Source organism: Lonchura striata, chromosome 3 (assembly GCF_050655825.1).
Source record: "Lonchura striata isolate lonStrDom1 chromosome 3, ASM5065582v1, whole genome shotgun sequence".
NCBI classification, from domain to species: Eukaryota; Metazoa; Chordata; class Aves; order Passeriformes; family Estrildidae; genus Lonchura; species Lonchura striata.
The window spans coordinates 74,784,752-74,856,840 of record NC_140705.1 but is presented as its reverse complement, the minus strand read 5'-3'; positions in this window follow the sequence as shown (position 1 = coordinate 74,856,840).

Sequence of the window (72,089 nt, the reverse complement as noted above, 5' to 3'; positions counted from 1 at the left end):
CACACTTCTTCACTGAAAGGCATTTCTGTCCTAAGCTCCCAGAAACTGAAGCTGATACTTCACTTAACAAGAAATTAAAATATTGAGAAAAATTATTTTTCACCATTATTTAATCAACATGCACCTTTCCTGTTCCAGCTATGCTGGTTGAAGACCCAGTGTCAGCTGAATGGCTTCACTTGAAATTACACCTGCAAATCTGCCCATCAAGCATCAAGAGTGAAGACTCTCCTACCTGCTTCAGTCCAAATGAGCCAGTTGGCAGAGGTACTACATTGAAATAGCTTCAGCAATTTTAGTTTATCTTGACTGGAAAAAGTTAGTGAACCCTGTTAAGAGTTATTTTGTTTGAATAGCAGAAGACATGGCAGGGATTCTGATGAGCAGTTTTAAGTAGTCTGACAGTGCACCTTCAGAATTGCAATTAGGAAAGGATAGGATAAGGATATGGAACTTGCAAAACTTACTGAGCAAATACAATGTTAATCCAAGGGGGAAAAATAACAAGTCTCTTTTACAAAAAATAGTCCAATATTTATTAGTCCTACATTTAGTGGTGAGGAAAAAAATAGCATTCACTCTTATGCTGAAGTTTCAGAGTTCAGAGTAGATGCTTTCTTTCTGTGCCCTTTCCTGAACTCATAGCACAAGCAAAAGAGTCAGGTTTCCCTTTCTCAGGAAGAGCCAAGGAGGGGTTTCCAAAGACTTAACAAAACTCAAGTCACTTGGCCACCATGTATCAGTCCAAAGTGCCAAGGAAAATAAGCCCTTCTCAGCCAAAAAGAATAGTTTCAAAGTTTGGGTTAAGTAGGGAGTAGATTTTCTCAAATTTGAGAGGAAAAGTCTCTAAGATAATTTGTTGTCATACAGAAGTCAACAACAGATGTTTCATGAAAAGTGTAATTTAGGGATTATAATTGATTTAAACAGATTTTTATTGTTGTTATAATTTTTATTTTAAATGAGCTAGATCACACTACTGCCTTCTATGGCTCTATCTGTGGTCTTGGGAGGTAGTTCTTAATTTTGAAAGTCTTTCGGGGTTACAAATAAACATAAATTTAAGACAAAATCGGGGCAATCTTGGTGAGTTCCTAAAGGATGAGGAAAGGCAGTTCTCACGACTTCTAGAGATAGATTTCAATTAAAGCTCCATTAATGTTTCCACAATCAGTTCAAAATTAAGTTCAAGAGCCCTTTTTAATAATAACTAATATGAGTTATTTGGAGGCAGTCGAATTACAATTAGATTTGTACATTAGGTAATAATATTATTTCAGATGACCAGTTCAGAATAGAGCACATGTGAGTCGAATTTATATTTTTATTTTTATGATGCTGAATTTCAGAATCCCTAGTGATCAAAAGCTATATGAATTTGATGTTTAAACAGGAACTCAGGTCCTTTGTGGAAAAAAGCTTTAATGAAAAAGGAGTAGCATACAGGCTGAGCACTTACTCAGATTGATCTAGAAAAAAAATGCAATGGCTACAGAGATTTCTCTAACACAGTATTTGACAAAATTTCAAGATACTGAACTTGGGAGCAGTTGAAGATGAATCAAGGAAAGGTTTTGAATTGAGAATGATAAATATGAAATCTATACTGAAAGTACTACCTGAAACAGTCTGAATAATATTGTAACATTTATGTGGACTTCCTGAGTTCCCTCTCTTCTTTATGGTAAAGAAGGTGAATTTACAGACAAACCCAATTTTAAGGCGCTTGTGAAATTGAAATTAATTTCCTAAAGATGAGAATCTATAGTATTTCTCATACTATAGAAGAAAAAGTGAAGTTGAGAAGAAAAGACAGGGAACCATGTCAAATTCCCTAAAATGACTGAGGAAAGCCAGGGAAAATCCATGTGTGAGATCAGAATTTTTAGTGAGAATACTGAGGGCTGGATGCAAAGAGTTGCAGAGCTCGGGGTGTGGATAATTGTTACTCTCACAGTTTGGGTCCGTGCTATCCTCCTGAGACAGAGGGACAGCTTGCCACCAATCCAGAACAGCGTGTTTTACACTGGATGGATAGACACTGGAAAAGTTCATTTTTAAAGTACCTTGTTTTTTCTTCACCCTATGTCCCTCTTTCTCTGAAACAGCCTCAGGAAATATTTTTCTCTACATCAGAGACATTTTTGCAGAGTTGTGCAGGGAAGAATAATTTCAAGAAGCTGTTTCATCCATCCTTGCCCAACCCAAGTATTTTATTAACTTTTTATGCTTGCTAAGTGGTTTCCATTCTGATTTTTAGTCCTATGTCCTCCAGTAGACCTCTCAGCTTGGACTTTAGTTTGAACTTAACATATTTAATCTTTTTGTTTTATATTAACTGTCCAAGATGCATTCAAAGCAAATTATAGGAGACTGAATGGCTCCTTCTCAAAATAGTGTCCCATGAGGAATATAAATAATCAAAAATGTTTATTTATGGAAAACCAGAAAAATGTGCTAAACTGGTTTACTCACAGAAATATGCTATATCTTTGTTATTCTATTTAATTTGTTCAAATTTTTAGGCAAATACTTTAGTGTGAGTAAGGATCAGCATTAACAGTAAATAATTAAATACTACAATACCTATACTTCCTTTAAGACCTTGGAAATGGAAGTGTGCTGCAAAAAAAGAACAAAATAAAAATTCTGTGATTATTGGTAAAGCATATTTTTCCTAAAGGCATCCTATGAAGAGTGCACTACACAAAATGATATTTGATAATTATTTTATTTGACTGGTTATAGCCCTCCTGCCCCTTCCACCCACCACATCATCCTGAATATTATGTACAGTATTGGTCAAGTGTTTGAAATTTGACATGAAGGCAAGAAAGAAAGAAAACATGATAGAACATTTTTTGCAAATGGGGAAGAGTCCTTTCTTCCAAGTCTCCTTTTAGTCTTCTTCTGACTTAATTGAAGATTCCACTTGCTTTAGAAATAGGGAAAGGGGGAAAATATGCCTTTCCATGGGATTGTTTCCTTCTGGTGTTTTAGGAATGCACCTAGTTCTCCCCTGAAGCTTGGTTTAGTATATTGGCATTCAAAGGGTACCATAAAGGGCTGTTCTCCTTCTTGTAACTGACATTCATCTTGCCTCATATTCCACTTATCTGATGTTTTTTAAATTTAAATTAAGGAACTGTGTAATGATCCTCCATGCCTGTTACTGCATGCCTTATTTCCTGTGAGATGTTGAATGCAACCTCAACAGCTAGGAATGATTTTCAACAAAAAGTCCTTTTGAGGGTTTTTGTGGGTTGCTTATTTGTTTATTTTTTCTGTTTAGTTTAGTTTAGTCTAGTTTTGTTTTGGTTTTGTTTTGTTTTGTTTTGTTTTGTTTTGTTGATGATCTTTACACTCTATCTTTGATTGCATTTAGATTTCAAAGGCCACCAAAAGTCAAAAAATCAAAACCATACCACAATAATTCATCAGTCTATTCTTCTGGAAAGGTTTTTGCTACTTTCCTAAAATCTATTTTATAGCAATGACTTTGCAGATTATTCATATTTTATGCTGGTTTTTGAGTTTAATTAGATACCCTTGAAATAATCCAAGAATTTAATAAACTATGTGGAAAAGCAATATCTCTTATTCTGAAATCTGCTTTTTCTAAACGTGAAAATTTTTTTTGGCTGTGAGACTGTCTAACAAAATAAATTTAATTATCACACTCTACTGGATATAAAAAAAAGCATAGATTGAGTAAAAAAATTAGTGGTTTGCAGCTGGATTTATTACATGAAAAATATTCATATTACAGATTTTATTCTCCCCTAGAAAAGCAGACACCAACTAAACAAAGATATACACTTAAAGATCTGAGGAGTATCATAAAGCATGAAGCATGGACATTGAATTCAAACAGTGTAGAAGGAGACATTAGGACCAAGGACCAGTTAACAGGAAATGTTAAATTATGAATTATTGCTAGTTACCTTGATTGCATTTTAAATTGTTCAACCATAAAAAGACTATTCTAAACAGAGTCATAAATAATGCTTATATATTGCTATATTTGTAAAATATCTAAGAGCTTCTTGCTTCTGACTTCCATTACAAATTAAATATTTTTCAGAGGCAGACTAATTTAAAAATGTTTCAAGATGTCTACATTTTATTTTTCTTCTGAATGTCTTTCCATTTTATCTCACTTAAATCTTACAACAGGAATTATATGACCAGCTTCTGACATGACTATCCCCACCCAGTGGGTAATAAGTTTCCCTATGAGCAGTGGCTAAAATTCAGCATTCTTTCCAAAGAGCTTTCAGTTTTAGAAAATGGGGCCTGAATATTTGACAAAAAAGGGTACAATTTGGTGTTCATTATTTGCTGCACTTGACTGTATGGGAGGTTAACACTATGACAATGCCTTCCCGATCTCAGCAAAAACTGATAAAGAAATGTTTACTGATAAAAAGAATGCTAGAGTGTAATCTTAAAATGCTCCAATTCTTTTAATCTCTGCATAGATACACGAAATTATCTATCAGAGTGTTTATGGGGGAGCAGATACACAGTTTGTTTATTATGACAACTCAGATGGTTTAAATATCTCTTTAAATGCAGATTTATGTGTCCAAACATTTTTTTTTCTGCAAGAGTGTTAAAGGATGTTTTAAATTGATTCAGTAATAATTTAAATATGAAGGCAAAGCATTAGAGAAAGGACCATAGACCTTCTGCCACTTTGTCAAAATTTACATAGATTACATTCTATAGATTACATTCTAAAACTTTCATCACCTTACTCATTGAGTAGGACAGTTCTGCTGAATAAGGTGATCTTTACTGTGCATGAGTGAATGTATAATGAATATGAAAATCCAAATTTTTCCTGTTTAAGCTTCCAGTTAATCCAGCCTTATCCTATAAATAGTTTTTGTTTCTCAGATTTAAAGTTGAGTTATCTGGAAAACAATCTTCTATCAATATTTATCTCTTAAATGAAAAATTAAATTAGTATTCAATTTTTGACAAAATAGCAAAAAAATTTTAAAATAAAATGTTTTTTCTTTGATATATTTGATATATTGATATATATACTGGGTTAAATCAGATCCAAAAGACCCAAAGTTCTTAAAAATTTTTTGAATTATTTTAATTTATTTAATTTATTGAATTATTGTAATTACTAACCTTAGGCTTTTGATTTGGCATTGTGAAAGCCTGGAATGGTTTATTTGAAGATTGCCTAAAGCAGAACTGAAAGAGATCTCTATTCAATCCTTTTTCAAAAATCACACACATCTTAATGAATGCTGATGTTTTGTTGACATATAATTCACTTTTTGAACATACAGCCTCTGCAGGTTCAAAGTTTTTGACAGTAGAGAGACACAATACATTGTACAAGCTTGAATTAGCAGTTTCAGTCAAGATCCATTTCAAACCTAAGTAGCCAGTAGAGGTTGCTCCAAGCTATTTCAAAACACAAGGAATTATTAGGTTCACTAAGGATTTGAAAAACAGATGTGAGGTTCTAAATAAATATATTCAGGTAAATGTGGCTTAGTTTATTCTGACAAAAGTTAGATACACAGCAAAACCCTGCAAACTGTTTGCTACATAGATGTATTTCTATATATATAAAATAGGTGTTAAATAGCTAGAGCTAGATTCCCTCAGACAGATGTCTAAGTTCCCATTCACTGCAGTGAATTACTCTGACTGGTTGCCATTCTCCTGCTGTGGGTAAGGGACCATCCAAATCACATTCCATAAGGAAAGTCATGGAAGAGATACATCAACAGCTTAAAAATTAGTTATTCTGGCAGAAATTGGTATGTTTTTTGTCTTGTCAATTGGTAATGATTTTCCATGAAGAGCAATAAACACTCCTCACCACCATCTCAGACAGTGAGAACTAGAAGTGCCTTTTCCATGTAGGCTTTTTTTTTTGCTTTATATTCTACAGATGTGCCATTAAAGGAGCCTTAACAGTAGCTATAGACTTTGGCACTCATTCCTGCAGCCACATGATCTGTCATTTATTACTTTATTTTTTCACATTTACATAAATTTACTACATTATTTTTTCCACACATCTCTTGTCTGAATTCTTGTGTCTTTTTTCAACAACAGCATGCACAAGTAGCACTTTGTCATATGGCCCTGTTGTGAAAAAGAACTGTTTTCTGTGAACAAGTATACCTGTGCTTTATTAAGAATGTGAAAGGATCTAGTGAGCTAATGGAGCAAATCCTGTTCCTTGAATTAAGTAGTATATATCAGATGTGAGATCCAGGAACATAGCTGGAAAATCCAAATGTAAATTCTGTTATGGATTCACATGAGATGCCAATTTTATAGCTACTTCTATATAAATGTTCAAAGTCTAAACACCAAGATGGGTGTACTAGGATGTCTACTTTTAAGTGACAGAACAGATGCCTCAGAAATTTGATGAAAAGAGGACAATTTATAGAGCACTCTAATATCAGTGTATAAATGACAAAGCACTAAAAATAAAGGTCTTGCCTGAGGAGGAATAATGATGTAGTTAAACACAGCTTAAAATCATTAAAAATTAGCACTATAAATGATGGATCAAAACAATAGATTTTATAACAGCTTTCAGAGACAATATTCAAAGAATGCACAGAGACAGAAGAAAGCAGAAGCAGACCTGAGTAGCAGCCAGATCAATCAGACTCTGACAGACCTTCTATCTGCAGGGTATTACTATAAAAAGCATCTCTGTCACAGCATTTGTGGCATACAGGGATTGCAAGTCTCTAGGAAAATAAAGTTACTCCACCCAGAAATAAATCACTAGAGTAACATCAGTTTTTAAAAGATCCTCAAAATACATGAGAGTGCTAAAAGAAAATTCAAAGGAGCAGTTGAAAGAATTAAACAACTGAAACAGTATGGAGTTTGTTCATCTCAAGGCAAATGTCTATTCCTTATGAAACAGAACGTGGCAATGCAATGAAGAAGTTGTGGTAAAGTTAAGCTTTAATGTAAAGGAAACTATGAGAAGTACAAAGAAAATGAAAAACAAACCTTCAAAATGTTGACACTTTTCTAAATGAAGAAGATAAAAACAAAACCAAAAATAAAAAGTGAACCAAAACCTTTGGCAAGTTAAATGTAAAACCCAAGTTAGGTCGAAAAAGTGTTTTGAGGAACATTTTACTAAAGATAAGAGAGTTGGGGTAATGCTGTTTCTTAAATACAGAGGAAAAAATCTTGTCACAGAGTCATTAGGACTGGTAAATGACTGAGATGTAAATAGAAGATTCAAAAAAATAAGACCATTTCAGGGAGAAAATAACTAGATTATTTTTATTACTTACAGAGAAGAAGTTTAGAGATGTTCCTCCAACAAAACCTTTCTTTAACAAAGTCACTGTGAGGAACTGCCTGAAATTACAGTGTCACTAGAAGGGCCTTTGGAAAAATGCAATTTGGTAAACATCTATAGCTCTTGAAGACTGGAATTTGAGAAACAAGGGAAATATGAATGAATACATTCCACTTCAACATATTTTTTTTGATTGGAGGAATGAAAAAAGATACCTTTTTTATAAATCGTTTCAGACAGTAACAGAGCAGTAAGCTGACTTCCATACCAACAAAGAAATGCAAAATGAAGTTGACATAGAAATTCTAATAGATAGCTATAAATTTGAAGGGAAAGAATCAACCTGCCTTGTGTTTCAGTGTCTATTAGAGAACTCAAAATAATTATGATGAAGGATAACCAGTTTGATAAAATGCACCTGCAATTTTCAAACCCCTTTTGACACTCACAATGGTCTTAAAACCTGAGTCAAACTGTGTGGAGATGAATCCCAAAACCTGACTGAGTGGTATTGGGTTTATTTCACATGTGCTGTCATCTAATGGATTAGAAGAGGTGAGAAAAAGAAAGAAAGGAGAAAAGTCTTGTTCTCACCTGGAAAACTTTTCCTTGTAATTTGTACCAGAAAGGAGAAAAAAGATACTATGGTGTACAAAAATATCTGACTTTGAATTTACAATTAATGAAATGAAGGAGTTAAAGGTACAGAGAAATTGCTAATTTTTCTAATGGAGATATTTTATATGCAGTTATAGGGAATCACTGAGACTTGTATTGTTAAACCTGCTCATAATAAATCGAGAAAAGGAGATGTATGGTGATGTTCTACTAATATTAATCAGTAATACTTTACTGATGACACAGAACAAAGAAGAATCCAGAAAAATATATAGAAGAAAAATATGCCAAGGGCTTACTGCACACAAGTTGCCAACACAAACTAGAGTTGATCAAGTCCCTAAAACCCCAGCTTTCTACAATGCCGTTATTTTAAACCTTTTGTTTTGCTTGCATGTGGGTTTAGAAGAATTCAGCATTTGACTGCCTTTTGACAGAGAATACTGTATTAGGTGGGCAGCTGCCCTAGGATCTTGGCTGTTATTCCTATATTCTGCAGAAAGGACTGATTGGAGGAGGGAAAAGACACACCAGTACCAAAGCTCACAAAATAAAATTCACCTGCATGGTCACTTATGTCAGATGATGTTCTCAAAAGGTCACTGTATTGTTGAGAAAACAGTTCTGAAGTAATTTTGAAATTGCTTGCTCTTTAGGACCTGTGAATATAAATACAGACTCTGTAGAACTGAGAATTAAAATCTGGTATCTTGCAAATGCTGATTTTCTGGTGCTGTTAAAATGAGGAATCACTGTTCATGGTATTTATGACTTTTAGACTTTCCTCCCCTGTCACAAGTAGACAATGAATAGTTGCTCATACTTGCTGATCAGTTTTAATTGTGTCTTTCTAAGATGAACAACAGTATCTGGGAAGTCTGTGCAGAACGAAAATGTGCAGACAAAGTCCTCCTTGTACTGAGGAAATTTCTGATACTACAAAACCAAGAAAATATATTGTTAACACCTTTAGAATTTGTGAAAAGTGCCTTTTCCCATTTGATTTACTGCTATCTTCATAACTTTAATAGATGCAGATGTTCTTATGTTTCATTGTCCCTTTTTTATGACTGCTGAGATTTGAAAGGATGAAAAGCTGCTTCAAGAATTTAAAGTAATGTTACAAGTCCTGAGAAGAACTGTTTATTTATAAAAATATAAATCAGAAGCTCTATTAAATGATCACTCTTTTGAAAAATTCTGTTTTATGCCAAACTATCTAAACATAATTGATCTTCAGTGTTTCAAGGTGAATAATTCAGGCCGTTTAAATTTTCTGAGATTCTGATACCAAGAAAATATCCTAAAATAACTGTAAATAGTGGTCTTCCTCACTCTCTCCTTCTGTCAGTAACTCTTGGGACAGAAACATTACAGAAATATAATTTCAGGGAAGACTGCTTTTCAGACTACTAAAGTTGAGAGACTGGACTGGTGAGAAGATTAATTTTGAGGGGATAAAGAAATGCGATTAATTGAAGTGCTGAGTCCAAACTATTTCCTTAGAAGTCCAAGGGCAGACTTGCTGTTATACTTTAAGGCTCGAATGTCTAGATTATGTTACTGGTTCCTGTCTTAAGCCTCTTGTACTGCCTATAGCAGCAGTCATCCATGTCTTCTGAGTCAAATATAGTCTCTAAGAAGCTCTAAACACATCTGTTTTGTTCTTTCATTTCTGTGCTGTTCCACCATGAACAGCAGACTTCCATTGCAACCTATGTGTGTCAAATATTGTATGATCTGATTCATTAGTAATATTTGAGAGTTTTGAAAAAATTCATGTACTGAAGTGCAAATAGTATTGATTTTACAGGGATCATCTATATGACATAAACAAAACATATGTATTGAAGTAAATTTTCAAAAATATCCATAAAATATCTAGATTTTAAGTAGATAACTTAAAATTAGAAAGTATATTTAATGCATATTTTCAAAATTTTCAATTACCAAACAGATTCGAGTATTTACATTTTTATTAACATGTGAAATTCAGTATTAATGTATGCAATGATGCACATGGGATAAATATATCATGAGGAGGGTGGTCTCACTATGGATAGTCCTCTGGAAACATCATCCCCACATTCAATGATGCTCAAAAATGCAAACTTAAATCTTTAGGAAGCAAAGGAAAACAAACCAGAAAATATGATAAAGCCAGAGAACAAAGCTATAGTGTTGAGTAGTGCACACTCAAGTGTATATTTGTAGTAACAAAGGAGGAAAAATAATCTAGAACTTTGAAAACTAAAGATAATTGCCAAGACCAGCCTGTCTGTTTTAGAAAACACATGACTCAAGAAGAATAATCATGGTGAGAAAAAGAATTAGGAATTCTGGTCTTAAAAGATTAGGAATCAAATTTAACTGAAACAGAAAGAGTACCTTTTCAAATTTCACTTAAATAACTGAGGTACTCCTGGCCACAGAATGTGGTGGAAGCCAAAAATATCAAGAAAGAGATTAGATAAATTTGTCAAAGTTAGGCCCACTGGGAAATATTAAACTTGTTAGTTCAGATCCAGCCTCTGTCTCAGGAAGTCACTATATTGCTAATTGACAGAAGCTGGGTATACAGGGAAAAGATAACTCCTTTCTTGCCTTCTATTTAGGAAAGAATTTCTCTATTCCAGACTAAAATTTCTGATTGAATGTAGAGGGAACAGAAGCGCACCTTGCATCTCAGTGTGACAACAGATTGGGCTGTTGTCTGACTCTGTATTTCAAAGCAATTGTGCTGGTGAAGTATCAGAATTTCAACTTTCTTTTCTCAAAAGCATTCATAAGATAAGAAAACATTTATTTCTGAGTAGGTCTAGCCTGGATATATAACTAGTTATCATAGCATTGGGAGCAGTCATGTATATTTGCAGATGAGCTATGGGGTAGCAAATGCTTTCTCATCTCTAATTTACAGCTGCAAATTATTACTATTACTTTGCCATTTGTTTATGCAATTTGGCATTTTGGGGTTTTTTTATGGCAGGACTGAATATTTGTCCTTGATGCCATATTATTATTGGCAGAGATGATTCATAACACATGGTGTTCACAATAATGGTCTCATTCTGTGGTCTCAAAAACTGGTATCAGATTTTCTGGGTTTGTACTGTTATTTGTTTTATAAAATATACTTTCCTGTATAAGGACCTTGTATTTCTCCATCTGCCCTGTTGCTCCAGCTGGTCTGGCCAAGTGCTGGAAAGCTATAAAATTCTATCTTTTCTTTCAAATTATAAACGCTTTGGTATTAATCTCTCTCCACACTCTTTAGTGATTTAGAAAACATTGCAGAGTCTATTTTCTTCTGAAGTTTCCATCTGATCTTTTAGACACAGTTACAACCATGTAACCATCAGACCAACTCCCTTTGTAATTTCCTCTTCTGACAGGAGGAGAGAGGAAGTGACAATATTTTAATCACTGTCACTTCAGTGATAAGAACCAGTTTCCTGAATGCCAGAACAAAGCTCTTTTTACCCTGTGATTAGGAGAAACTCTGCTTGTAGCTTGCATTCTTCCCTTGCTGGGAAATTTACTTGGAGTGATTAAACTGAACTCTGGGTCAGTTGCCTCCTGGTAACTTTTGTTCCCCCGCTTCCATTCATTTTATTCTCTCAGAAGAATTTGCCTCTGTCTTTGACAAAGCTGAGGGGTACAACTTAGGAAATACGCTTCCTGCATTCCTTGCAGTGAGTAGGTAGACAGAAGCACCATTTGAACATGGATCATCTTCCTTGCTTTAGATCCATACTTTGAGACACAGCACGCCCTGGAACTATTTCTTTGCTTCAGGTTGCCTGTGAGACAAGCTGGGACATGGGCTGAATCTCCCTGAGGGAGGAGAGTTTCATGGCACACCTTAGCTAGCTTATCAGTGAGCTGCTGTCAAATAAGCAAGCCCCATTCCCTCCTCTGTAATGTGTCATGTTTGCCCCACACTTTTCCTTTGGCAGATGATTTGTCTGAACCAACAGTGACCCAGTTTCTGGGCAATAAGTAGCAGAAGAGATCTCATTTTTAGGGCTAGCTTCATACTAATTTGGTTTCTGGAACCAGCTTAAGACATCCAACAAATGCCTGTACCAGATCAAAGAAATTGGTGGGAGAACACTCAGGGATAAAAGAGGAGGACTCAATATCAGCAACAGATGGTACTTAGACTTTTCTGTACCATCTTCCTCCATACATGATGGTTTCAATTACAGTGGTTGATGTGGAATACATTTGCCTCATTAGGCTTATAAATAAGCTTTTCACTATAGACACCTTCCCAGCTTCATACACAGTTTAGCCCAAAAAACTCTGGTGCTGGAGAAAGTCTCCACAGAATGGTTACCTCCCAGGCTGAGCTGGTGAAGTGAGATGAGGAAATGAAGATTTAGATTTGGATGCCATCAGACTCACCATTCTCAAGGAAAGGAAAGGAATTAAAAATGGATCTCTGTAAAGTTCCCTCTTTATGAGTAGCTACAGCTGTCTGTTTAGTTTTGCTGTTTGAGCAGGAATGGTCTTGATTTCTCTGCTCTGTGAGGAACAGCATTTCACTGACATTTTTGCTTTCATAATTATTTTTGAGCCATTAAAAGTCAGGATAGGATAAAGGCACAAAGATTTGAAAAGAGATGATGTTTTCCACTAAGAGTTGTACAATAAACTGTGAAGAGTATCTGAAATCACAATGTCATATGGATTTGCTTAGACTAGAAGAATAATAATTCACATGTACACTTTATAGTCTGTGTGCTAAAGCTTAGCACAGCCTTCCTTTAAATCCTGACGTGTTTTTTTCCTAGCAGAACAGAACAGAACCTAAATACTTGGTAAGTGGTGTAATGCAGTGGTAAAATGATAAAACTCATATTCAGCTAAAATTGTTCTTTACTGCCCTCTTGTTTCTTTTGGCTCAAGTAAGAAGAACAAAGGAAAAAATGGAAACTAAAATCTTAATGCAAATAGGGAATGGTGGTGCCAGACAGAGGATGTGACCTGTCAGAACACTGATCTCAGGAGATTACTCTAGGAATCCCAGCCAGGTTGGCAGCTACCGTTTGCAGCTTCTTGCTCCAAAATCTCACAGAGGTTCCTAATGACGAGCAGTCAGGGATTTTCTTCACTGAGTTTTAACTGACAGGATCCTAGGTCCTTTCAAGCAAAATGTGTTTTCCAACAGATTCCAGGCACAATCTTATTTTCTTTTCTAGCACATGGTGTATCATTGATGCAGATTGAAAGGATTTTGGTTTAATTTAGCTCAAGCAATGCATGTCTGCCTTGTGTGTATTATTGTACAAATGCCATAGCTACTTCAAACTGGATTGGGCAAAAGTTTGGAGGAAAAGTCTAAGGCCTGGCAGAAGTATGTGGAATTCAAAACTGCTCTAAAACCTGAGGAAGTCAGAGTGATTTTTTTAGGCTGTTGTTCAGACCTCAAATAACTAACCTTGTCTTTTCCACCATTAAGTGGAGGTGTACAAAAAAGAGGGAGGCAAAGGTGGTAACATTCTCTTGTTAGTATGGATTCACATTGCAAATAAGCTTCAGGGCTCAGGACACATTTGTAATTCTGTGAAGCCCTATTCACTGTAGACTAGACTCTGCCCATTAGAGATACTATACTAGGTCTAAACTTGCAAAACATATGTTCTCTCAGGTATTGATAATACTTCCGTAAGTAAAGGCTGTCATGAAGTGTGTGTGTGTTCTCCCTACTCTGAATGTCACTTCCAACAAAATCAAGTTTCTGTAGACCAGTTCAAAAAACTATTTGAGCACCTGTTCCAAAGTTACCATTTAGGTCTTCAGTGCTTTATGAATCATCCAGACATTTAAGAAGACTGGGAGCAGAGATATTTTGAGGGAGATAGTATCAATGAAGAAGTTTTTTTTTTAATTCTGGAAAACAGATTTTTTTCATTCCTTCAACAATAATATAGCTGCCTCCTGAGACTACTGAGTCTCAGAGAGAGACAGTCTTGCACTGAATTTTGTAGCAAAATGCCCTGAGATATTCTGACCTGGAAACTGAGCAGAAATCTCTTGAGAATTGAAGTCTTTGTATCATGTCTGAATACAGACAGGCTTAAATTGACATTAGAGTGGGATGTATTTATTTATGCAGTAGTTTTAGAGAAGAATCATTTCCATACAGATTACAAATTAATAAACCAAAAAACACTGACTAGATATAATTAATTTTGAACCTCAGAAGTGGTAATATGAGTCACTCAATAGTATGTGTAACTTTAAATCGTTTTTGCATTTACACTTTCTATTCTTTTGGCCCTTCAATTGACACACAAAAAATGTATTCATTGTATATAAAGTAGTATGAAATTACATTCACTTATCTCTGAGAGAATAAAAAAGATTGTATATTATCAGTAGTTTAAATAAATAGTATGTGTGTGGTATTTTGGGGTTTTTTTTAAAGTATTGAAACAGGTAAATGTTAACGGTGGCTATGGGGAAGGAGAGTAGATACATTGGGATAACCTGTGTAGAGGCAACTGTCTGTAGGTCCAGGTCAACATTTAAACCTCTGCTTCAGCCCCTCTCAACTCCACCACAAACAGCTAAGCTGTCCCTTACCCACTGTAAAGGAAAACCACTTGGTAGTGTTAGCTTTGGAGAGAAAACCTTCGACCAATGTTGTTCATTTGATAGATTCCACTCTTTGGGGAAAGAATAAAAAGAAAGTAATTAAATTAGCAAGCTGGCCGGCTGCAGTGGAAAGGAAATAATGATGGGCTATGCCCAAGATAGAACAACACACCTATTTAATCTGTGCCTATTTTTGAACTGTCATTTTCTTTGATTTATAACTATGGTTTTGAAAAATTTTAATGATGAGAATGTAGCTTGCTCCAAGATTTGAAAGAGCACAAATGTCAAAATCAATAAATATTACACTTTGAATTCAGACAATAAACCAAACACACCAAGAAAGAGCCTTAATTTTTTTATCAATTAGCAGCAGCTAAACTGTTTCAGAAGAACTTCAAGGGAAGGGGCTGTTTTCCCTAAAAGGCTGTCCTCTGACCCATGATGTCACTGTTCAATGGACCCCATCAGGAAAAATACCCTATTTTTTTTTGACATATACATTATATTCAAGCACACTGTGATATTTGTTTAAGTCCATACCAAAACCAGTTGCCAGACTTCTTGGCAAATGTGGTAAACTTTCATACAGTATGCCTGAACCAGATCCACTATGAGAATGTGTCCTAAAGAATCTCTATCTCTGATGACATTTGAAGTCAACAAAAGGAATAGAGAGAGTATTTTTAACATGTAAAAAATACTGGATCAGATGTAATATACTACACATAATAGTGCAGTAGTGGCAATAGTGACCTATTGCCTCCTGTTATTTAAAGAGCAGATGCTATGAAAAAAAGTTTAGGTGATGTCTATTTAACTGTTACTGGGCTAATAAGCAAAGGTGTCAATAGACACTGTCTTGGTAAAATCAACAATCTATTGGTAAAATAGGCACTCTATAAAAAAGAGAAAGCCAAGATAAATTAACAGCCTATAGACATCCCCCTTTCATTACCACGGTTATTGAAGCAAACCTCTTTGTGTTACTGGAATGTTTGTATAAGTTTTATTACTTTCCCATTTCCAGACAGCACTCCAACCTGAGCTGAAGAAATACCACAAAAAAATATGCTCTTACTGAATTTCCACATGCTTGTATCAGGTTGGCCTGTGAATTGCATTGTATGCCCTAGACCTCTTTGCTCCTTTTCTCTTTACAGCCCTCATGATCCTGGTAGCCACCCTACTTCCAGATGTGCTAAGCAACATGGATATCATCTTCATACAGCTGCACTCTCCTTTTTATATAGCATAGCATGGGAGAGGCAGGGAAGACTAAATGGCTGTGTGGTAAAAAGATGGTAGATATTGATCTGCCTTTATCTTCCACATTACACACACATACACAGACACATGCACAGAGACTCATGGAAGTTTCCAGATTTAAGACTACACAGACAGAGAAATGTTGCTGGAACAAGAAGAGCTTCATGACATATTAGAGATGAAAAATGTAACTCCCAGAAGAGGGGTCAGAATAGGTGATGGAAACCATAGCTGAAACATCAGGGAAGAGCAGCTTATAAGCAAGCTGATTAAAAAAAGGAGTTTGGGAAGTGGTTTTTGTTTCAAGAACCATGCAACTTAGCTCCTCGATCTCAGCCTTTCCAGGTTTTAATTCCTCTTTCCCCATAGGAAAATTGTGTAATGGTAAGAACTATCATGGACAGCAGGGTTAAGACTGCCCTTTACCCTCAGTGAGGCCAAGGATAGGAGATTGTTAATTGGCTCCAAAGGAAAGGGATGTTTTCCCTGCTGAGGCCTCCATACAGCACTGCTCAGACATTTTCTTCAAGTGTCACCATCTTTCTATCTTGCTATTCGCACATGTGAGACAAAGCAAGGTTCATGCATGCTGCAGCAAGAGGTGGCAAAATCTGCAGTGTTCTATGATGTGAGACTGATGGTTCTACTATTTCTTAGTGCCCCAACTGAGAACTACTACTATTGCCAAGGACAGGTCCTAAGACCAGCATCACCTGTGTTCTCTCTGCCAAGCATTTTAATTATAGTAAACTAAATTTTTGTATTCCTGAAGGGTGGTGAAGACAGTATTTCTTTCTGCTGTAACCTCTCCAGAGAATAGGAAACTCTCCAGGGAGTGAGTGGGCATAATTGTTCCCTGCTCTTCCCATTTTAAATACTAGTACTTTGATTTAGATTATTTCTGGCTATTTTAAAAATAGAATTATTCTTCTTAGTCTCCTCTAGAGATGCACATAATGCTGTACCTGCCTAATCTACGGTCAACAAATAGAACATCAAGCATACTCAACCTACAGACTTAGAGATATCATGTGGATGTGGATCATGTTTAAGTTAAAGCTGTGGCACACTGGTGAATAAGTGTTGGGAAGCCCTGATTCTAGCTGTACAAAGATTGTTTCACAGCAAATTAATCCTCAGGTTGCACAAGCTGCTGCTCTCCAAAGGCTGCAGTGATACTGCTTGGGGTATGACTCTGTTACAATTCCCACTGCACTGAGTCACAATCATGATTCAGAATAGCCCTGATAAAGTGTCCCAAAAACCTCCTCTGCCCACCTGCACAGCTGTCTCAAGTTGTGCAAGCTTTAAATACCTGTCAACAAGTATTATTTAGAACTGTTGATAAATCACTAAAGGAATTGACTCTTCACTTAAAAAAAAAGGGTATTCATACAGAACTTGGCACTTGCTCTTGTGTTATTTCAGGAGTTCCACTTCTAGTTCCAACTTAAAACCAAGAAAAGCAGAAGTGGAAATATTTCTTTACTAGTTGATCAAGAATTTTCAGACCTTGACATGGCTTCAGATTTGATCTATCTTGCCAAATTTGGGATGAAAGCTTAAACCTGTTTAAAAGTTTCCCAAGAATTAAAGACATCACAGTGCAGTTAGAGAAGAAAAAATGAAGTGAATGATCTGAATTACTTTTCAGGCATCATCCTGGGATAGTTGTGCACAGAGAAAGTTCTGAAGCTCTGTATATCTTTCTAAATAGGTGTACAGAAAATAATAGCTGCACTTATTCCTTGTATGATACAGTATGTTAAAAACATTATTTAACACTGCTCCTTTAATACTATTATTTAGTGCTGCTCTGAAAGGCAATATAACAGTAGTCAACAGCCAACAAAAGACAAGTTAAAGCTAAATTGCATCAAGCCCCAAATCCAGGTAAGCACTTAAACACATGCATAACTTCAAGCAATAAGCATTAACGTCTCTCACATACATAATGTTTTGCATATGCTTAAGTGCTTAACTGGACTGGAGCCTAAATTCACAAAGGCAGCAAGGACAACAATGTTTAATTTTACACCGTTGTCTAACATTCACTTTCTTACTCTTTACATTCATAAAATTTCTTCAAAATTACAGGAAAGAAATGTTCTGTTTCGATACAGAACTTGTGAGTTTGTGCATGTGTAGGTCTGTGTCTGAAGCCTGTGAACCCTTTTTAAAATTCTTTCTGTACTTCTGGACAGAAATACTTTCCTATTGGTCAGATCTTCCACATGTTACTGCACTTACTCGAATACCAAAACTTTTTATTAGAATTTTCCCACCAAAAAGAGTTCACTGGCATGAATCTCATCATTGCATTGGCAGGACATTGTACAGCCCTATAGCTGCTAGGAGAGCAAAAGGGCACAGATTTGCTAGTGTGGTAATGTGCTTCCAGCAGGGCTTAGAGTACTACTTGCACATATCACAGTGCTTAATTAAATTATTCACCCTTGAAATCACAGTTGGATTTCCAGCAACCTGAGAGGGTATGTGGAAATATCAGAGCATTCTTGACCAGTGATCAGGGAGCCATGGCAGCAACCTGACATCATTATCACTGGGAAACCTAGATACAAATTTCTAATATTCTTAAGGTAAGAATTATATTTAGAACTACTATATGTAAATGTGGCTTTTATCCAAACAAATACTGGATGTTACTGTTTGTTTTACCAAAATATTAAATTATTATTCATGTGTTTTTTTGGTTTGACTTTTCAAAACATTTTCAGGGATAAATGTGAACGTTCCAATAAAGATGGAGGTGCCTCAAATGTCTTGGAGTTCCATTTAATTTCACTAGGGATCTAACCTCTTTAGTTCTAACTTCTTTAGATGTTTGTCCAAATCCTTCATAATGAGTCAGATAGATCTTCAGGTAACAAATTTGTCGATGCTGTAAAGGAGCTCTCCTCATAGTTAGCTTCTCTTCTTTCAATGCCCTTGGAACCTTTGTGTGCCTAAATCATAACTCCCACAGGAAAAAGCCTTCATCTGAAAGCATCAGCATCTGGGAGACTCATTTAATTTCTCTAAGTCATTCCATTTGCTATTTAACTTTATTAGAAAAGTTTTACCTGTTTCCAAGTTGCATAAATGTAAATCATCATCACCTTATATTTTTTCCTCTGATTTGAAAGTTGTGATAAATAAGCTGACTTTCCCTGATGAAGACATGTAAACCACATTGTTTTTTTCATCAAAGCACTCTGCACATTATTTCAACTTTCTTTCATTCTCTTCCCAAACAATAAGAAAAACACTTTTCATTAAGATTTTTTTCCCAATTACAAAAAAACATCTAGTTTTTTTGCTGATGTGGAACAAACTAGGATCATACCAAGAAGAATACTTATATGCCCGTCTTAACAATTCTTTATTTTTTCATTGGTATAAATGACATATTTTAGTATGGTATTGTCCATAAATAGGTCAAAGTATAGGTCAACTTTATTACATTTTTTCAAACTGTATTTCAGTTTCAAATGATCCCTTCAGCAGCCACAGTGCTTTGTAAATCTGGGTCAATTTAGGAGGCGCAGAGTAACTTTAAGACCTCACTGGACTCAGCAGCTCCATTTCAAGTAACAAGTTACTTTAACATTATCCAAAGTTTGTGTGATTCAGTATAGAGAAATTGGACCAAAATATTTAATGAAACAAGGTTTTTCATTGGATTTAGATACTCTATGATTTGTTTTGGGTTATGGCTGTATAACTTAGTTGTCAAATTTTCTGTTAATTCTTTTAGTCAATTCAAATAATTCACTTCTTTTAGTCTGGATTAATTTTCTTTTTTTTAACTAAAGCTTGATTATATTCTGATTTTATTTTTCATTCTATTTATGATATTATTCTATGCCTCTATCCAAAAGAACCATTGAGAAAAATGAGGCATATGTTAGATACTAAGTCTAAGATGAACCTGGAAAAGAAGTGTCATAATAAATCTACTGCTGCCGACAGATCTTATTTGGGCTTCTTTGTCCTGAGGGCATGACAACAATAAGTCATGCTAACACTTGTAGAGGATGTTCTCATTGAAATACACATATTTTAGCCAACTCCCACCCACGCTCTGTATCTAGATGTTGAGAAACACAAGTATTTTTCATCTCAGCAAGTTTCTGTACCAAATGTCTGAAGACCATGGGAATTTAGAAGTGGAAAAATGTAGAAAACAAAAATTAAGAGATGCCTCAGAGATACTAGAGAAGGCCAGATGAAAAAAATATTAAAAGTCATTATTTCTACTAAATAAGTTAACTGAGCAAATTTTCATCACCCACTTAACACCAGTAAATAATGACGTTTCTGTTGCTGGACTGCTCAGAAGTGCCTTGTTTTTCCAATGGAATTTCATATTTTTATGCCAAGGAAATAATAAAGGTCACAGATAAGATATTATCACACCTGAACTCTGAAAAGGGTAGCACTCCTAGAAATTGGTGCATAAACAAAAGCAAATTTGTACCTTCTGGAAGGATAACAGGAAGCATTCCCATAAACCTTGAAAACATAATAGATGTTTGGTATTTTTTATATGAACCATTTCGCTCATCAGTTATTGTGATAACAATGCACTGCCACAAAATGGTATCCATATATTCTGGGAGAAAATTATAACAATTTATTCAAAGTAACTCAGCAGCAAAATGTAAGAATGTCTGTCTTTGTAGTCTGACTAATATAAAACAAACAGGTAAATGGATCACTGAAGAAGAAAAACACTTTTGGGCAAAATAAAGCTTTCTGATTTTTCAGTGTCCAAGAAAAATGGCCTTGTTAATTTACTAATTTGTTACTTCTAGCAGCTATAACTTTCAGCTCCTAGAAAACACAAAAATCTTTAAACCTTTTAATAAAATCACAGCACAGCAGCATCTTTGTTTCCTGAGTTTTCAACTCATGGGATCTCTTTTAGGATTATTTTTCCTGTTGCCTTAGAAATCTGAAAGTATGTCAATCTAGAAAGACCTTAGACACAAAGATTTCCTAGTTTTATATCTCTGAGAGTGAATGAAGTAGCATTTTTAACTGGCTTCAAAAGAGAATTTCTGTAAGTCCCTTCCAGAACCCTAAAAACTTCTCCTTCTCCACTGTCCCCCTCTGAGAATATCATGTTTCTAAATCAGTGATCAAAAAACAAAAATTAACCAAATTGTACTGGATTGCATAGCAGTAATTTAATTTACATTAATGACCTTAAATTAATATCCAAGTTAAGATTGAGAGTATTCATGAGTCTAGAGGTACTGTTTCACAGTGCCTTCAGGACTACCAAGAAGTGTATATTTATAAAAATATTCCAGAACCTCCACAGAAATTCTATGTACTATTATTGTCTTCCCAATTATTTTTAGAACCTACTCCTGCTCCATCTTCATTTGGATCAATCCTCTTAACTGGCTCCAGCAAATGTCATTGTTGTATTTGCAACTAAAATTTTAATATAATTTGCTTTTATTTACAATTCTGAAAATAGAATTAAACTTATGTAAAGGATCCTGTAAAGGATCACAGCAGAAATGGTAATATTTTGTAGTGCTGTAGGTTTAACAGGGATACATGATTTCCAGCAATCAATTCTCTGACTTGGTCAGTCTTTTACAGTCCTAAATTCTTGTGTTAGAGATCTTTATGCAGTAAAAGTTATGTGAATATTGTGAATTTAACCTTAGCATTATGACCGAAATTAGATCAAGCAGACAATCTGTAAAATATTACTAGTCATCAAAAATCACATTTTGATATTTCTTCAATAGTTTTGAATTATTTTCACAGCATAAAATAAGGAAATCATATATCTTTTAAAAGTATTTAAAAGATTATCCACTGAATTAATCAAACCTATCCATAGCCATATCTTACCAATACCCTTATCCATGCTCACATTTGCCCATGAAATTTCCCCTATTGCAAATAGAAGTTGCTTTATATGTATATGCTGAATTTACATCTAGATGAAGCAACAGTTCGTTCAAACTCTAGAAAGTTTCAAAAGCTATTTCTCATGTGGAAAACAAATGTAATTTAATATCTTTTAGTGGTATTTGACAGAAAAGATTTACTCCTATATTTACTGATACTCATTTGACTGAATTAGGATAGAAGCCAACAAGACATGTCTTGTCATGGATGCTTTTATTTATCCATTCATTGGAACAGGATGAGAAGCAGCTGACAATTTCCTCAGTTTTGCAAACCAACTCATCTTACATTTTCTATTGTTCTCTGGAAATGAAATACTATCTCTCTGTATTTCTCATGTATTTTCCCTGAACAACTTGCCAACTACTTTGGCAACTACATTGAACTTCATACATCACAAATGCACCATTCCCTAACTGATAAACTGACCAGCTGATGTCCTACAACAGAAGAGGAATAAAACTTCCCCTATAACTTGTATTTAGCTCAGGCTTAAAACAAGTGACAACATTTATTTTAATAATTTATATGTTGGGCCAACATCAGGAAGAGCTCAAACAATGATTGTTCTTTTTCACCCTCTTTATAAACAAAAGTGTAGTGGCACCTGTAGTAAAAGAGGATTCAGAGATAGATGATGAGGAAGAAAAATGAAACAATGAACATGAAACATGAAAAGATTAATTAGATTAATACTGATAAGTGATAAATATTTAAATGCAATTGACCTGCAGATGTATCTCCAAGAATCAATTTAACAATTTCAAAATAGCCAAGTTGATTCAAAGCCAACATCCACCCTTGAAATACTTCAATAGTTCAATAGATTTACAGATACATATTTTGTTAGCATATATAGACAAGCAAAACAGATCAAATACCAAAACACTAAAATTTTTAATATCTTTGATTCTATGTAAGGCAAAAAAAAACCCAACAAAAATCATCACTAGTAGTATTGCAGAGATGTTCAGCTTACACATAGTGACATGAAAAACTACAGTTAACTCATCACTGAACAAAAAATATCCTGAATTCAAATCATAATCTGTTTTGGTTTTATATGTCAATACATTATCATTAAAATATTAAAATTTGTGTCTATGTGTGACATGTATATATGTGTGTATGAATGTATACAGTGCAGACATGACTTGTGAAATGATTTCAAGATTTCAGTAATATTTTGCATTGCAAATGTATCCTTGTAAAAATAGACTAATTGCTTCCTTCTTTAGTAAGTTTCAATAGACACTGCTGAGCAATGGAACAAAAGTGCTTATGAAAAATTATCCTCAGGTTTTCCTTGTATTCCATGGGAATTGTATCATTATGGCAAAAAAAGATTTGTTGAAAAGATGCTAACCTCAGAGATGGTATCTGAGCAACTGTCATGCATCTTGAAGAGCACAGCAATCAACAAAGATTTGTTTTAGAGACAGGATAAGGGTGGAGTTGACAGCAGCTTTTAGCTTAAAATGATTGGAAGATTGCTATAGAAGTGACTAGGGCAACAGAAACTACCAGGAACCAGCCAATATAGCATATATATATATTGTGTATTCCACCTCCTTCACATTAGCTGATATGGCACAGCTTCTACTTCCTGGACAGTTTTTCCATTTGGCCCATGGAAACTTAATCAACATTAATTTCAGATGGAGTCAACACCCATTTCTAGGGTTCAATTCAATTGCCAGAAGCAGCCTCCTACAAAAAGAGATTTACAATATGACCTGCATAATATTTCTGCAGATAAAATCTAATGTCTTTAAGCAAAGGTTCTTTAAGTATTTCAGATTTTTTTAGTGTGATTTTTAGTTCAGCAGATGCCCAAAAGGTTTACGTTTTGTCAAAACAAGAAATCCACTGAAGTTCTGAAATACCTCTTTCCTCCATTCATATGTTTATTCTTTTTTTCCTGACTTATCTATTTTCAGTGAAAAAATCAAAAATATGTATACATTCAGAAAAGGAATCCTAGTGAGTGTCATACAGAATAAACCTCTTTATCTGGCTTTTTAAAGACATCACAACATTTAACTACCAACTGATTGTGTTACTTCACACAATCTGTTCTTTAGAGTTCTGGAACCACACTTCCCTAATTTATCTTTATCCAGTTCTAAATAATCACTTTACTATCCATGATTTTGGTAGAAATTAATGCTTTCTACTTATCATTATTCAGAATGACTGATTATTTTTGAGCATTCATCAGAAGCCAATAAAACAAAAGAATAAATCATATATAATTTTTTAAATGTTCAATTAAGTAAAACAAAAGGTGGGAAAAATTAGAGGATCTGGATTCACTGAGAACCAGCATCTTTCAAGAGCATTTAATTTTGGTATATTGGTTTGTTGGCTCATACAGGTTTACCATAAGGGAAGTCTCTTACCTGGTTTTGGGAATACCTACAAGGGGAGGTTTGTGACATTTATCTATTTCAGTTTGTGCTGACACTGGCTTTCCACCAACAAAGCCTCTTGCTATGAGAAGGCCAGGATTCCTAAACCTGTTGATTTTTGTTTTACTGAAACTGTGAAGTTCAAAGCCCGTCTGTACTGCATTTCAGTAAGAAATACAAATGTTTTCAGGCAGCTAACCTGGGTTTTTCATAGAAATTAAAAAGTCTGTAATTTGGAAACACTGCTTGCTTTCATCTTTCTCCCACTCTTAAATGTAATTTTAAACATTTGTGGAAATGGGTCACTGGCTGAAATGTAACAGTTTTGCCAAAGGTAGAAGTCAAACAAGGAAGACAGATTAAGTGTAAATTCTTGGGAGCTGGCAGAATTAACTAGAATTCTGTTTAACAACTCAATTCTGAAATTATTAATGATTTGCTCTTGCCAACCTAAAAAAAGAAAAAAAAGTTTTCTAGCTGTGGATTTCTTAGACAGTCATATATTTTATTAATTTTAATGCATTTTCAGCATAATCAGTCATAATACAATGGAAAATTCATTGAACACAAAATAATCCATAAGGTGTTATATGGATCTCATTTCTTGAGAGAGAAAATTCATAAGGAGGCTGGTCTTTCAAGTTAAGTGTTCCATAAAGATGAAATCATCAATTTAGAATATGGACAAAAATTAAATAATGTCTTATTTTACAGACATAGTAACTCTTACTCCTACTGAAGGAGACAGTTGACTGCTACTGACATCAGCAAGAGCCTAATCCATCTCCTAATTGTCCCTACAGAACAATACACCTGGGCAGGGAGCATCACTTTGTATTTTCCCTGGACTGAGATCCTTTGGCTTTGAGAGACAGTTAGCTGCATAAATAATGCCAGATCCATGTGCTGTATTAAAAACATCCTTGAAATTTTTGTGACTGGTTTTGCGCTGGTGTTGGCTAGACTAGCATCCCAGATTTTCAGAAACTTCTCACGGTTTTCTTCAGCAATCTCATTTTTTCAAGAGAGTATTAGTGCACAGTTTTGCAGCTATAATGTTACTTGAGTACTGTCAGTAGATTCAGCTGGGAGTGCTGAATGTTTGTCTCTGCATTTGTAAGAAGCCAACTATATCCCAGTCTTAAAATGTACATTAATCTGAACTCTGCAGAGGTGTTCTCATATAGAAATTCATCCTATATGTAGATTCATATGAAATAATTTTAGACATACCAAATCACAGAATAGTTTTGGTTGGAAGGGACTTATAAGGGTCTCTCCTGCAACGAGCAGAAACATCCTCAACTAAATGAGGTTCAGAACCCTGTCCAGCCTGACTATGAATGTTTCCAGGAATGAGGCATTTACCATATTTCTGGACAACCTGATCCAATGTTTTACTACCTTTATTGTAAAAAATTTGCTCCTTATATCTAGTCTGCATATATCCTCATTTGCTTAAAAACACTGTCCTCTGTCCTGTCACAGCAGGCCCTAGTTATGTTTTCCCCATCTTTGTTCTAAATCCCCTTTTAGCACTGGAAGGTCACAATAAGGTCTTGGAGACTTGTTTCCTTCAGATTTAACAGCCCCATTTCCTATAGGAGAAGCGTTCCATCCCTCCAATCATCTTTGTGGCCCTCATCTGGACCCACCCCAGCAGTTCCATATCATTCTGTGCTGAGGATCGCAGAACAGGATGCACTCCAGGTCTCACCAGGGCAGAGGGACAGCACCACTTCTCTCGTCCTGCTGCCACACTGCTTTGGGGGAAGCCCAGGATAAAATTGTCCTTCTGGGATGCCAGTGCCCATTAACAGCTCATGTCCAGATTTTTAATCACCAGCACCAGCTTTTTAGTCACCAGCACTCCCAAGTCATTCTTGTCAGGGCTTCCCTCAATCTCTTCATCCTCCATCCGGTGTTGGACCTTGTAAGAGGTCTTGTTGAACCTCTTCACAGTGTGAAGTCACAACAGTGTATTCTAAAAATCTGTAATCAGAAGTTCAAAGAATAATAACTTTGAAAATATATTACACTAATATTTACTCTAACGATTGTAAATATTATTGTATTCTTTGGATATGTGCTCATTTCTAATACTTTTTCGATTCACAGTTAAAAATTACAGATTACACAGTCTGCAAAATTTCAACATTGTTGCTTGAAATTTAAATTGCAATTTTAAAAAATTTACCTTTCAGCAACAGATTATTATCCAAAGCAATAAAGAACTTTAAATACTTCCTTAACTCAAAAACTGTTTTGTTAAAATAATAACTCAGTGTTAGAAAACAGAATTATGTTTTTTGACCTGAAAGAGAGTGCAAATGTCACTAGAATGTTTTGACATTCTCCTCCAAAAGTTCTCTCAGGGAAAAAAATCACACATGAAATTCACTACTCTTCCAAAGATTTAGAAAGTATTTATTTCATTGCACCTTCTCTGTGCTACTATATGTAATTCCTCATAAAATGGATATTTTAGGATATTTTGGAATAATTCTTTCTAAAATTTCCTTTTATTACAGTTTTTAATGAAGTCTGGGCTTCTTACTCTTTCCCTTTTTCAGTAATGTTCAATGAAGACAGACTGGCAATAAAACATTTTTATTGTCATAAAACAATAGCATTGCTGCACAGAAAAATTTTTGGCACCATTTAGTTTGAAAATGGTAAGCCAGAATGGGTCCTGTTTTACAGTCATAATTTCTCCTTGGTAAAAATAAAAGACTATAAAATTAAGGCATTTTGAAGGAAAAACCTGAGGACCAAAAAATAAAGATTCAGCTTTTTGTAAAAGAATTTTATTGACAGCATATTCAGTTAGCAAGTAAAACTGAGATCTAACAAAAATGGAAATGAGGATAATGATCCAGAAAACTTTTTCTCATAGAATTTTTTCCTATCTATCAAGTAATCTCTTAGAAGTGAGAAGTAGTTGAAAATGTTGTAAGAAAAGCTAGTAGAAATGTAGCTTTGTAATTTCTCAGAAAACAAAACATGTCAGTTTTATTCCTAATCAAAAAGTATAAGGACTACTTTATATACAAATAGATATACTTTGGGTTAAGAAATCCATCAAATCCAATTATTCTTATCTTTCTGTCTCTTCCCTTTTGCCTTCTTTCTATTTTATGATCAGAAATGAAGTGGAAAAAAGGAAATATTATTTTTTTACTTCATTTTACACTTCAGGGCATTTGTAAAAGTATTTAGCAATTTGTATTGGAAATGTTAAAATCTTTATTTAAGGTTTTTTTTTTTTTTCCTAAAAAGGAAAGTTTGCTTTTCAGCCTGATAGTTCATAAAAATCTTATAAAAAGCTTTACCGAGGATCAAGTTCTATGCTTCCTTTAAAGAAGAAAACTTCAAGCAACTGAGGGCAATCTTCCAGTTTAAGTTTCTTATGCTGTGGTTCAGCAAGTTCAGCAGTCTAAGAAAATAACCAATAAACCCTTTCTTACATGAACAAAACTTGTCAAGTTACAAATACAGGCTTCTTTGATTCTGTGGTTTTTATTACGCAGCATAACCTTTTAAGAGCAGGAACACTGCCCTTTGCTAGCTCTTCAGGGCTGCAAAGAGTCTCAGCTAGGGGCAGCCCCGCTGCGCGTGGCTCCTTTTGCTGCTGGCCAGCTCACAGGGCGCAGGGTGACTCGGCTGCCGCGCATTTGACGGAGCTTGCCTCCTTGTGAAGGCTGATCTAGGACAGAGATGAGACAGAGCTAAAAATAAAGTAGATATTAATTAGGAGGCCTCAATAGATCCACCTTAGGCAGTGCAAGAGCCTGGCCAAGAGCTACACTCAAGATGAATCCAAAATGGTCACAAAATGGATGACCTCTCACAGGGTCTCACACTTCTTTAAGTTGTCATCCATTTGCATATTGGAGTTAATTATCCAATTAGAGCTTTAGCCTATGGAGTCCAATCCTTCTTGTTTTTCTCTCTTCAGCCCACCATTGGTTATGCTCTTGGGCCTGAGATCTGGATTGGTTGTTCTTGGTCCCCAGCTAGAGAATGAATTATTTTGTTTACCTACTCTGTGAAGAGAGCCTACTATCCCCTTATATGAAGCTCAGACCTACACACTCAAGTAGTACAGAATCTTAAAAATATAAAAGTTGAAACCTGAGGCATCACTGGGCACCCTATGGCCTGTTCCTACCTGGCACTCCTAAACAACCCTTTTCCATCCCTTCCTGGGGGTCACATGGTGAGGAGGTGCCCAGCAGCTGAATACCACACTTGTACCCTTTGCAAGCACATCCTCATCCTGACCAAACACATGCTGCCACCTCTACCCTGGGGGCTTTGGGGCACTATGGGGCACTGTAGGTCACCTTTCTAGAATTTGGTGCCTTTGCTGTTCTTCCCTCCAGCTGAATTTCATGCCTTAGAGCAGGTGCTTCTAGGGGCTGGTGTGTGTCTGTGACTCTCTGACTCTCTCCTACACTGTTGCAAGCAGAAATTTGGGACTCTAATTTGGCCTCAGGCACAACATGTAACTGGGTAAAAGAACAGAAGACTTTTTATATAACCCTACTTCAAATGATAAAAGACTGCCTTTCTAAGTCCTACGTAGGCCACAGAAGATTACAGACACTTTCATTTGTGTGCACCACATTTAAGGAGAGAGTCCTATAGGCACCTGCTCTCTCAATCATGTTTTCTGCCCACATCTTAGCAACTGAATAGGTTGCACAGACCTCTTGGTCAACAAGTAAAGGAATTTTCCTGAAACAAAGGAAATTGCTTTTATATGGAGAAGTTAAGTCATTTTATGAAAAATTTTCTCCCTCATTTATACTTCAAAAAGCATAAGTAAATTCTCTATTCACTAATCATTGCACTCACCCAGAGAATCACAGAATAATTTGGCTTTAAAAGACTTAGAGATTTCTTTTCCAATCCACTGCTACAGATTTTAAATGGTTTTTTGAAGTCAGATCAGGTTGATAAGTACTTACAATCTTCAAGATAATTTGGAGAATTTATCAGCCTGTTTCAGATTTGAACTACTCTCACTATGGAAAATGTCTTCTTTACATAATTTCTCTTCCTATAGCTTGGGACTGCTGCTCCTTATCCTTTCAATGCATACCCTTGTGAGGAGCCTGGCTCAGTCTTGCTTTACAATTTTCTTTAGGGCGGATCATCATACAACATCACATCTTGCATGGTCAGCCTATCACCCTGGTTTCTAACACTGGTGCAGAAATACCAAAGGGAACGTGTTCTAATTCTTCACATTGGTTTCACTCTTCAGAATCACAGAGAATCTTTTTCTTCTTGTCTTTTCATGCTTATCTCTTACCTAATTGATTACTTGGCTCTGTCTCATTTCAGTTCCAACATGCAGTACCAATGAAAACAGGGGAAACTTCAGGCTAACATGAAGTCAGTTAAAAGTATTTCTTTCTACTGGTTTCTCATCCTGTAATAATTTTGATATGTGATTCACTAGAGACATGAATTCTGTTAATAATGGAAATAGAATTAATCCTCCAAAGTAATACATTAAAAAGAATTTGTTAAGGGTGTGAAGAAGCTTGAAAAAAAAACCCAATAAACCCCAAGTTAATTAGAAAGAGAGAAAATACTATGCATTCACAAATTCAAAGTTTACTTTCTTTCTTCATTCCCTTCTAAAAGCATCATGATTGAGTTAGAAAGCCACTTTTCAAAATTTTAAATATGAAAGAATGAGCAATATATAAATTATTAGTTTTTTGAGAAAAAAGAAAAGTCTTTTCTGTGACTTGTCCATGAGCACAATATTTTTAGAATGATTTTTAAATAATTTTTCTATTCCTTATTATGTATAAATTCAAAATTTGTTAAGATATTAGATTGCTTATGAACTTTGCATTTCTGCTTTACCCTTTTCATTTACATGAAATTTAGTTGTATATCTCTACCCATGTTGTACCATCTGCTTCCTGAGCAAATACATGGGAAGAGAACTTCAAGGTTGCTCAACGTAAAGAAAAGATTTTATATTTTAAAAATAAAGTTTTGCTAGAAATGAATGTGCTGAAAACTCACTTAAATAATTTTTATTTCACTTTTTGTTTTTCAAGGAATTTTCTCAAGGTATTTCCATGACTCTGACAGAAGTCTGTACAAGCAAAAATGGCTTTCTTATTTGGTAGCATTTGTAGTGGCTTGGCCATAGGACATTTTGGTTCTTCAGGTATGCCTTATATGCCCAGAGTATAATTTTTTTAACAAAATACCCACAGAATTCTCACAGGTGTTCCCACAGAATTCTCATTAAAGAGATTGCTCATGTAAAATTCTAATTCTATATTTATTTTCAAATAGTTTCAATTATCTATAAACTTCAAATTTTTAGAGAGAGGTTTCTTTGCTTTGCCTTGTTTTTATCTATGAAATCTTGAAAATTGGGTAGATATAAGTTAAATAAATATTAGTTTAAAAAAGACATTTCATTTTTTCTAGTAACTGGGTGTCAGTGAAAAGTACCTACAATATAAATTTCATAAATTGATCTTAAGTTCCCATCTCAAGATCAGCATTTAACCAGTACAGCACAAATGAAAATTTTATGGTCCTCTATGCTCCTAGGATGTATGTATGTTAATACACTATTGTTTAGTTAATAAATATTAAGTACTGTCAAATGTTTCTGTTTTATCTCTGAGTTATTTACAGTTTGGATGACATTCTGATACAAAGCTGTTTACAGAAGAACTTTGAGCTAAGTCCTTGCTAGTTTTACAATTCCTCAAATGACATTTTCAGCTAATAAAAATATTGCATTTATCAGATACATTACCAATGGATTTTTCATCTGCAGTTCTGGCAAAGGATCTTTTAAACTTTACACATCTGTTGTCTAGTTCATCCAATAAATGAAGAGGAATAGGCCTGCTACCTGTCTATATAGCAGGCATCTCTGTCTGTATATCTAAAACTCCCCCCAAAAATATGTACATGTTTCATTCAAACATTCAAGGCTAAAGTGACTTTCTATCTAATAAAAAGCTAAATTGCAAAGAGAGATACTTCAGTCCTAGTCTTTGTCTTTTCTCCTTGGTCTAGCAGTCATTGGGAGAACATGCACTCACTTGCAGAAGAAAAACCCCACATTTGAACTCCTGCTTGAAACTCTGGTTTTGTCTAAGTATGCACCGTCAATTATTTTCTTCCTCTTCAGAGTTGCTGACAAAGCATAAGCCATATTTATCTCAGGATTGTGGAGCCACATTTTCTTTGGCTAGCTTTATGCCATCCTGTCCTTGAGCCAACCATCTCAATTTGGGATGTGGAGAACAAGTGAAAATAAACTGTGCCATCCTTAATTTTAAACAGCCTTTCACTATCTCATCAAATAGAGATCTTCCTGGCTTCTTAAACAAAGTTTCTATTAAGTGAGAAAAGGTTTCTCCCTTTGACCTCTTTGCTTAAGACTGCATAGCTCTATCGAATAAGGGTTTGCTATTTCCCCTCACAACCTTCAGTTTGCCTGCTTTTCTTTATCCGAAGTCATATCATTGTTTTCCCTCCAGTCTCCAGCTGCATCCCAGTATGCATCCTTTATTCCTAATCTTGTGCCAAGCCACCATCTGAGATGGCAAAGCCCTTTCCACAGTGCTTCCTGGGGATGGCAATGAGAATTTCTGTTCTTTGAGTTCCTCAACACCATGTGAGGTGCACTCAGGCAGCTGCAAGTATAACTGCGGCTCCTGAACTTGCAGGAAGAGGCAGATTCCAGACAGAATCCAGCCCAGGATGCTGCTAGGATTTATGAAGGGTCTGGAGATGCCCCAAAGGGCAGTATTATCCACTGGATGCTCTGGCTAACAGACAAATAAAAAGATTGTTATGGGTCTGTGATCTATAAAACTTGACCACAGTATTCTTCAGTCATTAACATGGACCACTGTGCTGGATGTTGTACAAGCACAAATCCAGAAGGCAAACCCTGCTTTAAGGGCTTTCCCACAAGGAAACCCAAGGAAGAAGAGGGCCACTTACTAATAAACTCCATACAGTAAAGACACAAGGAGTGGACATACCTCAGCAAGGTACACCAATACTCTCACCTTCTTGCCTGCTGCCAACTCTGGGAGGAGAGGTGGCAGAAAAAGATTTGGTTCTCAAGCAACTCCAGCCATAGTTTGTAACAGGAGGAAATTCTTTATTTCCTTCTCCCCTGTGGCATATGCCAGCTGGTGTTAAAGAAAAACTGAAGATCCCCAAATACCCCAATAAACCTGTCCCCCTTCCCTTTTGCAATCAGTGATTATAGCTGATTTTAAAGTGATAGGTACTAAAATAAAATGTTCCATTTTGCTTGGCAGTACACAGTGCATGCACTTGGACTCCTCTCTAAGCACAAGCAGAGGTATGCATTTGGGTTCAGCACACACCTGGACCCAGCACAGTCCAGGTGCTTTTGTCTGCTTTTAATTCAGTAGGAGAGAGTCAGAGAGTCACAGACACACACCAGCCCCTAGCAGCACCTGCTCTAAGGCATGAAATTCAGCTGGAGGGAAGAACAGCAATGGCACCAAATTTGTCTCTTGTTGTTCTTTCTTGCAACAGCAACAGAAATGCAACGAAAAATAAAGGGTTTCTTATCAATCTCAAATTTTGTTTAGAAATAATTCTTCAACTAGATGTATTCTGTTATACACATTTAAACGAGTTTAATATTCTTCCTTTAACATTAGACAATGCATATGCAATTAGCTGTAAATCAGGTGAACACCAAAAAAAGAAAAATCTAAGGAGAAGAAATACAAAATGGAGTTCACATTACTTTTTCATCCTCCATTTGTTTTTTTTTTTTTCTTTTTTATATGAGGATTTTTAAACACTTAACTAACTTGTCTGTTGAACATATTTATGCTTTTGGTAATTTATTCCACATGCTCAACATAATATCCTTTTAAACCTTTGTGTGGACTCTCTCCTTGTTTTCAGCTTCATCCTTTTTAAATTATACTCTTTTTTCCTTGTTGGGATTAAGTTCATCCTATTCACTTTCAGAATAATATAACCTATTTTTCTTTTCTTTTTTTTTTCTTTTCATGTCCATATCTTCTCCATTGCAATATACTCTTTGTTGTATATTTTCTTGCATACTAGGTTTCTCTCTCTTCCCTCAAGTTTAAAAGGAAAGCTAATGCTGTTCTTCTTAATTTATCTTTCTGAAAATTCAAAGGCACATGAAAAAGCATCAGTGTTTGCAGGAGTCCCTTTCCTTCCACTTCAGCGTGCTCATAGTAGTAGTGCTGGCAGACCCTCCTGGCAAGAGCTGGCTTGTGCCCAGACAAGGCAAGATTATACCTCTCTGTATTCAGGCAGCCAGAGTGGTTTGTAATCCTGCTGACTGAAAAAGTAAAAATGTACTATGATGATATCCACAAAGGGAATCTGACGCAACTGAGTCCACTTTTTCCAGGAGGCATCTGGCAGTTCATATCTTCCTCAGCCAGTTTTCCCCTTCTACCTTGACTTAGTACATTCCTGCAACAAGAAAATTTGCAGGACTCAGTGAGTCAAGATCAAATTTGTACATGATATTTCTCTGCTTATTTTTTCTCTTCAGCCTTCAGGACTATTTTCATTTTTGACAATGTCAAGCACCACCAAACTCAGATGGTACCGCTTGTGCTCTCAATGCCTATAATTTTTGTTCACCTTCTACTTTTGGCACCTTTTCCAGAAGTCACATTGAGATGTCATTCACAATTTCAGAAGAGAAAAACAGACCAGTCATTCTTATTGATGCTATTAAAAGAAACAGGTCAGTCAAAAACATGTCCGACACTCAGATGAGAAACTGGCATATTGTGAGTCTGAAGAAAAATACAATGCCAGCATTTAACATACTCCATGATCTCTTCTGGAAGGGCCAGTCATTCACTGGCTTCAAAAGTTACAACCTAGCTGTACAATCCTGGCTAAAAAACTCCAAGTGGATAGGTATTACTCAGATGCACTTAAAAAGAGCAGGTCAGGGAAGCAGTGAAAATGTAAGGCAAAGTTCATTTAAGTTCAGTAGGACTTGTACCAACTAAGATTTCTGTACTTCTAATAAGCATCTAAATTCTCACCTTCAGCTGTCTTTTAAATAAGTATCTATTCGCTACAGTAGAAAAATTCCATTGAAGAGCATCAGATGCCAGCTAACTACTCACTCTTGCCCAAGGTTAATTGAGCGACTGCAAATTACATTGAAAGGGATAATATTCTGGCATACAAATGTTTTGTTACTGAGCTCAACCATGCCAGAATTTTACCAGTAATCTCAGTTCAATTTCTATCAGAACTAGAAAGATGTTTATTAAGACCTATCATGGCAGATTGGATGTGACATTCTAGCTGGCAGATTTGCTAAGTATTATAGAATCATAGAATGGTTTGGGTTAGAATAGGCCTTAAAAATCACCCAGTTTCAACCCCACAAGCGCACCTTTTGCTAGACCAGCTAGCTCAAAGCTCCATCCAGCCTGGCCTTGTATTCAGAAACATACCTGTGCCAGAGACTATTGTGATTGCCATTAACACAGCAAAGATATTCATACCTTGTCAAAATGGTGTCAGGAGTAAAATCCATCCCTCACCTAAAAATACTTTAGAACCTTTTAGAACACCTGGGGGGAAAAAAAAAAAAAAAACCAAAAAAAAACCTATATGTAGAATGATCAATCTAAATGAATTTTTCTTTCCCTGGCTTCTTATATCAGGATGGGAATAACTGGTGAAAGAGTAACAAGATTATTATCTCTGGGCTCTTACCACCACCTGTTATAGAACTATACTACTGAAACAAATTCAGCCTTCTGAATGGCAAGTTAAAAAAATGTGCCACTTGAGGAGTCCCACCAAAGCTTCCAAGGCATAACTGAAAATCCAGGAAAGAGGTGAATAGTACTTCTTATCTCTACAGATATCTTTCCTCCAGAAAAATTGTGAAGAATCATTCCTGTCATTCATGCAGTATCTGTTGCTACTTCTAAAGGTGAGTTCTACAAATTAAATAAACCTCAGGCACAGATTTCCTTTGATATCACAGAATAATTGAGCCTGGAAAAGATCTCTAGGATAAGTCCAACCACTGAAACCATCCTGTTTTTGTTGTCCCAAAAACTAACACTGATTTCTCAATATCAGTGTGATTTCTGAAGTTTTGTGGCTGTTAAAAATATCTTTATATATATATATATATATATATATATATATTTATTTATTTATTTATTTATTTATACATACAGACATATATATATATATGTAAAATAGATTAAAAATATAATGTGTGTTATTTACTGGATATGGCTAAAACAAAGCCACAGTGAAAACAATTTAATGAACTTGGAAAATCTAGAAATATGTGAAATTAATTATCTAAACTCCTCAGAAGTTTACCGTTTTTGTCTAAAGCTGAAAATTTTGTCCAGACTATGCATGCATATGGTGCTGCATTTCTTCAAAATTTGTAAAATCAGCTTATTTGCATAAGAAGACATTGACATAATAATAGCAGATTTAGAAATATTTCATTAGGGAATCTAAAGAGCAAATAATGTCTAAATGAAATCCATCTTTTTTCAAAATAAAAAAAATAGGGATTCTGTTCACTCATGTATTAATGTTAAAGATGGACTAGAAAGGCTTGTGAGGAAAAATAACTCATCTAGAGAGAAACATTTTCTAGAGCAATATGTGACTAATATCACCTACACGACACAGACAGCACTGAACACAGACATAGCAGCAGGACACAATGAGTTGCAGAGCTCTGCTCAAAGTCCACTCAGGAAAAATACAGGGGTATGTTTTCTTCAGACCTGAAATGGAAGATTGAATCTTTTGTGCTTTCACCATATTTTTTCATTTCAAGGTTATTACCTGGGTTGTTGATGGGGTGTGTCTGTGGGTTTTTCCTGCCCATATTCTTACTTGCTGGAGGAAATGGGGCCACAGGAGAATCTGTGAGTCACAAGAGATCATAGGACTCAATGTCAATGAAATCAGAAATTCTTCTTTTTGAAGAATACCATTAGGACGAAGAATGTGTCTTTGTTATTGTTGAAGTGTTACCTCCCTGCTGAGTGCCTGCTGCTTCTCCATGCTCTCATATTTCATCTGTGCTTGTTTCTTCCTGCTCAATTAGGTTTTTTTGGCACAGTGAACATGTATTTGCATATCTTCTGCACAAAATAAGTAATTAATTTTTTTTTTTTCAAAGTCAATGGCCATGGCATCCAGCAGACAGTGATTCACACAACCTACTGGGATGTGCCAGTCTGAGTCAGACAGCCTTTTGTTTGTCATCACTGAACCCTGCAGATGCTAGATCCTGGTAGGACATTTTAGCACCAGTCTAGAAACCAGCTCATTTTACACAGTTTGATCAACAGCATTTTCTGAACTGCTTTTTCTGTTATAAAATCAAAGTATCTAAATTATAGCTAGAATTATTTTAAGTACATTATACAAAAATGCAGCTATTATTTAAAAAAAATAATTTATTACCCTAACTTTTCAATTCTAAGGGGCTTAGGACCTCTCTCTGTCTGTATTTGAGTGTAAGAGAGTATCCACATCTATGTGTCTAGGAGCCAAATTATTGAAAATGGGTGTTACTCTAAGAATTTCTAATTATGACCAGCATAATTTATAATTATGAGATCATAATACAAAAGGGAGATACTGCTGATTTTGAAAGAAGATGACTTACATTGCCAAAATATGTTGCTTCTACAGTTATTAAAATATATAGTTGCAAAGTCACATTTTTTACAATGTTTAAAAAAATTAAACAAAATCCAAATGAACCAAAGATAAGCCCAGTGAAACTGGAGCAAAAAGATAACCAACTTGGTGTAATTTCAAAAAGCTCCAAGATCAAAGGAATGGAAGAATAAGTACACAAAGGAGACACTGAACTACTAATTCACCTACTTTTTCCTAATCTTTCTGTCAGCTCAGCATTTGAATTGGACAGAGGTATTAGTATTAACTCAGTGTTTATATTGGATTAGAACATTCCTGACTTTTGCAGAGTCCAAGGTAAATATTTCAAACAGGAACCTATCAGAATCAATTTTCTTCATGGCATTGCTTTCTGCACTCTTTTTTCCCTGCTATCCAAAATGCATCCAATTACCTAATCCAACCAGAAAGGAAGAAAAACTACATATTTTAAAATCTCTAGCAAGCTAACTATTACTTTTTTTGAGGTTATTTTAGCCTAATTTCCTGTGCCTGTGTGGTAGTGTAATTCATAAGAAACCAGGTTTAACTGACTGAGCATGAGTAAGAGTCAGACCTTTCTATTTTGTTTGATTGCACCTGTTTGGATGAATTGCATTGCCATAAATTAATTTCATGTGACTACATTTTTGCATAGAGTAATGAAGAGGACCAAACACATGTGCTAAATACATCTTAATGTTGGTCTCACCAGCATTAAGGTTGACTTTCAGTGTTCTGCATAACAATGGGCAAAACCTAGTGGAAATATTTCCTGAAAAAATGTTAGAAATCTGATCTCTATTAATCTAACTGTTGTTGTTATCATTACAGAGGGAACGACCTCATGGAGGGTTGTTGCAGGAGAGCAGACTCATTCTGGTGTCCAGGAATGAAGCTTTATATCTTATCTGAGACACTGTGTTGTCCTCCTTTTCCATAGCATACAGGATACTTGGCAGGAGCACTTTTTTGCTAGAGTCCCAGAGGGCCAGCATTGAAAGGAATTCAAAACCTGCAGTTTATCTTCTTCCCAGAGCCTTTGAGAGCCTTGGAAATGTTTCACAAAACAAAGGTAAGACTATTTCAGAATTACTAAGTCCACAAGTCATAGACTGTATGATGTAATGCAGTTATAATTTAGACTGGCACTGGTATCTCTTTTCTTCCTACTGATAGAAGGGGAAAATAGTTCCCAGAAAAATCTGAGGTGTTGGGGTTTTTTTGTTTTGGCTTTTTTGGGTTGTTTTTGTTTTGTTTTGGTTTTGGTTTTTTGTTTGTTTTTTGGTTTTTTTTGCCAGTAAGTATTCTGGAATATAATGTACTCACAAAGTCAGGAAATCCAATTCTTTTGCTCCAGAAGTGACCTCAGGAAAAAATGTTAATGAAGACTCACTCTTATTGGCATTCAGATAAAAAAACTGCACTGGGAGAAGAGAGGAAGAAATACTTCCTCCCAGTATACAACTCCCATGTAAATTCTGAGAAAGCAGTGTTGACTTTATTAAAGACACACTAGAGAATTTTCTCCCTTCATGGTTTAGGACCTATGCTGAAAAATTTTTCTACTGTGCACACCAAATGCTTAACATCTGGAAAGCAAACAAGGGCAATGTAAAATGAATTTCTATATTTTTTTTTTTTTAATGCTGGGAAATTTTTTGCCAATGTGATATTTATAGGTGAGGAATAAAATAATCTCACAATATTCAGGAATTTACATTTACTAAGATCTACTCATTCAACATAAGGTATTATTTCTGTCCTCAAATATTATATTACAATCATTTAAATTTTAAAAATGTATAGGCATCATTGTATATAATTTGGTCCTTATTACAGAATCACAAGGTTGGAAGAGGCCTTTAAGATCATCGAGTCCAACCCATCTCTAACACCTCAACTAAACCATGGCACTGAGTGCCACATCCAATCTTTTTTTAAACACATCCAGGGATGGTGACTCCACCACCTCTGGAAGCAGGCCGTTCCAGTATTTTATCACTCTTTCTGTAAAAAACTTCTTCCTAATATCCAGCCTGTATTTCCCTTGATGCAGCTTGAGACTGTGTCAGCTTGTTCTATCAGTTGCTGCCTGGAGAAAGACACCAACCCCACCTTTCAGGCTGTAGCGAGTGATAAGGTCACCCCTGAGTCTTCTTTTTCTCCAGGCTGAACACCCCCAGCTCCCTCAGTCGTTCCTCACAGGGTTTGTGTTCCAAGCCCCTCTCCAGCCTTGTTGCCTCCTCTGGATGCGCTCAAGCATCTCAACGTCCTTCCCAGACTGAGGGCCCAGAAGTGGACACAGCACTCAAGGTGGGGCCTCACCAGTGCCAAGTACAGGGGAAGGAGGATCTCCCTGGGCCTGCTGGCCACACCATTCCTGACACAGGCCAGGATGCCCTCGGCCTTCTTGGCCACCAGGGCTCACTGCTGGCCTGTGTCCAGCTGGCTGTTGACCAGTATCCCCAGGTCCCTTTCTGCCTGGCCAGGGTCCAGCCACACCGTCCCCAGTGTGTAATGCTGCAGGGGTTATTGTGGCCAAAATGCAGATCTCGGCACTTGGACTTAATAAACCTCATCCTGTTAGACTCTGCCCATCTATATGTGTATATATAAAAAGAATATATGTAGCTACTGCACTCCATTCATTACTCTTGTGACGGTGTTCTGAAGCCTCATTTATTTCACAGAGAGAAAGACCATGCCTGAGCCAAAGAGTTTGCACAAAATATCAACGCACAGCATAACACCAAAAATATGTATCTGGACACAGGGGAGAGAGAAAAGGAACCATACAGAAAAAAAAGGCTATCTGTATTCTGAGACAGAACGGTAGAAATAAGGTAAATATTCTTGAAGTGTACCTTACTGTTTAAGACCATGTACACACACAAATTTGTGACCCTGATTCAAATGGTAATTAAAGCAGATAGAATTTATGTACAGACTTAGCACTGAATCCTAAACCATGGGCATACTGATGACAAGAATTGATTAATTTCCGTGAGAAATAGCATGAAATAATGCAAAGAAAATCTTGACCTAGAGATAGAAATGTTCTCAAGGGAGTCTGCCATGACTGTTAAAGATTACAGGGCAAATAGAAATGGAAGAAAATGAAAAAGTTGCTTGTCAAGGCATCAGGACACAGATGTCACAGGAATGTAATAGGGAGGAGGGCAATGAGCAGTAATGAAGGCTTGCTTTCCAGAGGTTTCTGTACTACTTCAAATACACTTTCACAAAATTTTGTGCTAGATACAGACTTGAATTTCAGTGACACTACAGCAAGTATGTTATTTTCCTGAAAAGTTTTCTAAAGACTCAGGAACTAACAGAAATACAACTATTTATAACAACAACCAAGATTATTTTATAACTATACATATAATAATTATTACATTATTTTAGAGACTTTTTAACAGGAGTACCCAGAAAGCATTTAAAATTTTACTGTAAAAAAACCAAAACTTATTGAGGAACATGTGACAAACCACAACTGTGTCCGATCATATTCAAATCCCAAGCTTTAAAAAAAACAAGAGCAAGAAAAATGACACATCTAAAAGACATGTTTTTTTCAAGTGAAATGTAATAACTACTTAGAGCCATGAGAACAGGTACATCAGAGTGGGATAAAACTGTGGAAAAGTCTGAAATCTTTTCAATATTATTTCTTTCAACTTTTTATTTTAATGGAAGATGAAAAAATGAAAGCTTGTTCCCTGTGTTATAGTTTAAATTTTGTCAGAAGTGAAGTTTAGGAAAAGAGGTTTCCCAGGGAAAATTCATGAACTGAAGAGGCATATTTTGAACTACTGAGGTAGCATGGGATTTGGGCTATCTCTGATTTTTATCATTCTTATTTAAGTTTTTTCAAAGGCAGATGTTTCATTTCTTTAAAAGGGACTAGGACAATGCCAGAATATTATTACAGAACATGGTAGGAATGTTCTCTTTGAGTCTTCTTCGAGTCAGTAGGGCTAATGCTAAAGAATTCAAAGGAAACAGAATCAGAACTTTTGCAGTATTATGTATTTTTACATTGTAGTAAAACAACATATTGAGATATACACACATTGCTATAAAACAATTTTTAAGTATAATCTTATATGACAAAGTCATTTTAGACATCTGTCAAGATAAATTTTAGTCAAATTGTGTTCTAAGTTCTCCCAGCCTTCTAGTGATTTGGGTTCACATGAGAAGGGTTTTAAAAAATATATAGTTTCATTAAAGCCTATCTAGTTAGTGGATTTAGAATTATTTTGCTATCCAGCTTTGACCCACATCAGAAAGCTGAAAAGTGTCATATATCTGAATTTGAAGCTGAATTTTCAAATTTTGTCCTTAAATCCTGACTGGAATTTAAACCATTCATATGAACCAAAACTATTTATAAATCTAGTGATAGCTGAACTGTTAGCAATATTTAGCTCAAATTTTCACTATTCAAACAGTGGAAATTTGTTTCCTCATCACATTACTCCAGTGGAAAATTCTGTGAGTACAATCGTCCTTGGCATCTTCTGTGCAAATCTTGTGCTGAATTTTTATTGCCACAGATACACTTGCTTTATAAAGATTACCCTTACAAGTAACTTATTCTCCGTTTCTATTGTTCAGCTCAGTCAATTAAGCATTTAATTTGTTCTAGATCAGGTAAAATATACTTTAAAAAGTGAAATCGTCTGGAAAATAAATATATTTTTAATATATGAGAGACAAGGAACTTCTTTGTCAAGGTCCAGTATTTCTATTGACTGTATCACAGGAGAGACCATGATATCACCATTTGAATATTTGGTTATTTTTATGGACTCAAAGTATAATTTAATTGCTACATATATATATATTAAGTTTAGCTGGGTGATAAGCAGCTATTTTCTACCAAAAAATATCTACATTTTCAGTAGAAATTTTCTTTTGAAATGTTGACTTTTGTTAAGAAACTGAATGAAGTCTGACTTCTGTAAAAAAATAGCTTAGCTGCAATCATAATTGGAAATTTGTTGCTGTTGTAGAAATCATTCATCTAAATGCTTGGAGACATTTTCATGCTGTGAAGCTTTAATGTTAACTACTGATCAGCATAAAAGCCAGAAAAATAGCATAGTTCTTCATATTCTTGATGTTCTGCAGATAGAATGCCTCCAGGTAATGCTGAAATTCCTCTTGCTTAAACAAGAAAATGTTCCCCAATTCAAAAACAAAAGTTATTATTTTCACTGTCATCTTAGAGGAAAGGAGACTGAAAAAAGGTCCTGGAACAAATATTGTTATTGCCATACCTGAATTTTTTGAGACTTGTGTTCAGAGGCTACAATAGTGATGAAATGCTCAGGGCACAATCAACTGTTTTCTGATGCCCTCACTTTTCATTCAATATATTATCTCTGTGTTCTACAACCTAATAGGACAATGTCAAGACTAAAAAGCATGGAACATTTAAAGAGAATAGATTCTGATAGTAAAATTTGTAGTTTAACACTACTAACAGCAGCTGTAGCAGAAAAATGGTAATTTACAAGTATTCTTCTTTCTACTGTTTTTAAGACTTTCAAACACCTATGTTCTACACTTCCCAAGAGAAGTGTTTAGGAAGCTGCTCACCTCATACTGCTCCTTATGGAGAATCTGAGATGCTATCCCTGTCAAGCAAACTGTCCCCTCTACCAAGTCCATGTGCTCCAGCAACTACTTATGGAAAAAAATATCCTAACTATTTCTTAAAAGCAAATTAGGATATCTTTGGTCTCATTATAGAACACATGAGTATTTTTTGTTAATAAATAGGCCAGAGAAATGATATTTCTCTTGTTCTTCCTAAATCTATCTAAATTCTGGAACTAAAGAATGGATCAACTGATACACCTAAATATAGCTTATATATGCTTGACATATTTCTCTGACACTGCTTGAGAGTTTTCTTTTAATTTTAAATGACTTGAGATAAAAACTGCCTTAAGATATCTTTTTTTCATTAACTCAGGGGTATACCTTGCTAGGTTTTGTGTTTTGTGATTTTGCAGAAACCTCCTCCTTTCACTTTTTTTGCATTGAGCAACTTAAAAATACATGAATTCAGGTACTATAGGAGTAACTATTAATGGCTGCTATTACATTGGCAGTAGATATCAATTTTATCTGTCGGTTTTTCAATGCATTTCAGGAGTTACAGGTTGCTGGTGCTCATTTTGCTAGGATTCTTGGAAAATGTGTTACCTTGCTTTCAGATGCAGATTGAAACACTGTAATTCCCTTTGGCATCATGTCAGATGGCAAAAATTTATTTTAATGATGTTGTGATGCTAATATGTAAGGTTCTGTTTCAGTTATTCCTGGTAAAATGTTCTGAGCATTAACTTTGTCCATATCTCTAGAAGTGTCTCTATTTCTTGTGCTTAAGCACTATATAAATAAATTTAATTTCTTCATTTACATGTGGAATGACAATAATAACCACAAATTATAGGCAGGACCAAGCTACATATTGGGTAACTTATCAAACAGTCCTCAAACTCTTTACAAGGGAGTGGCTTTTAAAAATCATAATGCTACAAAAATAGTCATTACCCTTTTTACAGAGCTCACGTGAGATGGCTTGGTACTGAATTCCAGCATACACCTCCAAAACTGTTTATAAATCAATGTCAATGCTTGGCAATTCTTTAATGCTTATCTGGACACAGTTAGAGTGAGCACTACAAGAATGCTTCTGCAATCTTCATGGCATTTCTGAGCAGCCACTGGCTGGGGCACACTGATGCCTCTGCCTGAAACTGCCAAATCCCTGAACAAGAGGTAGACAGGTGGTTGTCATGGTTTAACTCCAGCTGGCAACAGAATCTCATGCAGCTGCTTGTTCACTCTCCCCTGGTGTCATGGGTGAGAGAATTGGAAGAGTTAAAACAAGAAAATTCATGTATTGAGATAAAGCAAGTTTAATACATAAAGCAAAAACTGTGTGCACAAGCAAAGAAGAACAAGGAATTCATTCACCACTTCCCATCAGGTGGCAGGTGTTCAGCTGCCTACAGAAAACCCATAATGGTGACTCAGGCAGATGAAAACTATCTCTCCACACATCCCCTCTTGTCTCCTTCTGCAGGTTTATAGACTGAGCATGAAGCCATATGGCATGGAACATCCCTTGGGTCACTTGGGGTCAATTGTCCCAGTTAGTCCTCTCCTGGGACAACTCTCCTGCGCACCCCCAGCCCACTTGCTGTTGGGTTAAGAGGTAGAAAAGGCCTTGGTGCTCTGCCAGCACTACTCAGCAAGAGCACAGACATGCTATCAACACTGCTTCCAACACAAATACAAAGCAAAGTCCCATGCCAGCCACTAAGAAAATTGACTCTATCCCAGACAGAGCCAGCACTGAGGAGCTGCCTCTCCTCCCATTCTAACCACTGCTTCAGTAAATCCAGAACTTTCCTTCATCTCATGTTTGATGTATTCAGAGACTGGTTAAAACCAAGGGAGTGTTTAGCTTTTCAAATGCATCTTCCCACTACAGCTCATGAAAAGTCCCAGAACTGCATAAGCTGTTATTTGAGAATAAAAACTGACATTGAATTTAACATTAAATTTCCATTGATTTTAATGAGATGAGAAATGAACCCTTGAGGTTTAAAAAAGAAAAGAAAATGTAAGAAAAAAACCTTCATTTTCTCTTCTAGCTTGGAATGCAAAGCTTCTATAGTATTTTCCAAAGCACTGATCTAACAACACAATATCCCATAGCAGAGCTTATATCAGTCAGTGCAGCTGCACAAGACTAATTTGTTTGATGCCAAGAATTATCTGGAAGTGAAGTGTCACTCAACTAACCATGTCACTTGTTCAGCCTGCAAGCCAAAATAAATTCTGATGCTGTTCACAAAAGGGGAATAATATTTTGCACGCACACTTTGTTCTCTTACTTGTCACAACAGCTAAATCTGAATGGAAACTTGTTTAATTGCTCTGCACAATTTCTGAACATATGAAACTCTTTAGCTTTTTTCTGCGTGCATCACTGGTCCAAGTTTTAGAAAACAAGTAAATGTTTGGGTGGGGTATGTACTGGTGTAGCTAAATTTCATAAGAATGTATATTTTCAACTAGAATAAATTCCTAACCATGCAGCTTAATTCAGCTGTTTTCTGGGGTATGCTTTGATATGTTTAACAAGCTGTCCCTGTCATAACCCCACCTTGGAATATTACCACTTTTACACTTAACAGCACATTGAACCTAAGCGATTTTTTTCCTGTAGGAACAAAAAGAGGCATGCTTTCTCCATCTAGCACAAACAGCTGTGGGTTCTTAGAGCTAATTTTTCTAGTTACTTCATTAAATAGTTTTGATAATCCTTATAAGTACATTAAATTTGGCTAATATATCAAATATATCATTTTAGGTGCACAGCACATTTTAAGCACTTCAGACACTTCAAAATATTGGATTCTTCCTATCATCCCTTTCCACAGGCAATAAATAACTTCAAAAAAATTATATTAATTTTTAGTGGACCACACAAGAGGTGATTCATGATTTTAATAAGAACCCACAGCAAAACCTCTGCAAGCTCGATATGTGCAATCCTTGCAGAAGAACATAACATTCTCCATTTGACTGATTCATTACTCAAAATACTAACTTGAGCACTTGTCTTCTGATTGTAGTGATCCCTGAAAGAAAAAAAAAAAACAACACAAAAACCATAACTAAGTCTTGCCATTCTCTTTGCACCCCAGGATAATTCACAGGAAGAAAAGAGGAAAGGGAATGATTTACACTTTTTCCCTAATACATTTGTTTCGGCAGTTAGAAAGAAATAAAAATACTCAGAGAATAAAATTTATTAGAATTGAACTATACAATAATGAAATCTATTACAGAAAAAAAACCCATATACAAGAGAAAACACATTTACAAGATAATAAAAGAATTTTTTAAAAAGCAAATGTGAAAGCTAACAATAGGGAATGAAGACAGAGAATAAAGAGGAAGAGAGGGAGGAAGGCAGGAAGGCAGGAAGGCAGGAAGGCAGGAAGGAAGGAAGGAAGGAAGGAAGGAAGGAAGGAAGGAAATCAGTAGCAATACTAGTTTTCTGGTAATAATTCAAGGCTTCAAGATTCACTGCTTATATTTTAAAATATAATTTAATAATACACAACTCTTTTTATTCAGAAATTGATGTGCAACATATATCAATGTAAAATGTATGTAAGCTACAACTTTAGCAGAAGCTCGTGAAAGCTTGATCTAATTTTTGTGAGTTGCAGCAGACCAACTGTCACAGGACCTAGCAAAATGGAGGTTATGGACATGAAAATACTCAAGAGATTTTACTGTAGGATAATTCTGAGCACAGAGAGGCATTTGTGCCTTAATCCAAATTGATTTAGTAAATCTGGATGTGGTACTTTAGACACATCCCTTTGAGAACCTTTCCCAATGCATCAGATTTCCAGCAGTTATAGTTGTATTTTAATTATAAATTAACACCTTCCTCCATTGAGCCTAAGAGCTGTCCAAGCTGTGGAACTTTGTCATATGATTAAATGCCCAAAATTAAAAAAAAAAAAAATGGAAGTTTGTTTGTTTCGGTTTAGTTTGGTTTGGTTTTTTTAGTAACTGCTGAAAGATTTAGTTAACAGTTATATATCCTACTTTTTGAGTATGAATGTACAACACATTTTCTCAAGTCCAGCATGAGACACACTCAACTATGTTGGCACTTTCTTCATGCTTTGCACCTGCTTTTTTTTTTTTTAAAAAAGGTTAACCCAGAAAAGAATACTTGTCTGTGAGCCCATAGCATTGCTTTATTTAATTTTTGGTACAATGTATATGAAGAAAATACTTTTTGACATTGTGTGTTTACTAATTTGAGATTTTTTTTCATCTCTCCTGGTTCTGATTTTACAGTATGAGAAAGGTCCCTAGTGTATTTCAGATTTATCAAAAAACCTGCCGTATAACAATTGGTATAAAATGTAAACTGAAAATTAGCATTTCATTAAAAATAAAATTAGCATTAGTGCTCAGAAAACTGGAATACATCATTTGTTTGGTTTCCAAACAAATAATCTGAGATTTGGCCTTCTAGATGGCTATCTGTTCTTGAACAGAAATAAAATAAGAGATGATCAGGAGAATCTATTTTTTTGGTTTAGTCTACTTCTGGATTTGCCAAAAGCAAATAAAGAAATACTTCGCTTTACTCTTTTTTCCTTTCTCTCTCATACTTCAAAATAGTCATGTATATCCTTATTCAAACATCAGTTTTTAAATAGATTTTTGACCTCTGATTCAGAAAATTATGCCTTTGTTGAAGAACCAAATAGGACCAATAGACTGACAGAAGACCTGGTCCTCAAGAGACCAAGTTAAGCACATGCTGATGTTTGGAAAATATGCATTCTTGCTGTGTACAAAGTAGGAAATTTGAGAGGTGCAAGATGTTGCCTCTCAGCAAAAATCCTAATGTTACACTTGTTAGATGATTTTATTACTTTTGTTTTACTTCATTTTTGTTCAGTTGTGTTCATGCTATGCTATATATAATTAATGCTATGAAGCATTTATATTATAAAATACCATTAATATTCACAATAATATTAAATAAAATATGCAAATGCCATTTTTCCTGTTCTGAAATGGAATCATTCTCTAGCAGTAGTACATTGAGCAGGTTGTTCAGATAATGCTTTCATACTTGAGTCTGAAGTTAATTAATTACTGTCTCAGATTAATTAATTTAGGGGATTGAGAAGTTGGTTTGAACTAAAAATGGAAAGTTTGTATTAACAAAAGTTAAGCCAAATTTTTTTTGGCAGTGTCAGTAATATTCTTGCAAAAATCAAAAGGTTTTTGAAAGGAACTAATTCTTTAAAAAGCCTCTATTTCATCAGCTTGCCATTTTCCAAAGGAAAGTGTTTCATCCCAGAGCTCTCCAACAACCCTAAATATTTCTCTAGTGTCAGGCCAGCACACATGGGAAGTGTTCATTTCCACTGGCTGCATGTAAAATTAGTTTCAGGACACAGATGTTTGCAGTACAATGAAAGCACCAATTTGAATTTGAGTATTAACTTCTTTTCAGTTCTTCCATTATGGAAAAGTATGATTTCTCCAATTTTCCATCTTCTCTCTCTATAACAAGTTTGCTTTTCATGCCAGAGTTGTAGGATCATTAGGACCACAAGCTAAACAAATCCTAGACTTTTAAGAAGTTTCATCAAATAGTCAACTTTTCTGAATAGCCAAACAGGGAGGATTCAGAATTCCATTCATTCAGAGAATTATATTCTACTTTATGACTACCTGGTAAGGAATAAATTGAAATAAAAAGAAGTTATATCATAGCAAAATTCAATTCTGCATTCTGTGTTGTTCATAACACTCCTGGGGATTTCAGATTTCCTCTCATTAATAGCCTGCATTGTTTATTACTTAAATAAAAATCCCAACTTCAGGAGTAGCTGCACTTATTTCAAAGAAGATATTGCATTCCTTTTTCAAAGATATTGATATCTTTTTTTCTGTCTTGTACATAGCACAGGCCCTTAAGACCATGATTTAACATTTATTTCAATTAACTTTGAATGTATTTGAATTGAGATTCTTGGGTCATTCCATCTTGGCATTTAATGCTTGAAGATACCTTCTTATGGTGAAACTTAGAATACTTAGATGCCACTACAAAATTTTCCAGAGATTCACTGAAGCTGGGATGTCAGTTTCTGGCCAGGCAGAGTCCCAGGTGGGAGTAAGGATTTCATCATTCTTCACACAGAAGACACTGGAAAACTTAGCTCTGGTTTGAGTGGGGCTTTGAATGGAAGTGACCTTACTACTTTCCTTTGGCAAAGAGGTCAAAAAAGGGGCTCAACAGATGGAAAATACTTTCCTCTATTTCTTTGCTTCTCTGGATGTGAGAATGGCAATTTATAACATCTTGAGGACTGTCATGAAAAGGTATCAACACAGAAAATTTCATTTTTCTTCACATTACCTTACGTCCTTCTTAATCTCTGACAATTACTCTTCCCCTTATAAAGTCTCATCAAGTCATGCAACTGCTTTTGAATGTCTGCTAGTTAGAGGTTTTTTCAGTATTTTCCAGGATCTTCTCACATAAAAATGTAACATTACTGAGAAGTTTTATTTCTGATACAGGGTGGAATCTCGGGGGTTCTAGCAAGTTCATAAATAATTTTTAATCAAATCTCATGCTGAGATGACACCTTCATCTGCTATAATTTCTGAAAAAGTTTAATGGTTAGACCTGGATATCCTGGATATCCTGTTTAGCTCTGTTGAATTTTGTAGGACAATTTCAGACCTGTTTCTGCAGCGAGCAACCACAACCCTGATGCTCAGGACAAGTTTCACTACATGAAAGTACTTTTGAACTTTCTCCCAGATCCAGGAGTTTTTAGAAGATGCCTTTCTACACCATACTTCTTTATCTATAAATTAAGACCTTCTTTATCTATAAATTTTTCAAGCATCTCATACAGACACTACATCTCACAAAACACTTTCACAAAAGTGAGTGCTTTCTAAGGATTGCTAATTCTAAGAGTTACTACAGTATTTTTATATTTTCTGGTCAGAGCAAGTCTCTTCAGGTCTGTGGTATAAACTTCTGGTCCATGCAAAAAAATCATCACTGTAGTCAATCTTAGTTAAGTTTTTTCATTGGAGTCAAAAGGCTTTGCCTGGCATTTTACTACCTGCATCATCAAACACTGCATTAACAAACTGCAGATTGCAGAGCAGAATGCACTCTTTTGATTTATTTGGAATCTGATGGGGTTTTTATGTTTTCATGGAAGTAAAATGCACCTGATTTTTTTTTTATGCTGAGGAGTTGTAATATTTTTCTATTATTTTTAGAGCAAGTTGTTCCCAATTTTTACAAGCACCTCAAACAATTTTTTTTTTATCCTAAGTAAATAGGAAGGAGGTCATGGGTGTGCAAGATATTCATGCAACATAATCAGTGGATAATTTTCTAAACTGTTCTTATAATTTTATAATTAACAGGCAAAGTTCCCTACAAACAGGGAACTAGTATAGCAAAGGTTATTTTCTGGATATAGATGTATTTCACACCAGGCAAAACACAATTGGCAAGATCTATGCCTCCCTGTAAAGTGTGTTTTCAAGTGAGTTACCAAGATTGCTTTGGCAGAGAGTAGAAAGGGAGAGTAAATTTCAAAGGATGGTTCTTGTCATCTGAACACTGGTCTTCAGAGACAGCCATTCATTCTTTGGAGAAACCCATTAACGAGAATCAGAAAAAAAACAGGGAAAAAATTTAATATATAACTTTTAAAAGGCTCTTCATTACAGACACAGCATATATTCTTACTTCCTTCCCATATACAGCTTATAAAATAAAACAAAACGTCATTTAAACAATATGACTCTTATAATGTCTGATATGTACAGACAATTGCAAAGATTTTTCACCTCTCCATTGATCCTAGAAATATTTCACAGTGACATCAGGTATACAAGCTACCTATATTGGCATGCACAGTAAAACTTTAGCAGACATTACTAAAGTTGGAGCTCTACTGAATTCAGTATAATGCATCCCTTTATAATTCCTGTAATCTCATCTTTTGCACAGATATTTCTCTCTCTGTTAAAAGATGGGAATTTTACAGTTATTTACAGAACAAATCTATTCTTGAAAGGAAGAACAGAACAGATTTTATCTTGTGGTATTCCATGGAAAAGTGACTCCCCGGTTGTAAAGAATCATTCCTGAAAGTCGTTGCTATAATAACTTCAGAATGATATCAAGAATATACAAAACAATCTCTTCTCCCAAGAAACAAATTGTGGGACAAGAGGAAATGGTTTCAAGTCACACCAGGGGAGGTTTAGGTCTGGATATTAGGAAACATTTCCTCACTGAAAGGCTTGTCAAGATTTGGAACAGGATGGCCAGGGAAGTGGTTGAGTCACTATCCCTGGATATATTTGATGTATACCTGGTGCAGATGTAGCACTTGGGGACAGAGTCTTTGGTTAATGTTTGGACTTGTTGATGTCAAAGGTCTTTTCCAGCATAAATGGTTTTATGATTGTATGATTCTAGATTACTCAAATGTCATATAGAAAACATTAGAACAAATCAGAAAATTTGTCTATGATTTGTAATGCATTTCCTTCTTACATCTTCTACACATATTCCAGTACTGTTGAGGGAGGCAATTTCCTCTTAATTTTCAAAGACACAAAGAATTTCCAGATGGCAATAGGCTTATTGTGAATGAAGTCCAGTGGGGAAGTTGCAATCACAAAACAACCAGACATAATTCCATTATGATCCTGCAGTTAATGTTGCACTGATTCATGGTGTCCTAGCTAAGAATATTTGCACAAATGTTTTGAACAATGAGCAAAAATCTCCACTACGGCTCCAGAGGCAAGTGTCCAGGTTGCCTCATGGACATCTTCAACCAATAGACAATTCCTCAGGGGCTTTGGCCCCCTCCCTGCAGCTCTGGCCACTTCATCTATTCTTCTGTGAACCTTCCTTCCTCTTTTACTCCCTACAGTCCTCCCTATAGCCCCTAATTTTACAAGCAGTAATTAATGTTGACTGCATTTACACATGAATTATGATCCCTAACTCTAATTAGGTTCTGCATAATCATCATAAATCTGAATTCTAATGAAATGGTTTCATCCAGCTTTCTCAAACATTGACTGGGATGCACATCTATTATTTTCCAGATCACTCTATTTATTAATCATCTATTACTGTAATTGAAAAAAAAAAAAAAAGCAATTGCAGAAAACTATTATTTTATAGTCTTTTTCTGAGTGAATTTACAGCAAGAAAATTTCTTGCCAAAAGTCTTTTTCTTGGGCATCTATAAATGCATTAGGAGCCAATTTTATCTATATATGTGTATCTCCTATATTGTCAGCCAGATTTTAACATCACTTCTCATGTTAAATGGACCTTTAGCTATAGCACTAAACCTAAAGGTTCACTAGATCACCTGCAATGCAGGTCTCTAGTTTCAGCAGCATTCCATTTGAGTAGAACATTGCCTTTCAATGTCTGATTTTATTTGATGTATTTTACTGTGTTAGGATGTTTGATTTTTCCAATATTGTTATGGTGTGAAAACTAGAAAACTGTTCAGACATAAAGTCAAAAATGGGCTTTTATGCTATACAGTATTTACTGATGACAAAGATTTTTAAATTCTTCTATAACTTATTGCAAAACAAGCAAATAAAAAACTCTAGTACCACTAGAAGTTTTGACAAATGCAGAAAAAAAAAAAGCCAGCAGCACTCATAATGTTTGATTTTGTTTGTGTTTTTAATTGGCAAAAGAACATTTTAAACTATACATGCACGTGTAAATAAAAAATACTTCTAACTACACAGTACATTTCATCTGTGTTACATCTTTCTTCTAATGTGGTAAACTCTAGATTCAGAAAAATAAGACACCTTGACTTCACTTCTAGTGAAATGGAATAAGATGCTAACTTAATAAGTAAGAAACACCCTCCCTATGCACCAGCTCATTATCCAGCAAAAGAGGTCTGTAATTACTCTGTAGAGATGTCCTTCAGTAATATAAATAAAAAAATAAGAAATGGTATTGTATCAAATTTTAAATTCAGATAAGTAACAATCCCCCCAATATAGTCAGAAGAGTGAGGGTTACATTCAAAGTGGCTTTTATTTTTAATTTCCAATTTTAAAAAATATGTGTCCCTACAACACCGTCATTAAACATGTTTTGTAACTGAAAAATACTTTAAACAGGCCCACAGCTCCTCTCCAGCTCCATCCTCCACCCTCACTCCCAACAGTTAAAGCCAGCCAAATATGCATCCATTTTCCAGTTTGTTATCCATGGGCAATTTTTTTGTTATTGGTTACAAATCTCTAATAGAAAACAGACAGATATACTGCTAAAACTTTTCACATGCTAATAAATATAATTCAAGCTGCCATTACATCACTTCCCAACAATATAAACATTTCTTATTTCAAGGAACAGGGTCTGGCACTCTACTCACAATAAATCCTCCCCACTCTGCAAGCAGACTCATTCATGTGAAGCAGTAAGGCATAAATCAGGATTACTAGCGTCCAAACCAGTAAGTGCATGATGCTGGTTAAGGCTGATGATTGCTGTTTGAAGGGTAAAGTACTATACCACACCTCTTTTTCTAACAGACTTGTTCCAGACAACATCTAAATGACAATTTTCATGATACTTAGAAATAATTCCCAAGTCTTTTCAGAAAGAGGTATCAGGAAATGACCACCTGATAAGAGAGAAGGCTCTGAAGCCCTGAAATGTGTATAAAACTGAGATCATTGAGGGCTTGCCTGTGCATTGCTTTAGTTGATCCATCTAAACACTGAGAGAAAAATGTGAATCATGATCGTTCATCTACAGCAGCTCTGACCCTCCAGTGCCAGACCCTGACCCTCCAGAACAGCTACTGCAGGTGTGACAGAAGGCCATCCCACACCAAGCCACCAGAGAAGGCTCATACCCTGGCATCAGTACTATAAAATGAACTGGGTGAATGCCTTCTTTCCCTAAGTAGCTTGCTCACTGAAATCAGCAGTTTGTGACCACTGCAACTCTTTGCAAATTCGTATCTAATTTGACAAGAAAATCTGAATGAGGGTAAGACATGTTTAATGCTTGTTTCCAAGTATTGAGACCACATGAAATTATATTTGATTTTTAAATAAAAAGGTTTTTAGAAGCAAAAAACTCAAAAAAAAAATCCCAAAATGAGCAATTTTGTTTCGGCCAAAGAGAACATTTTGTTAAGCTGGAGGAAAAGTGTTGAGGGTCTCTGTTTCATAAAGCATTTGGAAACCTTTTCATTCTAGATCAGCAGAAATTACATGTTGAGTGTGTTTGGGTTCATACATCTAACAGAAAAATCAGTTGTTTGCACAGCTGCATGCTAGGAAGTCCAGAAGGGCTGCTGGCATATTCAAAGAACATTGTCTGTGCCTTCACCCTTTACCCTTTTTCACCTCAGCCAAACCTCCTCCACCACCCCAAGGATATCACACTTTTTTCAGAATCAGTTCCTTGCTATAGGTGATCACATATAGGTATTTGGACTCATGTGTAAATGGGCTCATATGTTACAGTCTCTTGGGTACTAGCAGTAATAGTGATTATCATTATTACACATAAAATATCAGTATGCCAGCCCTTTACAAAAATAGTCACCCACTCTTCTTTGTCTTTGTCCTTCTCATCCTGTCTCCTTTACTGACTTCTTAACACCTTTATTCCACCACTGCAAAGCATTAGCAGTAATATGGCCCTTATGCATACATCTTTTTCTGTGGAATGTAGAAACAGAGAGTTAATCTGTATATTTTAAACTCATGCCTTTTCCAAACAGTGTTCACACTGTCTAAACTGACTGAACCCTTAGTGCAATGTCTACTCCTAAAAAGATTTCTCATATAAGATTTTAATATGTCTTAAAGCAGTGATTTTTTTCACTGGAACAGAATAACTTTTCAGTAGAGAGGCACTACAGTTGGGAACCATCACTCACCAAAAATAAAAAAAAAGGAGACTTTGAGACCAATCACCTATCTCAAGGCAAATGCCAGCTCACCAGTGTACCTTTCTTGATACTCGAAAGTATCAAGCAAGCTACTGCTTGCTTTATTCTGCTGAGATTCAATGTTCTAACAAAAAGTGTCCTTCAGGAAAAACTTCTCTCACTTTTACCCTTAAACCATAATAGTTTCATCAACACTTATCCTCTGACAGACTTGTTGAGAAATCACAATTAGACATGATAATAATATTTTGAAGTTCCTTTGAAACTTAATAAATCATTCATTAGTATTCTTCCAGAACAAGACAAAAAAGGAGTATTTGAAAGGGGCAAGAAAATATAATGTAGACCACAAATAAACAATATTTAGTGATAAACACGACAGAATGAGTTCACGTGCAGAACTCTAATAATTACCACCCTGTGATTAATTTCGGAAATTAATCAATTTTCCCAACACAATTTTCATCAGCACAAAAAATTAATCAATTTTCACAACAAAATTTTTATCAACACAAATTTTGAAGATAAACTTTCACTGAATTGACCCAAGAAGCCATGTTTTTCAAGTGTTAAACAAAGTTTTCATGTGGAGCAAATAATTTTCCCACTCTCCCGCAGGGAGAAGCAAGCAACCCTACCCCAGTTGTCAGTGTAGTATTTTGCATGGTTTCACTGAACACCTGCATGCCATATGAAGGCAGAAAATGACATTAGCCTCCGGGATGATTAGCAACAAATTTGCTTCATTTAGGTCTTCCCTATTCTGATCTGACATCTGCACATAAAACTGCGTCCCCAGAGTTAACTTATTAAGATATATATAATTTCCATCTACATTGTAAGTAACCAGTAGGAGAGTTTGGGGACCCACATATCACCATCATACAAGGAGTGCCCAACCAACCGAGGCACACTGGCAGTGATACCAGTATGGATATATTTGCAGAAACGATTCAATAAAGAATGAAGTGGCCTGGGGTCTACACAGCCTTTTTGTCAATCAGCCTCATGCATTGTGCTCTGCCCTGTCTTTTGAAGCCATGTCCCCATGAAAGAACAGGAGTCTTGGAACTGAGAAAAGAGTATATTAAAAGTTTGATCCAAATCTTTTAGTTGCTGGAAGTGGTTTTATTAAAATCTTCATCAATGACCTGGAAGCAGAAGTGAGAATTGAAACTGCAAAGTCCACAGGTAATGATCTGACTACTAAAGGAATGAAGAACTTCAGAAAACCTCACAGAACTGAGAGAGAGGGCAAAAAGACAGCAGAGGCATCTTGTTATAGATGCAGCCAACATAAGACAATTAGAAAAAAAATAGTCTTAACACACATACTTAGTGTTAAACTGGAGTTATAACTAGAGAACAGTACTGGTTTATCACCAACAGTTGTCCAAACTAATCTCATGTTTGAAAAGGAAAACTCGGAGATAGCATGTGGGAGCTTTATGTAACCATGAAAGCTGTGAATAAGCTGGATACCCAGCTGTTCAACAAAACCTGCAACAAAAGAACTGAGGGACAGACAGTGTCACAAGTAGGTAGAAAACAGGCAGAAGAAATGCCTTTACTTGGGAGGTAATTCAGGCGTTTATTGACAGAGGGGGTGGAGGAATATATTTGAATGGTGCCATATTCAAAAAAACATTGTTCAAATTAATGGATAATGTATTTGTAAATGGAATTTAAATGTATAGGACAGGAAATGTACACTCTAATAAAAAAATATGGATGCTGAAGGAAATGTCAACAATGAATGACAAGAAGTGGCCAGATTGTTTCTTTTCTCTCATTGTGATCTCCAGGTCCTGTTTCCAAGTCTGAATAAGGGCAGATGGATCATTTCTCTGGGCCAGTGGGGTCCTTCTCACTTTCTTAGTTCTTGTGTCCACCAGCAGCTAAATAGAAATGGGTTTCAAAAGTCATTGGAAAACCAACCATGATCTTCTTGAAATTAGGCTTCCTCTGCCCTTAGTATAGCTGATTCTGCACTTCAATTAAAATGCTAAAATACAGATGCTTTGCATCTTCTCTGAAACTTGAGAATAGCAGGGATCAACAAATTTACCTTTCAAAACTCTGTACTGAAAGCAAGATTAAGTTCTACTATTTAATTGACATAAATGGAAGTACAGCAAAGCTTAATTTTGTCTCAGTTTTTCATTAAAAAAAGCCAAAACAAAAGTAAAATTATTTTTAAAGCAAAAGATGTTAACTCCCTAGATACACATGTAATAAAAATGTACTGCATGTGCACATACATTTAAAAAAAAGATTACACCATCTAATATCTCTTCTTAGTCAGGTCTCAGGCCTTATTCCTACCGAATGTGCAAGTCTTCCACCAGGAGGATTTTCCTGTAACTGCCTGCTGTTGCCTGTTTCCCTCCTTCCTCTGAAACTTTCCATAGGGACCAATTTCAGCCCTCCAGAACCCTTGCACAAACCTGCTGGATAGTCACAGCCTTCTGTCAAAGTTCCCTCCAGCTGCAGTGCCACAACATCCATCTGTTCCCAGATTTTTTTTGTCAGCTGCTTGCATATACCTGCCTCTTCTTATTCTTGCTGGCTTAAAACTATCCCAGCATCTTTTTTGTTTGGTTGGTTTTATTGTTGAGTTTTAAAATTTATTCCATGATCTTATCTTTAATAAGTATTAGTCTGTTGATGCTGTTTGGAACCAGTGCTTGAGCACCCAAAAGAGCTTCACCTTTTCTAATATGCAATTGTATATTAGAAATACCTTCCACTGAAGGTATTTCATTCATGTAAATTAAATATTTTTTCATTATATTTAATTTTTAAAAAATTACATTCTTAGTGGGGCAGAAGGCAATAGAAAATTCAGAATTTAGTAATGGAAGCTACATATTTCCTAAGGATTGTTCTGTCATCAACTTCTGATGACAAAATGCATCCTTGCTCTTGAACTGCCTTTCTGGGCATCTTAGATATCCCTGAAATTTGCCATCCAACCTTCATAGTAGATCTTTTTTCTCACACTTTCCTCACAAGACTGAAGAAAATTTTACCCAGTCAAGTTGCTTTTGCCTGATCGGAATATGCATATACATAAATGCTAAGAGCCTGTGAACCCCTAAATGAGGATGCTATTGTTAATACTAAGAAAAGTAAAATACTGATGTCAAGAATATAAAAGGTGTATGTTAAGAGGAATAAATATTAAAAAAAGGTTTTTTATACATAGAAATAAATACCCCTTTTTATATGCCCGTGTTAGACTTTTGTAGTAATATATGATATATGAAGCTGCATACCAGAATAATGACAAAACCGACCAACCAGGCTCAGATCTGAATGGAAATTCATTTTCAAGTTGTTATTTCTTTCTTATAAACAGATTGATAGACAGTTGATTTATCCCTGCAGAGTATCCAGTGATAATAAAAATAAGTGGATCAAACAATATTTTCCTTACCACAGCAGACAAAAATTTATTATGAACCTGAATTCCATGTGGGACTAAATCCAGCCCTAGAAATAATAGGAACATGTAAGCTACTCAAATTACATTATCCTAAGGATTCAGATTACAAATTGCCCAATTCAAATACAGAAATATAAAAATAAATTCTAGAAAGATATTTATTGTGAATTCATTTCACATTACCAGAAAAATAAAATTGATTAATTGTGTAATGTATATCTGCCAACCTTCAGGCCCTCAGGCAGTAATCAACACAGATTCCTGACATTTAAAACATGCACTGACATTAGAATTGTATGTATGCACTAAATCAGAGAGATACACAATGCGTGTAATTTTTAGCTATGCTTATATTGCCATGTGAGTCCATGCTGTTTTGCTCATGGATTATATATTTGGGCTATATGTACAAATAGGGAAACAGAAAAATCTAAATAACTATAGGGGTGATAAAATATTATGAACTCACAGATATTTTTCAATAAAAAAACACCCTAGCTTTTTCTTGCTAGACTTTTCTAATGCTACTGTTAAAAAGAATCAAATAGTATAAACAGTGGTACCATTTTTGATAGTAATTGCAATATATTTGGAATTTTTAGTACTTCTTTCTCAAAATACTTAAATCACTGAGAATGAATGAAAGGTACTTGTTTTGAAAGTCAGATTCCATTGATATCTGAAATATCTATTATGGAGAAAGAATAGGAGAAATCACTATTGATAAGCTTTTACAAACATTGTATAGGCTGATTTTTATTACTTTAAAATTGAATTAAATACCCTCAAATATCTCTTATCCTCAAATATCTCTCATCCTACCTGGTCAAGAAATGCTCAAGGAAATGGTGAAGCAGCTGCCATTCTCTGATAGCTAAAAAATATGTCTAAAAAGAGTTGATGTTATGGAAATTACCAGTGAGCGACCTGAGCACTTATCCATGAAACAATATGTAATGCCATTATCCATTGTTCTGTATGCCAAAGTTTAGGAGAACTTGGTCTGATGTTCATTGTCCTAAACACTCCAGTAAATCTGGCTTAAAAGTATCAAAATATGATCATATGCACATCTGCAGATAATACGATGCAGAAACTTTCTGGAATAAGGGAAGCAAATGGCCTATTCATGGAACAAAGGCTGATGGGTTTCCCAGGGATAGTTTTCCACAAGATGCAGCAACTCTTAGCTGTGATGGAAGGATCTAGATGAGTCCCTAAACTAACTGGTTAAAGTCTCCCAGCTTTGATGCAATATGTCTTCCATACCCAGTGTTTGGAATGTTTGTTTCAGTGCCTAGTTCTGAAGTCTGTAAACTAAATACTGCCCCATGTGCTGGGAAATATAAAGAGGAAAATAATTAAGAGTAATTGAATAAGTGAATTAGTATAGGATTCTGAATGTGGAATAAGAGACAACATGTATATAATTGTTTCAATGTACCATGTAATTAGCATACACTGAGTATCTGTAATTGCTTGTCAGTTCAAAGCAGCAACATTTGCTGTAATGCTGTCTGCTTTTCAAAATGAACAACATATTTCACAAAGAGCAAGTTTTCCAAAAAGAAAAATTTATCATTATAAAAGCAAGAAAAAAATGTTTTGGATTACTACATTTTAATTGGCTAATATTTGTCTTTTTTTTTCAAAATTAGCTATCTCAAAGCTAAGAAAACATAAACCTTTTAGTTTCACGCTAAAACAGACATTCACTTCAGATATAATACTGAAGTGTTTAATCTCAGATGAATAAAGGAAATATTTTTTATTTGTTGCACTTACCTTAAAACTTGGCCTAGAGTAGTTGCAATGACTTCTCACTAAGAAGCACTAGATATATATTTCTGCCTGTAGAAAATACGCAAAACTTTTCTTGTGCTTAAAAAAAACCCATTTTCGTCAGTTAGAAACAATGCATTATGAGAGTGAAAGAGACCCAAGAGAACATTGAGTCTAGCTGAAAACAATGACAGATTTTCCTCACAAGCCAATGAGCACAGAAGACATGAAAAACAAAAAATAGCATTTTTCCTGCTAATATCTTGGGCTTAAAGGACTGAAAATTCTTTTAACTTGATATTAGTCTTAAAGTTGAGAGAGAGAAAGTAAAGAGAAGAAATTCACCAAGATACCATGGGATGAGCTGAAAAAGAAGAAAACTGAGGAGGGGCGTATTAAACCAAATACACACAAAGGTTGGCTTTTGGCAAGTTGTTCTTGAATAAATTGAGCCAAGAAATGGTTTTACATGAATCATAAGAACCAAAAAGTACCATTTCCTAACTGGAAAGTTACAAGATGAGACAAGTGTAGTAGTGACTAGAAAGGAAGAGACAGCATTGGTGTCTTTGCAAACTAAGTTCATGAAAAGCTGATTCTGATCAAAAAAACTGAGGCACAAAGAACTTTGAAGAATCTAGTTGTCTAAGATTTAGCAAAAGAGACTAGGACCAGATGAATTACAGAAAAAAAAAAAATCTTTATCAATAATAATCATTACCAGAATACACAATGTACTCATAAGGGTATCCTGTCCTGATTTGCAAGTTTAATTCCAGAGTCCGGCTGTTGGATAGACTGATGCAATTGGGAATCAGCCTGAGGCCTTAGCTTGAAAGGAAATATATGATATGGAGAATCTATTCTGCCAAATTTTATAAAGGGAATCTTATTAATTTGGGACTGAAGGACTATCCAATTCTAATAGCTAAAATAAAGTAATAAGAATCTTCTTGCCAACATATTTTCTCTATCATCAATTTTATCTTTCTTGAGAAAGAATGCAAATCTTTGGAGAAAATGTATGAGCTTGACAATATTGGGAGTCTTTGTTTACATTAATTTGTTGGAAACTATTAGGATATATTTTGCCTTTTTTTATTATTACTTCAAGATGGGGTAGTATCATATGGTTTGTAAGCAGCCAGCTTTGTGCACTTATTGAAAAGGCCTGTTTGCCTAAATATTCAAAGTATATCAGGTTTGGAGAAAAATATTCAAGAAATAAGTAAATATAAGGAGATGGAAATAGGGAAAAATCATGACATGGGTTTATCAAAGGTAAAATACATAATCCAAATAAACATCTTTATTTTGATGAAATAATTGATTGTCTAAGCAAAGCCAATAATATAGACCTCATTTATCTGGGCTAGTGGCATCTGATATTAATTACCACAGGAAATCATTGGTTAAACTGGAGATTAGTAGGTTCTCTGATGAGGACTGAAAATGGACTGATGAGTGGAACATGAAAAAAGTAGTTCTGAATCCAGCAGGAGGAGTTTACCAGGAAAGGTCCTTTAAGAATGGCATGAGGATTATCATAAACCTTTGGTATTAGTGATGTTGCCTCAAAGACAGTAGCAACAAGCTCACGATTTGCAGGAAGTGTCATCAGTCTGGAGGAGGCAAGGGGTATCATTAGCTGCAAGGACCTGAGTTGAAAATGGGATGAAAACAACATTGGCTGTGGCATCCTGGCCTATATCAAAAAGAGTAGGGCCAGCAGGACAAGGGGAACAATTGCCCTTCTGTGCTTAGTATTGGTGAGCTTGCATCTCAAATCCTGTGTCCAGTTCTGGACAGTTAATTCAGGAAGCATGCTGAGGTTCTGGAGCATGTCCAGAGAAGGAGCAATGGAGTTGGTGAGGGATACAGAAAGCAATTCATAGGAAGAACAGCTGAATGAGGTGATTTAGCCTGGAGAGAAGGAGGCTCAAGGGTGACCTTACTGCCCTCTACAGTGACCTGAAAGGAGGGTGTAGCCAGATGGAGGTCAGTCTCTTCTCCCTGGCAGCAAGTGACAGGACCAGAGGACATAGCCTCAAGCCTAACCAAGGGAGCTTGAAGTCAGATATTAGGAAGAATTTTTTTCACTGAAAGGTTTGTTAAGAATTGAAACAGGCTGCCCAGGGAAGCCATGGAGTCACAATCCCTGGGAGGGTTCCAGAAATGACTGCAAGTGGCACTTAGTGCTATGGTTTAGTTGACAAGGTGCTGTACAGTAAAAAGTCAGACTCAATGATTTGAGTTTCCAACCTTATTGACTGTATGATTCTATACACATAGCAAGTCAGGTTAATGCAAGAGCAAATAAGAATTTATCCTGTAAACTGGATAATCATGATTGAAAAGTGGAATATATATATATATATATATAAATATATATATATATAATTATATTATATATATATAATTATATAATATATATATATAGGGAATAAGAACAATGCTGACTGTCTGCAGAATGAAAGAAGTCTTCAATTCACGTTATAGTGCTGCTGCTCATAGGAAACCAGCACAAGTCCTGATTCATTGCCACAGGAACACACCCCCAAAGATAGCTTCTTTCTTATTTTAGCATGAACACACACTTGTCTTAATTCTGATAAATCGAGCACATATTCCTAGCAACCTGTTTCCTAACCTGTACAAACAAAAAGGACAATTTTTAATATGGAGTTATCTGTTTCTCGATAAGGAAGATTAATATATATTGCTCAAAATGAAATTGGCTTTTTGAATTTTGTCTCCAAAATGTTGCCAATTCTTTATTGTCAGTTATCTAATTGCCATAACCATGACAGGACTCAAAAGGAGTTTAAAGTTAGTAGTGTTTATTGTACTAGTGTACAATACTTTTAAAATAGTATTTTAAAGTTATGCCACTGACTGTAAAGCAAAGTAAATACATAAAATCTTAGATATGTACTGCACAACTGAGATGAAATAGGGAAAGTCAAAGATCATTTACTTACATAGCCTGTCAGAACAAAGGGTAAGCAATTTATGATTTCTTTCTGAAGATGTTTAAACAAAGACAAGAATGGTAGACAGGAGGGAAAAGGTCTTATGAGAACAGTAAATAAAATATGCAGGTAGTTCTTTAGCAATGGATACTTTTCCACTACAAATAAAGAAAATGTGATTTTTAATATGCACAGTTCTGAAGCAGCATTCCTGTGAAACCTGTATTTAGGTTTCTTTCCTCCACTAAAAGGAGGAAAGAAACCTAGTTAATTTTAAAGATTAATTTTACTTAATTTCTGAAAAGGATTACTGAAAATGTCATCATATAGGTAGGATGGGATTTGATATTATGAACTCTTGTAGTTCCGTATTCTTGTATTTCTCACTGAAAGTATTTAAAATTCTGTTTTTTCCTTCTGTTTAGACTTACTAGTGGCAGGGTTTGCTAAAAATAATAGAGGTCAGTGGTCACATTAACAGGACTTCAATAAGCATGGTGTGAGTGGGTGTGCATCCATGTGCACAGAATCATATATAGATCTGTTGGGAAGGATGGATAAATATAATTATTCATAAATAATACAGCCAGGATGAGAACAGTCCTCTCTGCTAACCAGACAATGCCCTTGCCTACGGATGGGTCCAGGGGTCAAGTGGACTGTTCCATCTCACCCCCCAAAACGTATGGTTCACCCCGCACCTGTAACCCTCCCCTAAAACATCAAGTGCCTGTAACCCCATTGGCCCGAGCCTTGTTCCAGTCCACCTTGAAGCCCCCTGATAAGGGGTCTCTGAGGGGCCACACGCTCTCTTGGAACTTCCCCTCCTCTTGGAACTTCCCCTCTCCTAGAGCATCCTTTTATCTCTCCCCTCCCCCATCCCTTCAAGCGCTGCCACGTGCTGCATCTGGCAGCTCGAGGCAGGACCTTTCTCCATCCCTAATAAACCTTATTCCCCAAGAGCAGCCTTCAGAGATCTCTCGTCTCCATTCATCTATATAGTCCTGGAGTCCAGCGTCACCTACAGACTGGCACGCAGCGCTCCCTACATAGATCTACAAGTTATACCTATATATATACGTTATACCATAATTTGGCTCAAATAACACATTAAAAAATGGGTACTAATATGAATTTGTCAATTCAGATGATACTTAGAACACATTACTTCATTATGGCATTTCTGGTAAGAGTACCATTACTCATGATATTATATATGTCATTGCGGTGGTGTCACAACATGTCATGTTTCTGCTATTCACATAGGTATCATGCTTAAAGTCTTAAAGGTAATTTGAACATTAAATACAGCTGCATGCTTGTCTTGTTACTAAACTATGGGAAACCACTGGGAACATGCAATCATTGATGAAAGAGCTCTTAGGTAATCTTGTCCTATCCTGGTCAATGTATGACTTCTCCTTAATATATGCTTCAAATGGGGTCATATTTTACATAATTTAAATGATAGACCTTCCACCACTTTCCTTAAAATATTATTTTTCTATTCTCTATATTTTTATGTCCATGTGAATTTGAAATATTATATTAGAAAATAAATGTATATGGTAGAGTTAACTGACTGTTAGCACGGAATGCTGGCATTATTCCTTATTTATGAAGAATATTTCTGGATGCAAAGGCTAAGTAATACTAAAATAATAAAAAAAAGGAAAGGAAAATGGGAATAAATTTTCTGAGGAACCTTTTTGGTTTTTTTTGTGATAGCAGTCCTCTGTAATTAGAAGCAGCCAGGCATTTCTAGAAAGGCATTCAACAGCTGTTCTGCACTTTTCTCAGACCTCAATGACCTCAGGAGTTTATAACAAACCTACAGATTGTAATAAAAGATTAAATGCTACACCAGGAGACAGAAAAGTCATGGATAGCCTCAGTGTCCAAAGCTCTTGGAGTAAGATAGTGTAAATATAATTCGCAGGTCTCAAGAACCAGACCTATTCCCATTCAAAAAGCAAGACAATCACTATTTCTCTCTCACAAAATCTTCTCTGAACATTTCCTCCAAACTCTTGGCATGTTCATTTTGTTCCTCCCCTAGATTCAAGTCCTCATTTTTGTCATTAGGTTTAGTCACCCTAATCTTCTCTTCCATTGAAGTGGTCACCTGATAAGAGTTCAAGAAGAGTTTGGACAACACTCTCAGGCACATGGTGTAATTCTTGGGGCTGCCCTGTGCACAGAAAGGAGTTGAACTTAATGATCCTTGCAGGTCCCTTTCAACACAGGATCTTCTATGTTTCTGTGATACAATATAAATCTCTTGAGCCTAAGGTCTATTTACTCATCTATTTTCCAGCATTTATTACAGGACTGCTTCATACTCTTCTTATACCTCAGTCAGGCAGATCTGATTCTTATGGATGAGGACATGCTTTCCAATCTTCTGTTTTCTAGCTTGTCTTCTGTCTGGCCATTCTCCTGATGTATCTAAAGGACACGAACACCAGTCCTCTTTTAGCTCAAATATATTTCTTTGCATTGGTGGTCTTCCTCTTTGGGGGATTGACCATCATCTGATGCTGCATGCTTTAACCTCTAACTTAGCCAAAATACATCACTACTCATTACCTTTCCTGTGGGGCTCACCAGCCAACTGCCACACAAACCTTTTTCACAGATGTGATTTCCAGCTTTGTAATTTTATGCTCAGCCTCAGAGTTATTTACTTTGTCATCTCCCCCAAGACCTGTACAAAGACCTTTGCTGCTTTCAGATGCACTTCCAATCCTGTGACATACCTACATCCTACAATATTCATTTCCTGCAACAAATCTTATATTCCATGAATTGCTGGCATGGTTTCCATTTCAGTCTTGGTAATTTTCATCATAAACAAAGCAAAACAACACATAGGTCTGTGTATTTGTCTCTACAAGTTATCACTTCTCTATCCTGTCATGTTTGCTACATTCCCATTGCTTTCACTCTTACAGCTTCCTGCCTCAGGCAATGGTTCACTGTTACAATTGTTTTTTTGGCAAACCCAAATTAAGATTTTTTAAAACATGATTTATCTTTCTAATCCAATTGAAAACACAGATGAACAAAAAGCACCAGCAAAGCAAAAAATGGAGCTGAAGGGGTTTTCAAGGATTAGGGGATTTGAACAAGTTGTTCACCATGAGGAAAACTGCAACAATTTGCTAGAGCTTTTTTCTAGCACAAATCTGAAGGAAAATAGCCTATAACACAAGCAAGAATCTACTGAACTTTTCTTCAAAGAACAGGTATCCAAAAGACTGACAAAGCTAAGTCTGGTTTATTATGCAGTAGTAGGGTTCCATTGTCAAGATGGAACTGAGCTGCCTTTAGAGTTTAGCATTTATATTCACAAAATTTTGAAAATATAACAAATGTGGCACAACAAAGGTATCTTTGGTCATCTTTGGAGAGATTATTTCTTTGTTATTCACATCACACTGCAGAAAGGACAGCTCACCATGGCCCAGGAATCCTGTAAGAGGCACTGAGCTTTATTTGTTTAGGGATAAGATAGATCGTCAGGATAAGATAGACCCACTCCCATATATTTCATCCTCACAACAACAATATAACTCCCTACCTATTTCTTTGTTCACCAGAGAGGAGCGTCTAGCTTAAGCTTCAGTGTAAAATAAGTTTTTTTCTAAATTTATTAATATTAATTATTTTTAGGAAAATGAACAGACATACAGAAATGCATTCATAAGAATAATGGCATGTTCAGGCAGTTAGGGTAATTTGGAAATTAGGGAAATTAGTATCTAGTTAACGTGATATATACATGCCATTCTCTGACACAGCTTTTACAGATAGAGAATATATTATCTGTTATTTTCCTACCTAAAATTTCACCGTTCAGATTTGAAAGAGACAATGGGTATGCAATATTTTCCAAAGGATAACTCTCTAAACCCTGAAAATATTAGCATACTCTCAGACAAATCATGACCAGCTCAGCCCTTCTTTCACCCTTCCTTGTCTCACTTCCCCCAAGGCAAGACCCCTGGATGATACTCAGGGACTCCCTCTCTCCCACATCTTGCAAATCATGGCCCAAGTTCATGTCCATATGTTCATAATATGCCATCTTTCTCTGGTTTATTCCTTTATGAAAAAAATTGTAGTAACTTCATAAATTAGTGCTCTGTGAAATGAAAATTGTTTATGCCTCAGACCACTCAATTTAAACATCTTGCTCAACCAGGAAAATAATGTCATCATAGTTTGCCTCTACCCATTTGCAGATTTTCCTCTACAAACATGACACCTACAGCCTAAGACCCATTTTTTGTTTGGAGTAGTTTTCTATTACCCTGGTAATTTAGTTCTATTTGTAAAGAACTTTGCTTTTAGTTGTTTTTAGTGCAAAGAATTTCCTGGTATTTTTTTTCCAAAGTAATAAATCCAGTGTCTTCCAGGGATATTAGGAATCAGTACACTTCAGGGAGGTCCAGCCCATTCACATCACAATTAATTGTTAAATAAGTAAGTGTTAAATCTGCATCATTTGAAATGGTGCAATTACATGGTATCAGCAGAGTATACTATTTTTTAAATCACTGTTGCAAATAAAATTGTGTGATTCTTGTGGTGAGTGAAGTTCACAGATGTTGCTTGTGTAAATGTTGCATTTCTGTCACACTGCATCACTAACATCTTGTCAGAAAAGGAAAGAGTGTGAGCACTTTAAACCATGATTCCACCTCACAACCACATCATTGCTATAGCAATACTCAGCCTGTGTTTGGTTGTTTTGTTGTTCGGGATTTTTTTAAATTTTAGAACAATAAACATAAATTAAGCCTGAATCTGTCAGGAACTTAACTCTCAACAACAGATCTCTTCAATGTAAATCAAGGTTCTCTACTGGGAAACTTTAACTGCTTCTTTCAAATTTCAGGTTGCGGTCTTCAGAAATGGATCCATAATATGGATTTCTCAGCCTTGATTAATACTTTGTCAAAATAATTAATATAATTCCATGGTAATTTTATGTAATAGCTAGGGTCCTAAAACCCCCACAAACCCCCCATAAAATGTTAATTTCAAACACTTCATAACTTGGGAAAATAGAATAAGGAATAGAATAGAATAGAATAGAATAGAATAGAACAGAATACAATACAATACAATACAATACAATACAATACAATACAATACAATAGAAAAAATAGTGAGTTCTCTTTTGCTAAATAATATTCTCTACACAATTAACCATGTCACATAGGTACATTTAAAACAATGCAGAAATCAAAAAAAAAGTCTGAAAAGGGAGAGAAAGATAAACTGTTATAAACAAGCTCCAGCTATAAGTAATTCAAGAAAAAACATTGCACAGTGTAAAAAAAAAAGTTTAACTGTTTCAAGCTCTCAAAGAAAGATTCAGCAGTGCATGGAGTTTAGACATCCTTTTTCGTTATTTTTAATTTTTTTTTCATTTCACAGCCACACAGATACATCACTCTCTACATCTGATGGACTCCTTGTATTGTTTCTCTGTTTCCTTCCCTTTGAGACAGCACTTTTTCTTCAGGACTTCAGTCAGCAGAAGACATGTAAATAGACATCATGGTTTCAAAATTCCAGGAAATGGAATGTTAAAGAGGAGTAGGTTATACCAGCTCAAGGACAGCTGGACACACTTAAACGCAGGATGGCTTACCAGTGTTTTTAATACATGCTCCAATCCATGAACTCCAAGTCACCAAAAGTATTTCTGGAGAAATGCTCAAAATAAAATTATAATAATAAAGGTTCTTCTTTACCTAATGCACAGCTTAAATGTCTAAGGGCTTTTGCCACATGAAACTTAAAATGCTAAAAATTACATGTTAAAAAAGTGGAATTCATGCTTAATTAGTAGAAGAAAAACATGCAACATTTTACACAACCTTTTCTAGCTTAGGGAGTCCTACTGCCACATATTACATGAATAGGATAAAAAGTAAAAGCCTGAACAAGACTGCTGTAGGGAAGAAGCAAAGATTTCAGAGGAACCAACTTTAAAAATTGTGCTTTGAAAGAAGAGTAAGCTGCATGCTCACAAACAACAATATCTGAACAGAGAAGCAGACACACCAATAATTAGTCAGTGTTTATTTCTTCACAATACAACAGTAATTAAATTAGTTCAGGAAAAGATGCCAAATCTGTTACAGTGCCCATGATCTTCAACAGAAATGTTGCCAAACAAAAGGAAATTTCTGGTAATAGGAATTAATTCTTAACACATAAATAAGTTGAAAATTATTCTCTTCTCTACAAAACACAAAGATAAGAATTCTGCACAATGTAAACCATACATTTTTCTGTGAAGTAAACACCTATCTTGCTAGATAAGAAGGGGCACATCTTGAATTGTATGCATTGTTCTTAAGAAAGTCTAGATTGGCTAATGAAGGGCTGAGCACTGAGTGAGTAAACATCATATGTTTTTACTAGCATTAAAAAGAAAAAAAATTCTAGCATTTTCCATTAAATTATTCCTTAGTTAATAATTTTTTTTTCCTGAAAAGTACACTCAGTAAGAAGAAGAACACCAGCAATTGAATGGTTAAGTCTTCAGAATTTCAGTGGTATTTGTGTTTAAATTTTGAATTTAAGAATCCAAATCTGGTGCAGTTTCCAACCCACTAATAAAAAATTATAGACACAAATTAAAGCAATTGGCATACAACTTTTTTGAGGCCATCTTGCCACAGTCCTCCTCTTTCATCACAGTCTCAGTGCCTTCCCCAGTATGGCTATGCTGAATGTGATGGAACTTGCTTGTCATCATCTGCCAACCTGCTGAGATAAATTATTCCTTTCTGCTGACATGGCCAGACTTTGAAACCACCTCAAAACTGAATCACCATTTAAGAAGGAGGACTTCCCACCTCCTGCAAAGGAAAGTCATCTCTGTCTTGGCCATTCTGTGGCACAGCAGAGCATGTGTAAGTCAGTACACAGCACACAGAATTGGACATAATTTGTGGTGTAAAGTTAGCTAAGCTCCTGGGGATGTTCCAAACACAACGTGAACAGTAAATGATTTCCCAGCACATTTTGGTAAGAACTGAGTGCGCTGGCAGAGCAGTTTATAGAGTCTTGTATTGTAATTATTACTACTATAATTTCTAGTGTTTAAAAAAATGCTACTTGGGCACAGTACTTAAATTCTACCAGCACATTAAATTTCATAGGAAAGTCAGTATTTCAATAAAAACATTCTTCAGGGTTAATTACAATATTTTACATGGGGATAGTGATTTGATTTTATAGAGAAATTAATCCAGACTGAGAATCTGTTTGGGTACAGGACTATTTTTATATTACATGACTTCAGAAGTGCATCTCAGATTCTAATGCTTGAGCTACTATTTTAAAAAAAATAATTTGCTTATAATTTTATGGACTGTTACAGGGACATTCTTCTGCCTCTTAGGATTTTTTATAGAGGTGTACAGAGAGAAGAAAGAGAAAAAAATTTCTATTTCTGGTCCTTGTTTTTCACATGTGAAATGTGCTTGAAAAATTGGGGTGATTATTTGATTCGATTTTTGAGCCTGATGGCCAATCAGATCCACCTGTATCTAGACTCTCGAGAACAGGGTCATGAGTTGTGAGTTAGATATGGTAGTTAGAGAAAGTACGTATGGAGTTTTAGTATCTTCCTTTATATAGTATATTAACGTATTATAGCATAGTTATAATAAAGAAATCATTCAACCTTCTGAATTAGAGTTAGACATCATCATTTCTTCCCACTCAGTTCACCTACATTTTACAATAATGGACAAAACCAAGTACTAATAGATGTTCATTTTGGGCTGAAAGTCAAACACTTGATCTTCAATGTTCTAATAACCACATTTCCCAGGAAACCAAGAGACCTTAGTTTTCCCAAGGCAGATCCAAGCTGTAAAATTCATTAAGACAGAGTTCAGTGGGGATGTGTTGTGTGTCTGTGTGTGCACATTGGCCCTGGCAATTTTAGTCTGACCTGTTTCAGGCTGATGGAAGAGTCTCAAGCTAACACACTGGCTTCAGTGTTACTATAAAGTCAAATCCAAACTACTGCAGATTTTTTGAGAGAGATTCAAGCCTAGTAATCTACTGCAGGCTTGTCTTTAATCATTCACCCTGAATCTCTAAACTGTCTCAACAAATTAAGATATAATTTTCATACCCCAAGTCATTGTAATCTAAGTATGACTGAACTACAAATGTCTGACCAACTCCACACCATGATTAATGACCTTTAGAACCTTCTATCTCAGAGCAAACCAAAGTGAAATGTGATGCTGGTCCTCTCCTCTTCCATTCAGTCACTCAGTGAGAGAGTGCAAGGCTAAGGATCCTGTCCCCCCTCTGAAGTACGAGCCTCTTGGAGGAAAACCCTACATCATCAAATGCTACAAAATAAAGCAACCTTCAGCACATCACAGAGATACTTAACGAAAAAAATTAAATTAATGCCATTCATTATTAAATGCAGTGTATAAATTTCTAGCAATAATGTAACCACTGAAATAAATATAGAGCAAATCTGAGGATGAAGCAAACCTTAAAAGAGACAAAACAGCCACTGAGGTAAATATTTTATAACTATAAAGATGTGAAGCAACAGAGGTTTTTCAAGTACAGTTTCCACACAAGAATCATAAGGCATCTTTTTTATTTTTCCTGCACAATCCAAAAGGAACAATTTCCACTTTGGAACTTAGACCAACAAATCGGAACCCAAAAAATAGTTTTAGTCCTTTCAGATGGCTCATGATGTTCTAAATCCAGTAGAGATAAGGATGGAAGGCATGCTAGTGTTAATTGATGTATTATGACAGGGAAGATGTGGGGTGCCTACAATGTGAAAACCACAGGTCAGCACTTAGTGTCAGGAGTGGCCACAGCTACTCTTGTTTTAAGTGTAGTGAATGTCTTAAATGAGATTAGTTTCAGGCAGATTATGTGACTGCTGGATGCTGTCTGAGTCCTGAGTGGGTTTAGAGATGGGATACAGCCATTTACAAAGGGCTGGAATCTGGTGTTTGTTGCATAGGAGAGGATTGGAGATCTGAGGAAGGTGTTCACACCATTTAGCTTTAAGGGCCCAAATTAAGATATAATCTCTTTAGGCTTTTTATGGCTAATAAGATGTCATAAATGCACAGTTTTCTAGTCAGTGAAATAAATTTTTATACGTTGGACTCAATGATCTCAGAAGTCTTGTCCAACTTAATTAATTCTGTAATTCTCTTATACTATGACACATCCCATGGAACGGTTCCCTCACATACACAAAAACTTCTCGACTTTACCTTCATACTTTTATGCTGAAATTAAGTAGTGCAATCATTATGATGGCATTTTGAAAAAAAGTCTTTAGCATAAGGTTCATACCAG